The sequence below is a fragment of the Ovis aries genome, chromosome X, assembly GCF_016772045.2.
Source record: "Ovis aries strain OAR_USU_Benz2616 breed Rambouillet chromosome X, ARS-UI_Ramb_v3.0, whole genome shotgun sequence".
NCBI classification, from domain to species: domain Eukaryota; kingdom Metazoa; phylum Chordata; class Mammalia; order Artiodactyla; family Bovidae; genus Ovis; species Ovis aries.
Window position 1 is genome coordinate 134214192 of NC_056080.1, and position 72089 is coordinate 134286280.

A 72089-nucleotide genomic window follows, 5' to 3' on the forward strand; every position below is an offset into this window, starting at 1 on the left:
ATATTTATGTAACCAGGCCCTATCATTTGGACCATTTAGTTTTTTCCCCAGTACAACTAATGCAACAAATACCTTTTTGAATGATATATTGCAATTATATTGTAATTCTCTATCTTTAGTTTAAATTCCCAATTAAGGAGTAGGTAGTCAAAGAGTAGGTGAGGTTCTAATTTTCATTGATATTACCAAATTGCCCTCAAAATAGCTATACTAATTATACTATCTCTACTACTATATCAAAGTGCCTTTCTCACATATACTTGCCAATACTGAGATTCTTAATTTTTGCTAATTCAATAGTTCAGAAAATGGTGACTCATTTAATTAATTCACTTATTTATTTCTAATTGGCTTTAATGCTATAAATATGATTATGCAGCTTAGTACAAAGCTGACTATCTGCTTACCTCACACACAGGGTTTGAAAGCAAGAAGAGAGGAAAAAGAAATTGTAGATTTGGGAGCATCACAGAATATGCTTTATTACTAAGGTGGTTTTTCCAGTGCTTTGCAAAAGCTGTCTGCGGATAAAGCCATCAATCAAAACCTGCTTTTGCCATCGTTTCATGGATTTGGGTAACTCCACACTATTAAGGTTCATTGTGATTGTTGGAGAGACTGAAGTTGGTACACCTTGGTATTTGGCATAAAGACTCAGGATGATGAATGCAGCTCCCTCTTGTTAATTGCTATGAGGCACTGGTAAGCTCTGACTACAATTTATAGCTGCTTGTGTACGTTTAAGCTAGCAACTGGTGATCTTCTTCCTTCACAGTTGCAACTAGAAAGAATTGCACGTGTTTTGGGCTCACAGTTTTTTTGTAGAGGATATGAAAAGAATACTATTATGTCCTGGCTGCTTTAAAAGTATCGTGTGAGAGAAGTCTAGAGGAGGAAATTGTGATGTTTTAAAGTGAGGTTACAAAGACAGGGGAAAAACAATCAAAGGTCTACAATTGAAAGCTTGATATACCTAAATGTCAGGTAAAGTTCAGAGAGATTTATTATGACAACTATAAGGAAAACATCTCCCTTGTTTAGGCTAATGTCTTCAATTACATTTGTTGGTTTTTGAGCATTAGCATGGTTTCCAAAAGCCATGCCAAGTTCTGTTAATACACAGCTTATTCTTTTGCATCTTTCATACATGGCCATTCCCAGACTATGGATATTGTACTACTCAAATCAGGCCAGTATGTAGAGAAGCTGAGTTGGGAGCATGCAGGTATTAGGGGTAAAAGGGTAGATGAGCAGGCTTCACTATGCTGCTACCATTAACCCTGTGGTGACCTTGGAAAATTTGCTTAATGTCTCAGTTTTCGAATCTCTTAAGTGAGGCGATGAATTAGCAGGGAATACGGAAGCATTCTAAAAGCATTATGGTGGGTTTTACTATGATCACATACTATTCAGGGAAATTGAACTTGATCAATTAAGCCTCTGATAAAGGGCTATACTTTAAATCTTTTTTTCTTCTCACAATAATTTTGTACTTTTATGCCTTGATGAGTAAGATAAAAATCATAGAATCACAAAGAAAAAAAAAAAAGCTAGTACTTTCCCTTTGATATGTAGACAGTAGTATAACATAGTGGTTAAGTGCATGGGCTTTGGAGCCAGACTGCCTGCCTTCATATCCTGGCTCAGTCACTCAGTCTGTGACCTTGGGCAGTGTCTCAGTTTCTTCATTTGTAAAATAAAAATAATAGTTCCTCCTTCATGCACAGGCTTAATATGAGGATTGAATTACTTACTATGAGAAAAGCACTTAGAACTGGGCAGATAGAACACACTGAATAAATATTAGCTATTATTGTTATTATAATAAAATTCTCTCCTTTGCACTGGCATTTAGCAGGAGCCAAGAAAGCAAGTAGAGGCAGAGAGCTGGTATGTTTGGGAGCAAGGAAACCAGAAACTCTGCTGCAATCCCAGTAGGGAGATCATGGTTAGGGAGATGGTGTTGCTGACAAACGAGACAGTAATTATTCATACTACCAGGGTGCTTTGTAAAGACTGTGTCAATGTTATTAAAAATCTACTTTCATCATAAGCACCGAGGTAGGGAAGAATTGATAAAAGGCAGATTCTAGAGCTTCATTCCAAACCTGAAGAATCAGAATTTCTGGTCCTTGGAACCAAGACTATCCATTTCCAACAGGTAGTCCAGAAGACTCTGATGCAGGCTAGAGTGTGAGAACCCTCAGGTCAGCCTGTGTTCAGAGATGGTTTGGCAAAGACACAGTAAGCAGCGAGTAGCACTGACCATGAATCAAACGCACTAATATTCAGACCCACATCGCGCTTGACCCAGCAGCTTCTCTGCCTTCACTTGCTTCTGCTTTCAGCCCAGTGAATAATCTTTGATGTAATTTTGGAACTCAGGTGCCAAGATTTACTGTTTCCAGGCATGATAAACAAAATTTTAATTCCTAGTTCTAGAAGGCTTTTGTCAAATAAAATTCTGACTGCTGGCTGTAGCTCTCCATTTTACCAGTAGGGAGCACAGTCAGTCTATTGATCTTAGGCTTGTTATTAAAAAGAAGTCTGAGATGGCTTCTTCTCTATTTTTGTATGGAAATCTTTTCCTGGGGGGTGGATAATAAGAGACAAGGGCCATTTCTGTGTAGGGTAGGAATGTGACCCTCTCGGTGGAATTGTTTAGTTTTCAAAGATGACACAGAATGAAACTTTTAAAATGAAAACTTTCATATCGGAAAAATGTGCTCTCCTCAACATGCCATTCTATAAACTGAAACAGATCCCTTCTTTTCATGAGTAACATGTGTTCCAACTGAGCACCTTGAAATAGGGTATGAAATGCAGAGAAATGTGTAAGAAAAATTATGAGATGTTGAATTCTTCTATTTTTGAAAATAACATGCTTTGGCATGTGGAATTAGTTAGCTGGGGGTTGGGGAATACTTGAAAGCTTGATGAAAGATAAATTTTAATTTTCTTTGGTTCCAGGTGTTTTTTTCTCAGCTCCTACAGACCGTTTAATTATCACTTAAAAAGAAACTGGAATGACAAGAGTTTCGGGGCTTTGGGAAAAAACTACAACACAGATCAGCTTTCCCTCCCCTCCTCCTAATCCCCCCAAATCAAAATATCTGAGATCATGATAGCAAAACCCTCAAATGAACACCTTTTTTTCTACATTCTGTACAACTTATCATAAATTCAAAAGGAAGGATTCATTCATTAATAAAATGAAGATACTAGGAAAACAAGCTTTAGAGAAAAAATTGGACTGAAAATCAAGACAAGTAGAATCGCTGTGAAAAATCTCTTAAGACTTGAAGTGGGCTTCATTCTTGAGGTTGCTAAATATAACACCAGGGAAACACCAGGGAATGTTGGTTAATATTTATTGAATGCCCACAATGAATGTGCTGTAGGGAATCAGTTTGTGTTGGTTGGCTTGAAGACTGTGAATAAGTTTCAAATTAATAAATTTTTTCCTTTATTTTTTTCTCTGGTGCCCTAAATAGTCATCATAGTTTCTCTGAATATAAAGGCTTATGCTTCTGGGGTTGGTCTATAAATTGTTTATAGCCTTTTATATCTCCAAAGCTGTATTCATTGGGTTGATGGATGGGATCCATTGATGGGGCAAAAAACTGAAGATCCAGAAAAATAAGTGTGGATTATCAGCTAGTTTAAGGAAAAGGGAAATTTCCCTGGGTGACAGTAAAATAAAATTTGCTTTTTTCTGGATTTAGACCCTCACATCTGCTCTGTGTATGATGTGTCATGAAATTTACTCTGCTCTACAGACATATTTTGATTCCTCATAATGTAGAATATGAACTTTCTCTAGTCAATTTGTCTGTCAAAACAAAACTTCTTTGATGAAAAATATTCATTTTTATAAAGGTCTTATTCTAAAAACTAATGAAGATTTTTGAAAAGAAAAATCCCGTCCCGATTGCTTTTCTTCAAAATAGTGCTCTATTTTTATTCCAAAATAAAAACTACAGCTGTTTGAAAGCAGTTTTCTTCTGTCTTTTTCCCAACCAGTTCTAAATCTTCTAGTACCACTCCCCTACCCCTTCTGTGGTAAAAATGAAAAATGAATAAAAATCTTACAAGTGATAATAGTAAATAAAATTATTTGCTTTGTGACATACTGTCTTTGTATATAATCTACAGGCTACAGAAACTGTATTCCATTGTAGCAATTTAGATATGTGGGGTTGCTAAGTCGCTTCAGTCGTGTCCGACCCTGTGCGACCCCATAGACGGCAGCCCACCAGGCTCCCCCGTCCCTGGGGTTCTCCAGGCAAGAACACTGGAGTGGGTTGCCATTTCCTTCTCCAATGCATGAAAGTGAAAAGGGAAAGTGAAGTCGCTTAGTCGTATCTGACCCTCAGCGACCCCATGGACTGCAGCCCACCAGGCTCCTCCATCCATGGGATTTGCCAGGCAAGAGTACTGGAACGGGGTGCCATTGCCTTCTCCAAGATACGTGGGGCTAGTCCTCAGCAAAATTATGAAGTAAGCAAAATTGGTTTTGGCTATCTCCTTAACCTCAGCTTTTCAGCCTATAGTGCCTTGACCCCACAGTGTCCTGTGGATGCTTTCCTTTAACCTATTCATTTGTTTCTCCATTAACATTTTTGGTTCTTTTTACTTATGGCCACGTTCGTCAAAGAAATAATCTCACAGACTTGTGATCATATGGAAATGCACCTTCATTTGTATGCAGGTCAGGGAGCAACAGTTACAACTGGACATGGAACAACAGACTGGTTCCAAATAGGAAAAGGAGTGCGTCAAGGCTGTATATTGTCACCCTGCTTATTTAACTTATATGCAGAGTACATCATGAGAAACGCTGGACTGGAAGAAACACAAGCTGGAATCAAGATTGCTGGGAGAAATATCAATCACCTCGGATATGCAGATGACACCACCCTTATGGCAGAAAGTGAAGAGCAGCTAAAAAACCTCTTGATGAAAGTGAAAGAGGAGAGTGAAAAACTTGGCTTTAAACTCAACTTTCAGAAAACGAAGATCATGGCATCCGGTCCCATCACTTCATGGGAAATAGATGGGGAAACAGTGGAAACAGTGTTTATTTTTGGGGGCTCCAAAATCACTGCAGATGGTGACTGCAGCCATGAAATTAAAAGACACTTACTCCTTGGAAGAAAAGTTATGACCAACCTAGACAGCATATTCAAAAGCAGAGACATTACTTTGCCGACTAAGGTCCGTCTCGTCAAGGCTATGGTTTTTCCTATGGTCATGTAAGGATGTGAGAGTTGGACTGTGAGGAAGGCAGAGTGCCGAATAATTGATGCATTTGAACTGTGGTGTTGGAGAAGACTCTTGAGAGTCCCTTGGACTGCAAGGAGATCCAACCAGTCCATTCTGAAGGAGATCAACCCTGGGATTTCTTTGGAAGGAATGATGCTAAAGCTGAAGCTTCAGCACTTTGGCCACCTCATGTGAAGAGTTGACTCATTGGAAAACACTGTGATGCTGGGAGGGATTGGGTGCAGGAGGAGAAGGGGACGACAGAGGATGAGATGGCTGGATGGCATCACGGACTCGATGGACGTGAGTCTGAGTGAACTCCGGGAGATGGTGATGGAGAGGGAGGCCTGGCGTGCTGCAGTTCATGGGGTCGCAAAGAGTTGGACACGACTGAGGGACTGAACTGAACTGAACTGAACTTGTTAATGTTTTACCACTTCCAAGTAATATTTGCATTTAACAGAGATTTTGAGAGGGAGTAACTTAATACAAAAGGGACGACTTTAACAACAGGGATTCTAGACCTTGCAACATATTATGGTGTGTGGCCAATATTGATAACTGCCTCCCCCAGTTTCTCATTTCTTAGTAGCAGAATCATGATTTCATTTGGTGTGATTGTGCGCCCAGAACAAAGACTATTACCAGTCTCCTTTGAAGCTATATTTGGCCATGAGGCTAAGTTCAGGCTGACAACATGTAAACCACCAAAGTCTCCCTGAGAGAAGAGGGTGGCCTTTTGTCCTGACCTGGCTTCCCTGGTAGCTCCACCTGCAATGCAGGACACCCTGGTTCAATTCCTGGGTTGGGAAGATCTGCTGGAGAAGGGATAAGCTACTCACTCCAGTATTCTTGGGCTTCCTTGGTGGTTCAGCTGTTAAAGAATCCGCCTGCAATGCAGGAGACCTGGGTTCAATCCCTGGGTTGGGAAGGGAACGGCTACCCAATCCAATATTCTGGCCTGGAGAATTCCATAGACTGTAGGTCCAGTCAGTCGTGTCTGACTCTTTGCGACCCCATGGACTATAGCACGCCAGGCCTCCCTATCCATCACCAACTCCTGAAGTTCACTCAAATTCATGTCCATTGAGTCAGTGATGCCATCCAGCCATCTCACCCTGTCATCTCCTTCTCCTCCTGCCCCCAATCCCTCCAAGCATCAGAGTCTTTTCCAATGAGTCAACTCTTTGCATCAGGTGGCCAAAGTACTGGAGTTTCCAAAGAACACCCAGGACTGATCTCCTTTAAAAAAGACTGGTTGGGTCTCCTTGCACTCCAAGGGACTCTCAAGAGTCTTCTCCAACACCACAGTTCAGAAGTATCAATTCTTTGGTGCTCAGCTTTCTTTATAGTCCAACTCTCACATCCATACATGACCACTGGAAAAACCATAGCCTTGACTAGACGGACCTTTGTTGGCAAAGTAATGTCTCTGCTTTTTAATATGCTGTCTCGGTTGGTCATAACTTTCCTTCCAAGGAGTAAGTGTGTCTTAATTTCATGCCTGCAGTCACCATCTGCAGTTATTTTGGAGCCCAAGAAAATAAATTCTGTCACTGTTTCCCCACCTATTTGCTATAAAGCGATGGGACTGGATGCCATGATCTTAGTTTTTTGAATGTTGAGTTTTAAGCCAACTTTTTAACTCTCCTCTTTCACTTTCATTAAGAGGTTCTTTAGTTCTTCTTCAATTTGTGCCATAAGGATGGTGTCATCTGCATATCTGAGGTTACTGATATTTCTCCTGGCAATCGATTCCAGCTTGTGCTTCTTCCAGCCCAGCGTTTCTCATGATGTACTCTGCATAAAAGTTAAATAAGCAGGGTGACAATATAAGCCTTGATGTACTCCTTTCCCTATTTGGAACCAGTGTTTTTGTTCCATGTCCAGTTCTAACTGTTGCTTCCTGACCTGCATACAGATTTCTCAAGAGGCAGGTTAGGTGGTCTGGTATTCCCATCTCTTTCAGAATTTTCCACAGTTTATTGTGATCCACACAGTCAAGGCTTTGGCATAGTCAATAAAGCAGAAATAGATGTTTTTCTGGAACTCTTGCTTTTTCCATGATCCAGCAGATGTTGGCAATTTGATCTCTGGTTCTGTTCCCTTTTCTAAGAGCAGCTGGAACATCTGGAAATTTACTGTTAATGTACTTTACTAGCATGTGAGATGAGTGCAATTGTGCAGTAGTTTGAGCATTCTTTGGCATTGCCTTACTTAGGAATTGGAATGAAAACTGACCTTTTCCAGTCCTGTGGCCGCTGCTGTTTTCCAAATTTGCTGGCTTATTGAGTGCAGCACTTTCACAGCATCATCTTTTAGGATTTGAAATAGCTCCACTGGAATTCCATCACCTCCATTGGCTTTGTTCAAAGTGATGTTTCCTAAGGCCTACTTGACTTCACATTCCAGGGTGTCTGGCTCTAGGTGAGTGATCACACCATCATGATTATCTGAGTCATGAAGATCTTTTTTGTACAGTTCTTCTGTGTATTCTTGCCACCTCTTCTTAATATCTTCTGCTTCTGTTAGGTCCATATCATTTCTGTCCTTTATCAAGCCCATCTTTGCATGAAATGTTCCCTTGGCATCTCTAATTTTCTTGAAGAGATCTCTAGTCTTTCCCATTTTGTTGTTTTCCTCTATTTCTTTGCATTGATAACTGAGGAAAGCTTTTTTATCTCTCCTTGCTATTCTTTGGAACTCTGCATTCAAATCGGTGTATCTTTCCTTTTCTCCTTTGCTTTTCACTTTTCTTCTTTTCTCAGCTATTTGTAAGGCCTCTTCAGACAGCCATTTTACTTTTTTGCATTTCTTTTTCTTGGGGATGGTCTTGATCCCTATCTCCTGTACAGTGTCATGAACCTCCATCCATAGTTCATCAGGCACCGTGTCTATCAGATCTAGTCCCTTAAATCTATTTCTCACTTCTACTGGTCTAGTGGTGTTCCCTAATTTTTTCAATTTAAGTCTGAATTTAGCAATAAGAAGTTCATGATCTGAGCCATAGTCAGCTCCCTGTCTTATTTTTGCTGACTGTATAGTCCATGAGGTCGCAAATAATTGGACATGACTGAGAGACTTTCACTTTTGTCCTGACCAGCTTCTTTGTGATGCCAATCTAGAATGTAAACATGATGACTAGAACTGGAGTTAGTGGTAATCATCAGCTATCCTTGAGGATAGAAACCATATACTGAGGATGGTGGAGCAGAAAGTTAGGTACAGTTGACTGGACTATGCGGATTACCTCCTTCTGCCTTGTTTGTGCTGGGTGCTGTGCTAAGTCACTTCGGTCATGTCTTTGTCACCCTGTGGACTGTAGCCCGCCAGGCTCCTCTGTCCATGGGATTCTCCAGGCAAGAATACTGGAGTGGGTTGCCATGCCCTCCTCCAGGGGATCTTCCCAAACCAGGGATTGAACCATCATCTCATTTCCTGCATTGGCAGGTGGGTTCTTACCACTAGCACCACCTTGGAAGCCTTCTACCTTTTTAAAGTTATGTCGTTTTGGAATTTTCTGTTATGTGCAACTGAACTTGATTTGAAAGAGACAAATGACAAATATCTTCTGGAAATCAAGGTTTTGTGGTATCTCAGCAAAACTGGTAGTTTAATTCTGAAAAAAACTGTCACTGTTGGCTTTTGAAAGAGCATGTGGAAAACTGTTGCTCTCCTGAATCCTTCTGAAAAAAATCTGTCTTATACTTTCCTAACTGTTCAGAAGGCATAGATCTTATCATGCCAAATATATTGTGAATGACTAGAGAACAAAGAAGAGAACCTATCTGCCATGCTACCCTGTCTAGCAGAGTGAAATGCTGGGTTTTTCATAATACTGGGTTAATCATATTGCTCTAAGGGTTACCCTAAACTGACAGGCCCTGAGTCAGAGACACTCTCAAAGAGGGAAGTAGACTGCAGGAACAGGAAATGTAAAAGATCGAAGGCAAACTATTCTGATTTGAAGAGAATGTGATTTAGCATAAAGTGAGTGAAAGTCACTCAGTTGTGTCTGACTCTGCGACCCCGTGGACTGTATAGTCCAGCAGAATTCTCCAGCAGAATACTGGAGTGGGCAGCCTTTCCCTTCTCCAGGAGATCTTCCCAACCCAGGGAATCGAACCCAGGTCTCCTGCATTAGGGGTGGATTCTTTTACCAGCTGAGCCACAAGGGAAACCCAAGAATACTGGCGTGGGTAGACTATCCCTTCTCCAGGGGATCTTCCCAACCTAGGAATTGGACCGGGGTCTCTTGCATTGCAGAGACGGATGCAGGCAGATTCTTTACCAACTGAGCTATCAAGGAAGCCCTTGATTTAGCATAACCAAAACATCAAAAGCTATTAGTGGGAACATGGGGATTTAAATCACAGTGGTACGTCGGACAGACACACAAAGCTAGAGCAACATTGCTGTGAAGAGGCAACCCTGCCCCAAGGGATAGATTTCAGTAGACACAGTGAATTTTTGGTCAGCATGCCACATGGGCCCCTTTGCAAAATAAACAAGCTCAAATCCCTGTGTTTTATTTGTAGCTAGCCACATTGCTGCTTTTTACTGTCTACTTCAGCAACTCAACCATAGCTAGGGCCTGGACCCTAAATTCCTTAACTTTGGCAAATATCTTATTCTTGGCCCACTGACGACTGCTGTGGGTATGAGCCTGAATTGTATTTCAGTAGCCAACATCTCTGTAAGACCAACAGAAATACTGCTGTCAGTGGAAAATTCAGAATGGCAAATGATAGCAACAGCGGGGAAGGGTAGATATAAATAATATATTCATATAACTGTTAGAGCTCATCTCAGCACTATGGACTCGCTGATTTTTATTTGTTTACTTGTTTAGGTTGAGGGATTTATTTTGATTTGGCTGTTTTCCCTTGGTTCAATGTGCTTTTCTCTTTCTCAGCCTTTTTAGCAAGGGCAATAGGTCCCAGTGTCAAATAAGTGATTAAAAGAAAAAATAGGCACATGGGAGTGTGTGTGTGTGTGTGTTAGTCACTCAGTTGTGTCCAACTTTTTACTATCCCATGGACTGTGGCCGACCAGTCTCCTCTGTCCATGGAATTCTCCAGGCAAGAATACTGGAGTGGTAGCCATTCTCTTCTCTAGGGGATCTTCCTGACCCAGAGATCAAACCCAAGTCTCCTGCACTGCAGGTAGATTCTTTACTCTCTGAGCCACCAGAGAAGCCAGGCAAATGGGAGCCAAATATCAAAGCAGTAAGTATTCAAGTGACTCTTCACTCATTAAGCTACAAATGTCAGAATTGACCATTAATCTGAATTGCAGTCCTTGGGTAAGTAGTTTCCATGCAAGTTAATTAAAGATACCAGAGGAGACTTCGAAGCAGGATTTTGGAATGAGCCACAAACAATATTTTTGGTGTATACTTTCATACCTGGTTTTAAATATGGAGCCACTTTTCTTTCTTGTTAGGGAACAGCATGTTGTCAGCAAAATTAAGTCCTGGAATGAAACTTCTTCAAAAAAAGAAAGCCAAAGTGAAATCATTTTTAAGGGTATAAATAAAATAGTTACACACATTTCCTGACAGTGTGAATGAGAAGGTCCATATTTATCTCAGTAAGCTTCCAGCATTAGACTTTAGGAGCCAAATGACAGTTTTGGACTCAGCAGACAGTGAGCCTTATATATAAAGACTCAAAATAGATTTCTTTTGCCCCTAGTCTTGCCAAAGAGCCATTTTAGGTGTGCAGGAAGGTGCTGAGCACACTAATACATAGTGCCCTCTGCTGAGTAGGAGCAGTGGATAGCTCTGCTTCACCTGACTCTTCTTGATTGGAATTTAGATTCCCAAAGAATCTGAAAGGTGATATAGTCTTCATGATTTCACAGCAGATGTGCTTTTTTCCTTTTTGTGCATGGAATCATTGAAAATTGAGAAGAAAACGCAAGTAGCCTGCATTTGTACGAAGGAAAGAGATAATTGAGCTGTGGGCCATCAACAATGCTTTTGATCATTCTGGGATTAGACGAATTCTTCATACTTGTAGAAACATACTGTGTCAAAAGATAAGAAGTGCAAATATGGATTTAAGTAAGATAAGAGATTTCATCCTAAATTTCAACAGAACTCAAGGCCAAGTTTTTGTATTGACGTTCCGAAGAGCCTTGTAGCTGTGGTCTTTTGCAAATTCCTCTTTTTCTTCTACCTCCTTCTCTCTCTTCTTTCTTGTTTTCAATTTAAAATCAAAGGCCACTTATATGCTTTTGATACTGTACTGGGTTCTGAACAGAGAAAAATGGGAGAGGGTATGGGCTGTTTTTTAAAAAAAAGATTTTCCGGGTAAACTCATATGTAAACAGTATTTTCCCTGAATGATATATTAACTTAAACAGGCATAGAATAAAGTAGAGAAGACTAAAGTTTCATGTTTAGGTAAAAGGAAAATGGAATTTAAAATATCTTCCAATTAGTAAGAGGAAGCTCTATAAAGGACATGGGATGACCGCACGAATAGAGCATGAAGCCAATGTACCTGTGATAAGCAAAAGGGGAAGGGAGGATATTGGGAAGATAAAGTGATGTGAGATGGTGGTTAAAGCTGGTTTCAAGTGGATTATTTGAATGCAAGTTAGGCCTGATCTTTAATGTAGTAAGTAACTATTATGAACTTTCAGGAGAGGAAATGGCATTTATAAAATCTATAAGTGAAAAATCTACTTTGTGTAAAAGCATTTATTCTCATTTCAATCTGTAGCCTAGGAACTTGAGCAGGGAGGAGGTTGTAACAGCTATGTGAAGAAATAACCTATGGCCTGGACTAGAGCGTAATTGAGGAGTGGTTTAGGAGGATAAGCTGAAAGTATTTGGTAAGCTACTGGAGTAGAGGATAGGGATACATTAAAACTAATATAAGGTCACTTCTTGTAATGGGAGGGAAGGGTGGTGGAAGAAACAGGGGCAACTCTAGCTTCAGTGAGGTTGGTCTGAGTGAAGTACAAGGCATGATGTAAGAAGTCTATCTGTTCATGCCTTGCTGTTGTTCAGGTGCTCAGTCATATATGACTATTTGTAACCCCATGAACTGCAGCACATCAGACTTCCCTGTCCTTCACCATCTCCTGGAGTTTGCTCAAACTCATGTCTCTTGAATCAGTGATGCCATCCAACTGTCTCACCCTCTGTCACCCCCTTCTCCTCCTTCCCTCAGTCTTTCCCAGCATCAGGGTATTTTTCAATGAGTCAGCTCTTCACATCAGGTGGCCAAAGTACTGGAGCCTTGCTTCAGCATCAGTCCTTCCAACGAATATTCAGGGTTGATTTCCCTTAGTATTGACTGATTTGATCTCCTTGCTGTCCAAGGAAGTCTCAAGAGTCTTCTCCAGCACCACAATTCGAAAGTCTTGTTTATGGTCCAGCTCTCACATCCATATATGACTACTGGAAAAATCATAGCTTTGACTATATGAAACTTTGTTGACGAATTGATGTCTCTGCTTTTAAATACACTATCTAGGTATGCCATAGCATTTTTTGCCAAGGAGCAAGCATCTTTTAACTCTTTATGACTTCAGTTTTGCACTTCGCTGGAGCAGCCGTGAAGAGACACCCCAGGTCCAAGGTAAGAGAAACCCAAGTAAGATGATAGGTGTTGCAAGAGGGCATCAGAGGGCAGACACACTGAAACCATAATCACAGAAAACTAGCCAATCTGATCACACGGACTACAGCCTTGTCTAACTCAGTGAAACTAAGCCACGCCGTGTGGGGCCACCCAAGATGGACGGGTCATGGTGGAGAGGTCTGACAGAATGCGGTCCACTGGAGAAGGGAATGGCAAACCACTTCAGTATTCTTGCCTTGAGAGCCCCATGAACAGTATGAAAAGGCAAAATGATAGGATACTGAAAGAGGAACTCCTCAGGTCAGTAGGTGCCCAATATGCTACTGGAGATCAGTGGAGAAATAACTCCAGAAAGAATGAAGGGATGGAGCCAAAGCAAAAACAATACCTAGTTGTGGATGTGACTGGTAATAGAAGCAAGGTCCGATGCTGTAAAGAGCAATATTGCATAGGAACCTGGAATGTTAGGTCCATGAATCAAGGCAAATTGGAAGTGGTCAAAAGTTCAAGACTGAACGTTGACATTCTAGGAATCAGCGAACTGAAATGGACTGGAATGGGTGAATTTAACTCAGATGACCATTATATCTACTACTGTGGGCAGGAATCCCTTAGAAGAAATGGAGTAGCCAGCATGGTCAACAAAAGAGTCCAAAATGCAGTACTTGGATGCAATCTCAAAAACAACAGAATGATCTCTGTTCATTTCCAAGGCAAACCATTCAATATCACAGTAATCCAAGTCTATGCCCCAACCAGTAATGCTGAAGAAGCTGGAGTTGAATGGTTTTATGAAGACCTACAAGACCTTTTAGAACTAACACCCAAAAAAGATGTCCTTTTCATTATAGGGGACTGGAATGCAAAAGTAGGAAGTCAAGAAACACCTGGAGTAAGAGGCAAATTTGGCCTTGGAGTACAGAATGAAGCAGGGCAAAGGCTAATAGAGTTTTGCCAAGAGAACTCACTGGTCATAGCAAACACCCTCTTCCAACAACACAAGAGAAGACTCTACACATGGACATCACCAGATGGTCAACACCAAAATCAGACTGATTATATTCTTTGCAATCAAAGATGGAGAAGCTCTATACAGTCAGCAAAGACAAGACCAGGAGCTGACTGTGGCTCAGATCATGAACTCCTTATTGCCAAATTCAGTCTTAAATTGAAGAAAGTAGGGGAAAACACTAGACCATTCAGGTATCACCTAAATCAAATCCGTTATGATTATACAGTGGAAGTGAGAAATAGATATAAAGGACTAGATCTGATAGACAGAGTGCCTGATGAATTATGGACAGAAGTTTGTGACATTGTACAGGAGACAGGGATCAAGACCATCTCCATGGAAAAGAAATGCAAAAAAGCAAAATGGCTGTCTGGGGAGGCCTTACAAATATTTGTGAAAAGAAGAGAAGTGAAAAGCAAAGGAGAAAAGGAAATATATTCCCATTTGAATGCAGAGTTCCAAAGAATAGCAAGGAGAGATAAGAAAGCATTTCTCAGAGATCAATGCAAAGAAATAGAGGAAAACAACAGAATGGGAAAGACTAGATCTCTTCAAGAAAATTAGAGATACCAAGGGAACATTTCATACACAGATGGGCTCAATAAAGGACAGAAATGATATGGACCTAACAGAAGCAGAAGATATTAAGAAGAAGTGGCAAGAATACACAGAAGAACTGTACAAAAAGATCTTCACGATCCAGAAAATCATGACGGTGTGATCACTCACCTAGAGCCAGACATCCTGGAATGTGAAGTCCAGTGGGCCTTAGAAAACATCACTACAAACAAAGCTAGTGGAGGTGATGGGATTCCAGTTGAGCTATTTCAAATGCTGAAAGATGATGCTGTGAAAGTACCGCACTCAATATGCCAGCAAATTTGAAAAACTCAGCAGTGGCCATAGGACTGGAAAAGGCCAGTGTTCATTCCAATCTCAAAGAAAGGCAATGCCAAAGAATGCTTAAACTACCGCACAGTTGCACTCATCTCACACGTTAGTAAAGTAATGCTCAAAATTCTCCAAGCCAGGGTTCAGCAATATGTGAACTGTGAACTTCCAGATGTTCAAGCTGGTTTTAGAAAACACAGAGGAACCAGAGATCAAGTTGCCAACATCCGCTGGATCATGGAAAAAGCAAGAGAGTTCCAGAAAAACATCTATTTCTGCTTTTGTGACTATGCCAAAGCATTTGACTGTGCGGATCACAATAAACTGTGGAACATTCTGAAAGAGATGGGAATACCAGACCACCTGACCTTCTTCTTGAGAAACCTATATGCAAGTCAGGACGCAACAGTTAGAACTGAACATGGAACAACGGACTGGTTCCCAATAGGAAAAGAAGTACGTCAAGGCTGTATATTGTCACTCTGCTTATTTAACTTCTATGCAGAGTACATCATGAGAAATGCTGGGCTGGAAGAAGGACAAGCTGGAATCAAGATTGCAAGGAGAAGTATCAATAACCTCAGATATGCAGATGACACCACCCTTATGGCAGAAAGTGAAGAGGAACTAAAAGCCTCTTGATGAAAGTGAACGAGAAGAGTGAAAAAGTTGGCTTAAAACTCAACATTCAAAAAACGAAGATCATGGCATCTGGTCCCATCACTTCATGGGAAATAGATGGGGAAACAGTGGAAACAGTGTCAGATTTTATTTTGGGGGCTCTAAAATCACTGCAGATGGTGATTGCAGCCATGAAATTAAGACACTTACTCCTTGGAAGGTAAGTTATGACCAACCTAGATAGCATATTCAAAAGCAGAGACATTACTTTGCCAACAAAGGTCCGTCTAGTCAAGGCTATGGTTTTTCCAGTAGTCATGTATGGATGTGAGAGTTGGACTGTGAAGAAAGCTGAGCGCCAAAGAATTGATGCTTTTGAACTGTGGTGTTGGAAAAGGCTCTTGAGAGTCCCTTGTACTGTAAGGAGGTACACCCAGTCCATCCTAAAGGAGGTCAGTCCTGGGTGTTCATTGGAAGGACTGATGCTAAAGCTGAAACTCCAATACTTTGACCACCTCATGCGAAGAGTTGACTCATTGGAAAAGACCGTGATGCTGGGAGGGATTGGGGGCAGGAGGAGAAGGGAATAACAGAGGATGAGATGTCTGGATGGCATCACCGACTTGATGGACATGAGTTTGAGTGAACTCCCAGAGTTGGTGATGGACGGGGAGGCCTGGCGTGCTGTGATTCATGGGGTGGCAAAGAGTTGAACATGACTGAGTGACTGAATTGAACTGAACTGACTTCAGTTTTGGAGCCTAAGAAAATAAAATTTGCCACTGTTTCCACTTTTCCCCCATGTATTTGCCATGAAGTGATTGGAACAATGCCATGATTTTTGTTTCTTGAATGTTGAGTTTTAAGCCAGCCTTTTTACTCTCCTCTTTCACCCTCATCAAGAGGCTCTTTAGTTCCTCCTTGCTTTCTGCTTTAGAGTGGTATCATCTGCATATCTGAGGTTGTTGATATTTCTCCTGATAATCTTGATTCCAAATCGTGATCAAACCAGCACAGCATTTCGCATGATGTACTCTGCACAGAAGTTAAAGAAGCAGGTGACAACATACAGCCTTGACATACTCCTTTTTCAAGACTGAACTAGTCCATTGTTCCATGTCTAGTTCTAACTGTTGCTTCTTGACCTGCATACGGGTTTCTCAGGAAGCAGAGAAGGTGGTCTGATAATCCCACCTCTTTAAAAACTTTTCACAGTTTGCTGTGATCCACACAGTCAGTGCCTTTGGCATAGTCAATGAAGCAGAAGTAGTTTTTTTTGTTGTTTGTTTTGCTTTTTAAATTCACTTGTTTTCTCTATGATCCAACAGATGTTGACAATTCGATCTCTGGTTCCTCTGCCTTCTCTAAATACAGTTTGTATATCTGTAAATTCTTGGTTCATGTACTGTTGAAGCCTAGCTTAAAGGATTTTGAGGATTACCTTGCTAGCATGTGAAATGAGTACAACTGGACAGTGTTTTGAACATTCTTTGGCTTTGCCTTTCTTTGAGATTGGAATGAAAATTGACCTTTTCCAGTCCTGTGGTCATCGCTCAGTTTTCCGAATTTGCTGGCATATTGAGTGCAGCACTATAACAGCATCATCTTTTAAGATTTTAAGTGGGTCAACTGGAGTTCCATCACTTCCACTAGATTTGTTCGTAGGAATGCTTCCTCAGGCTAACTTGACTTCACATTCCAGGATGTCCAGCTCTAGGTGAGTGACCACACCATCATGGTTATCTGGGTCATTAAGTCTTTTTTTGTGTAGTTCTGTGTATTCCTGCCACCTCTTCTTAATATCTTCTGCTTCTGTTAGATCCTTGCTGTTTCTGCCCTTTATTGTGCCCATCTTTGCATGAAGTGTTCCCTTGATATCTCTAATTTTTAAAAAAGAGATCTCTAGCCTTTCCCATTCTTCGTGTTGTTCATGTAAGAAGGTTGTCTTATCTCTCCTTGCTATTCTCTGGAACTCTGCATTCAGATGGGTGTATCTTTCCCTTTCTCCTTTGCCTTTCGCTTCTCTTCTTTTCTAAGCTATTTGTAATGTCTACTCAGACAACCATTTTGCTTTCTTGCATTTCTTTTTCTTGGGGAAGGTTTTGGTCACCACTTCCTATACAGTGTTACAAACCTCTGTTCATAGTTCTTCAGGCCCTCTGTCTACCAGATCCAATCCCTTGAATCTATTTGTTACCCCCACTGTATGCATGCCTTGAACAAGGGGCAAAAATCTATGATAGGAGAGTGATACCATACTTTCTTCCTGTTTAATATGACTTAGGCCTATGTGAGAGGTAGACTTATGTATTTGGGTCTGTTTGCTGTTTTGGTTTGTTTTTTCCTAAGTATGAGATGATTTGGACATGCTTTTTTCCAGCATGTCCTTGTATTTTCCTTTGAAATTCTTGATCTGCTTCATTAAGGGGATCCACATTTTCTCAGTATGAAACATACGAAGTCTAGGTATTGCATTTGAACAAGAAATGCTTCCTGAATTAAAATAATGTGAGTAGGAACACTTAGGTCTCACATATGATATGAAAACTTCTTTTTAAAAATTAATTAATTTATTTTAATATGAGGCTAATTACTTTACAATATTGTAGTGGTTTTTGCCATACATCGACATGAATCCGCCATGGAAGCACATGTGTTCCCCATCCAGAACCTCCCTCCCACCTCCCTCCCCATCCCATCCCATCCCCCAGGGTCATCCTAGTACACCAGCCCTGAGCACCCTGTCTCATGCATTAAGCCTGAACTGGCAATCTGCTCCACATATGATAATATACAATTTTCAATGCTACCCTCTCAAATCATCCCACCCTTGCCTTCTCCTACAGAGTCCAAAATACTGGTCTATACATCTATGTCTCTTTTGCTGTCTCACATACAGGGTTATTGTTACCATCTTTCTAAATTCCATATATATCCGTTAGTATACTGTATTGGTGTTTTTCTTTCTGGCTTGCTTCACTCTGTATAATAGGCTCCAGTTTCATCCACCTCATTATAGCTGATTCAAATGTATTCTTTTTAATGGCTAATACTCCATTGTGTATATGTACCACAGCTTTCTTATCCATTCATCTGCTGATGGACATCTAGGTTGCTTCCATGTCCTGGCTATTATAAACAGTGCTGCGATGGACACTGGGGTACACGTGTCTCTTTCAATTCTGGTTTCCTCGGTGTGCATGTTTTTTAAAGACTCTTCACACTGTTCTCCATAGTGGCTGTACCAGTTTGGATTCCCACCAACAGTGTAAGAGGGTTCCCTTTTTTCCACACCCTCTCCAGCACTTCTTTTGTGTGTGTGTGTGTGTCTGCACACACATTTAGCATGTCATATACAACTGTAGCTAGTTGTGTATAAGTTTCTGTATATGGGCTTGTATATTTGGCATGTCTTATTTTTCTTGGACAATAAGAAGTATGCCTTCTACTTCATTTGTATCCCCCACAGAACATAGTGTATGTGTGTATATATAATGTAGATTGCATTGAATAGAACATCTTAGGAATTTAAAATTATTGGTCAATCTTAAAAATAACGTTTTATTAAAAATAATAGACAACATTGTAAAGTCCATACAACCTCAGATTAATCTTATATCTTTTATATTTTTCTATTTCAACTACAAATTAATGCCTGCTATGATAATTGAAGTATTCCAGAATTCTCAGATGACTTCTAAATCATTAATAAAACAGTAAAATATTTTTAGTGATGTTGCATTGTCAGATCTGTTTTACTATGCTCTCATCCTGTGAAAATTGGTAATCTAAGTATGGCATGTATGCTAATTATGAACTAATGACTGATTAATCTTAACTCAACCTTGGGCAAATCTGCTTCTATGTGCTTCCTCAGCTGTTAAAGGGGGGAAAATGACTGCTGGCTCACAAGCATCCAGATGAAGATTTTACTCTTTTAAAATAGAAAGTGCCAGACAGGTATTTCATGACACAATAACTTTGAAGTTCAGCAGTGATGGCACTATGGGCTTCCCAGGGGGCGCTAGTGGTAAAGAACCCACCTGCCAATGCAGGAGATGCAGGAGACGGGGGTTCTATCCCTGATTTGAGAAGATCCCCTGGAGGAGGGCATGGCAAAAAACTGCAGCATTCTGGCCTGGAAAATCCGGTGGACAGAGGAGCCTGGAGGGCCACAGTCCATAGAGTTGCAGAGTTGGACACAGCTGAGCACACACACAGTGAAAGGACTACCTCCAGTGAAACTGGAAGGGGTGACGGATGAGCAGAACAGGAATTTTGAAACTAGAAATGGCTGGGACTCCAAGTTTACCATGACCCTCTAACCACTTCTCTCCATTTTGCCCCTTTCCCCATTCCCAAGCAGAGTATCAGATGATAAGAAATTAGGCCTTACCCCTCTTTTAAGAACGTGCCATACTGCTGGTTTCTTGTGGTTTTGGAGGAAAACAGCATTCTATTGGACTCCTCACCTCAGTAATGTCCTATAATGCCTGTTTCTGTGAATGATATTTATGGGTCCCCATTTTCCAGGCTTATTGCCTTGGAAAGTTATGTAACCAGACACTGAAAGATATAAAGTGTTGAATTTGTCCAAAATTGAGTGCTTATTCACAGGAAGAGAGCCTGGGACCATTTTTGCTAGGTTAGCTTTCTCCTTTGCTGAGTCTGAGCACTTGGAATATTTTAGTGTTGGCCTGCTGTGTCTCCCTGCCTGTCCAGTGGCTTAAGAGATGCTTAACTAAGTCCACAATAGGTCCCTCAGATAATGAAACACTGGGATATGCACAAAAGGACATGGTTTGAGGCATCAGTTATGGGGCCATTTTATCATCAGCCCCTATTTCCACTTTCTCATTGCAGCCCAGTAAAATACAATATTTGAGAATCTTTATGCTTTGCCCTTTCCTACACCCCAAACCTGATGAAATGCAAGTTTTCATCATCCTCCACGTGAGGCAGATCTGCTCCATTCAGTTGCAGGAAATATTCTTAGCAAACACTTACCCAGTGTGTTCAGCAGCAATCAGGCCATTGATGATGATGTAGAAATTTATTAGAACATGAAGAGAAGAATTACCTACAAGCAATTCCGGAGTATTGGCTACCAGGAGCCAAATGCCTCATAGGCAGAAATTCATTGAATAGCATGCATTTGTTATATGTTGGCTGCCAGAAATTTAAGCACTCCAGCTCAGACTTGCTATTAAACCCTCCCTAGCATGCGGGCCACCCACCAGTTGCAAGGCATGATGACACGACAGATAACCCGCCCTCCTTGGTAGCAATATGGATACGGGTAGTAACCTAGTAAAGGTTCACAGACGCGGCGACAGTAGCGGTTGCCTCGACGGCAGTAAATACAACAGTAACCTCTCTCATCCAACATGGAGTCGAATTCTATTCCATTTTCAGTCTGAAAGAAGAAGAAACCAGTGTTGGAGGGGAAGAGGTCCACCAAGCAGGGGAGGAATATGAAACTATAGGAGTTGGGGCCTGTTGAGTAATTAAGTTCCTGAGCCTGATCTTGGAGATATATCAATGGACTAGATCAAGATTGATTTTGGTTTTCTTAATTTAAATTTTTTAAAAAAACTTAATTTTATTGAAATAGAGTTGATTTACAATGATTCAATTATACATGTATTTATATATATTCTTTTTCATATTCCTTTCCATTATCATTTATCATGAAATATTGACAAGATTGATTTCGAATGAGCCTTTTAGGTATTCCAAGTTTCTTAACTTTTATTTTATCATTGTTAAAACAATGACCATTCTCCTTTCAGTGACTTTGATCTGAGAAGTAGTGAGATTTGTGAAGGCTCTTTGTTTTTCCTCTAAACAAGAATATTGTGCACAGAACTCACATAGTCATTGATTGGGAGTTCTTCCTCACTTGCTGCTTGTCTGGTGTGACGGGTCTTCTCCACCTTCACTTGAGGGACCACCCACTGCTCGTTTTGTTCAATGCCTTTTTTTTCACTGGTAGGAAAGTGAAGGTCTTCACCATCCTCCTCAAAGTCTTGTAACTCTGAAACTAAGGTAATACGCACAAAGTTGTGATGCAACTGCTTTGCTTGGGGGACTCGCATTGGGGGATAGAGATTTTAATTGTGTCTTCTCACTGTCCTCATTTAGGTATGCATGAACCACTTTTCCAGGGTTCTGGAGCTGACATTTTAAGGAGGTCTTCCAAAAGAGATCTGACCATTCCTGTGTACACAGACACCTTTGCTCATTTAGCATCAAACACTTACTGTTTTGCCTTATTAGCATGTTAAATTAAAAATTGAGGGCAGGAGACTTTGGTGTCTCCCACAATGATTTTACTCAAGGTCGGTGCTCGGTAAATATTTTTGGTTGCCTGATTTGATATAGTGTCCTCTGTCCTCCTTCCCCATCCCTTCTCTTTTCTGTGTTAAATGTTTTTTTTTTTTAAATTAAACTTTGTATTTACAAATTATCTTAGATTTATAGAAGAGTTGCTAAGGTGGTACAGAGTATCTGTATATCTTTTCACCCAATTTCCCCTAAGGTTAACATTTTATATAACCACAGTACAATGAGCAAAACTAAGAAATTAGCATTGGTACAATGTGTTGTTGTTTAGTCACTAAATCATGTCTGACTCTTCGTGATCCCATGGACTGTAGCCCACCGGGCTCCTCTGTCCATGGGATTTCCCAAGCAAGAATACTGGGGTGGGTTGCCATGCCCTTCTCCAGGGGATCTTCCTGACCCAGGGATTGAACCCATGTCTCTGGTATTGCAGGCATTGGCAGGCAGATTCTTTACCACTGAGCCACCAGGGAAGCCCTTTATAGGTACAATAAAATTAACTAAACTACAAACTTTACTCAAATTTCATCATTATCTCCACTAACGTCATTTAGGAGAAGGATGTTGAAGCAGAAGTTGTAGTATCCAATCCAGGAAACCACAATTGCTTTTTTTTTTTTTTTTAAGGCCAAATAGTGCCAATAGATGCCTGCATTGATTAGATCCTTCTCTCTTGGGCAATATAGTAATCTATGCTGTCCAGAATGAGGGAGGCCAAATTCTATGCTAGTTAAGCAGAATAAGATGTCCAGGAACATTTGCCCTGTCTGTGGGCTGACTGGAAATTGAGATCTGGAGTCTTTAACTCTACCTTTAGCATCCAATTGCTTTTATACTGATTCCTAAAATAGTCACAAAGAAATTGGGATTGCAGTGACTGTCCTTTCTTCTGAGGAGAATGCCACCATTTGACATAGAAAATCCTTCCTGAGACAATAGGGCATTACTTTGGCTCTTCTCTCCTCTGTTCTTGGATTGGGCACACAGTGGTTTGAGCCATAGTTTGGTAGCCCGACTGCAATGAATATAGATGTACAAAGAGAGACAGATTAGCTTTTTGCTATCACTACTCACATTGGGGTGGCGTTACCTTTGATGGGATATTTAATAGCCTGTCAGCATTAATTTATCTGATTTATAACTTGGCTGTGAAAAATCTCCTCCTCACTGGCTGTCAGCATACACAGTTTCATCTAAGAAAATACAAGCTTATCATTTGTTTTCCTAGAAATGTAGTCTCTGAATGCTGGTAACATTAACCTGTTACTGACTTTGGAAAGCAGAGGATGAAGAGGAGGAGGAGGAAGAGGAGGAGGGGAAAGCCATACCTGCTATTAGAGTGGGATTGATCCAATACATGGTCACATTATCACAAATCTCCAGAATTTTGGAATTTTTAAGAAAGTCTCGGTTTTCAATAGGTTTTTCTGCTGGGACCCAAATCACTGACTGTTCAAAGAAAGTTGTGGTAATTTCTTCATTCTGAGAGAAGACAGTTGTTTAGGGTGGGGATAGACAGAGAAATTAATAAAGTGAGTGAGAAATTATGGGATACTGGAAAACACCATATTTCAAATCTGACTAATAATTATAGTCCCAGAGCTTCCGGTGAAGTAGCTCTCTGCCACGCATACAGTAGGTGCCTTTGGGAGAGTTAGCAATTGGTTCCTCCTTCTCCCTTCTAACAGTAAGTCTGCTCACTGAAACAGCAGCCTTCTCTGCTCAATTTCTCTTAAAGTCAGGAAGGCTGTCCGTCATTTTCTGGGTCTCTCACTGGGCCAAGTATGTTTTAATTTGGCCTTCTGGAACCCTGAGTGACTTATGTTTGTGTTCTTTTAAATGCGTGTTGTGTGTGCATGCTCAGTCACTTGGGTTGTGTCTAACTCTTTGTGACCACATGGACTGTAGCCCACCAGGCTCGTCTGTCATGGGATTCTTCAGGCCGGAATTCTGGAGCGGGTTGCCATGCCTTCCTCCAGGGAATCTTCCTGATCCAGGGACTGAACCTGCATGTCCTATGTTGCTTGCATTGCAGGCAGATTCTTTACCTGTTGACCCATGGAGGAACCCCTTGGATGTTGTGAGTGCCTGCCTTATTTTAGGCTTATGACTAGGATTGCAAGTTGAATTTGATCACAAGCTGAAAAACACTCCTATAATCCAAATTGGTGAAATCAGTTAAGTAGTACCAGGACCTAATATTTTGGTTTTCAAGATTGCCTGTTAAAGGTATATAGTACCAAACATGTCTTTATTTTTTGTTTGTTTCGAAGTCAAGTCTCTAACTTGTGACTACAAGGCCCTTACTACTGTTTTACTCTTTTCATTCTAGATGCTTGGAGTTTGTCTGACAGAATGGTTTTTATTTAGGCAATTTTTTTTTTGTCAAGAACACTACCTTCTTTTCTGTTTATCATGTTGGAAGTAGTTGTCTTGTATACCTAGCTCTTTTAAAACATATATTTTTAAAAAATTTACTTATTTGGCTGCATCAGATCTTAGTTATGGCACATGAGATCTTTGATCTTTGAGGCATGCAAACTGTTAGTTGCAACATGCGGGATCTAGTTCCCTGACCAGGGATCGAACTCATGCCCCCGCATTGAGAGTGTGCAGTCTTAGACACTGCACCACCAGGGAAGTCCAGTATACTTATCTCCTAATCATTTGTCTCTTGGGCCTTGACACTTTACCCTGTACGCTGAATTAGGCTTTTCCCTTTCTCTTTTGTTTCTCTCTAGTTTTATGGTTTCACTGTTTTTATTCTTTGAAATATGGCTATGTGTAATTTTTTCTCCTAGTCATTTAAAACTCTTCATCTTAGCTCCTTTGCCCTGGAGTCTGTAAAGACCTTGGTATGCACTGAAAGGGACTGTATAGAATGAGGTTGGTACACTGACTAGCTTTGATAGCAAAATCAGGGCTATTTATATAACTGTTCTGCATATTTAACATGTACAAACTATGCATACAATGGTGAGGGAAGTACAGAATAAAGGGTTTTTGTCATTCAGGACTACAAATTTGTCTCAGAAAAAAATCTGTAGCTTGAGTATAAAAAATAGAATTTTCTTGAAGATAAAGCAATTTCACTATCATGAAATGAATACTTAATGTTATTTAGACAATCTGGCAGAATTAACTGAAAAATAAATTATGACCAAAATTAGACATTAGGGACCTTTACCTTTAACCTTTATGGGGGCAGCATCACATGTGGAAACTTGGTTCCCTGACTAGGGATTGAACCCATGCCCCTTCAGTGGAAGTGCAGAGTCTTAACCACTGGACACCAGGGAAGCCCCTGCCTTTAACTTTTTCAGAAGAGAAATCTTGTCATGTCAGTATGGAATGTCATTGTTGGCTGGCCCAACTCAAAGGCTTACATTATTTTCTGTAAAAAGCAGCATGTGATATTGGATATAATAGCTTTTTATCTTATTCATTCTCCTTTCATCTAAGTTGCTCTGTTCCTCAGATGCATCCAAATTGAGTGTGTGTTATTAACTCAGTCATGTCTGACTTTTTGTAACCTCATGAGTTAGGGTGCACCAGGATCCTCTGTCCATGGGATTTTCCAGGCAAGAATACTGGAGTGGGTTGCCATCCCCTTCTCCAGGGGATCCTCCCGACCCAGGGATTGAACCTGCGTGTCTTGCATTGCAGGCAGACTCTTTACCATCTAAGCCACTAGGGAAGCATCCAAATTAGGCTTATTTTTAAAAAAAATCCCAAACTTTTCACTTGCCATAGACCTTGGGAGCAGAGCATTGTCTTTGGGGGAAATCCTTTTCTTAGAAATTCTAGGAACCAGAGTCTATAACTTCTCTGGACAAAAGGAGACTAATAGCATGTCTGTGGGAGCCAGTGGCAGCCATGAGACTTGGATAATGGAAAGTAAAAATGATCTCCATACCACCTCATCCCCCAAAATAATAAGAAGAGTAAAAGAAAAAGGTAAATGGGTAGATGAGAATTAAGATGGAGAGAGTTGGGCAAGAGAAAAATGTAAAAGAACCTAGGCGAGAGAGAAGAAAAAGAAAGAGGTATTTATAGTATATAGAGTGCTCTCTGTGTTATTGGCATAATTTCATTTTAGGTTTTCCAGTTAAGCACTAAGAAAACCAACCCAACCCATTTGTTTCTTCTGGCTACAGTCACAATACATCCTTAGCTAAGGTTCCACTCCTTCCTCCACTGACGGCAACATACCATAATTATTGTCAGGATATCATGGGAAAATGAAGAGTCTCCTGGGCTTTATTGATGGCTGTAGTTTAAGTAATAATCCTCCATCTCCCACTAGGCCTACAAGGGCCACTAAGCTGTTGCCCTGATGCCCTAGGTTATCTTACCCTGACCTAGGGGTGTGCTTTCAGAGAATTTGTATGACACTGTACTTCTCACCTTCTTTGCTTTTTATTTTCTTAGTGATATTAAGGGTAGATTATTCCATTAGCAGCCCAGCATATGAAATATTTTTTAATTTTTAAAAATATTTATTTACCTGGCTGTGCTGGGGGATCTAGCTGCCTGACCAAGGCTGGAACTCAGGCCCCTTGAATTGGGAGCGTGGAGCCTTAGCCACTAGATCACTAGTGTTAGCCGCTCAGTCATGTCCCTCTCTTTGCAACTCCATGGACTGTAGCCTGCCAGACTCCTCAGTCCACGAAATTCTTCAGGCAAGAATACTGGAGTGGGTTGCCATTTCCTACTCCAGGGGATCTTCCCAACCCAGGGATGGAACCTGGGATTCCCACATTGCAGGCAGATTCTTTACCATCTGAGCCACCAGGCAAGTCCCTTAATTTTAATTTTTTTTATTGAAGTATAGTTGACTTTGTGCTTCCCTGGTGGTTAATCATAAAGAACCTACCTGCCAATACAGGAGACACAAGAGATGTGGGTTCAGTCCCTGGGTCAGGAAGATCCTCCGGAGAAGGAAATGGCAACCCTCTCCAGTATTTTTGCCTGGGAAATCCCATGGACAGAGGAGCTTAGCAGGCTACTGTCCATGCGGTCACAGAGAGTTGGACATGACTGAGTGCACCAGCAATAGCAATATAGATGATTTACAATGTTGTATTACTGTCAGGTGTACAGTAAAGTGACTCAGCTAGATATTTAAGTTATTACAAGATATTGAGTATAGCTCTCTGTGCTGTGCAGTTGGTCTTTGTTGGTTATCTATTTTATATATGGTAATGTTGAACTGAAATCTTTATTTCTTATTTAAAACTTTTATATTTTGCATTGGGTTATAGTTGATTAACAGTGCTGTAATAGTTTTAGGTGAACAGTGAAGGGACTCGGCCACATATAGACATGTATCCCTTCTCCCCCAAACTTCCTTCCCATTCAGGCTGCCATATAATACTCAGAAGAGTGCTAGGTGCTATACAGTATATCCTTGTTGGTATCTATTTTGTATATAGTAGTGTTGAATTAAAATCTTTAGAATTAGTGAATGTCAAAGTTTGACAATAGCAGCAAGGATCCCAAGTGGCCTTGGGGCTTTTGATTTGGCAGGATTGATTTTGTTCTTCTAGCTTCACCACTCTTACCAGAAATCTTTGGTTTGGAAGCAAATGTACACAAGCCATGTTAATGGCTGCGATCCTTAAGCTAATTTTTAATTTTTATTGAAGGATAGTTGATTTCCAATGTTGTGTTAGTTTCAGGTGTACAGCAAGGTGATTCAGCTATATATATATATATATAAAAGTTGTTATAAGATATATAAGAGTATACACCCTTATGTTCATAGCAGCACTATTTACAATAGCCAAGACATGGAAGCGACCTAAATGTCCATTGACAGGTGAGTGGATGGAGAAAATGTGGTACACATATACAGTGGAATATTATTCAGTCATTAAATATGAAATAATGCCATTTGCAGCCACATGGATGGACCTGGAGCATTTACTGAGTGAAGTAAATCAAACAGAGAAAGAGAAATATCATGGCATCACTTACATGAGGAATCGAAAAAAATGATTAAAAAAAAAACTGCTTTTCAACATAGAAACCGATTCAGACTCAGAGAATGAATTTATGTTTACCAGGGGGCAAGGAACAGTTAAGGAGTTTGGGACTGCCATGTACACACCGCTATATTTAAAATGGAAAACCAACAAGAACTTACTCTAATAGCACAAGGAACTCTGCTCAATATTCTGTAACAACCTAATTGTGAAAATAATTTGAAAAAGAATAGGTATATGTATATATATATATATAACTGAATCACTTTGTTGTACACCTGAAACTATACAACACTGTTAATCAACTGTACTACAATATAAAATAAAAAGTTAAAAAAAAAACTAAAACTAAAAAAAAAAAGAAAAGTACAATGTTGGACCTAAAAGCATATACTTTAGTTTTTGAAAGGTCTGAGTTCAAGATCCCAATCTGCTCTTCTCTAACTGTGTAACACTGGGCAAGTTACTTTTTGGTTCACATCTGAAAATGGGGACAATAATAGTACCTGTCTATAGCATCATTGTGAGAATCAAATGAGTAAAACATTTAGTACAAAGTCTGACACATAATTATTCCCCAACAAATTATGGCTTTTGCTACTACTATTATTCTTACATACCTCATCTATTTCTTCCTCTGGTTCAGAAAATTCAGGAATCACTTTAATCTGAGACTTGATGAAGCATTTTTGAAGACCTACAAAGTAAATGCCAGTGTATCCCTATAAAACAGACACAAAAAATAAGAAAACTTCCTGAAATAGCCACAATTAATGAGTGTCATGATTTGTCAGGGCCCCAGGCTGGCAAAATTTTAATTCAAAAGGAAAGCATTCTCTTATATTAAATGGAGGCTACAGGCTATTTTTAACTTGACTCAAGTGTTCTAATATTTTAAGTGGGAAGCCTTAGGGGGAAAACATCCAACTTACATTTTTAAAGTCATGTACTTCCAATGTTTCATCAGTGCCATTTCCACTTCTGAATATTTCAGTTCTGGTAATGGGATCAATTTCCATGTAAATCTTCTTCTTCTCTCCATTGCTGTAGAAAGTGTGCTCCATGTCATATGTCTGGGAGAACAAAGGAAAACAAGCTGTAAAATACTCAGTATGACCACCAGTGCAGGTAGATGTAAGAAACTTGGGTTTGATCCCTGGGTCAGGAAGATCCCCTGGAGGAGTGAATGGCTACTCACTCCAGAATTCTTGCCTGGAGAATCCCATGGACAGAGGAACGTGGCAGGCTGCAGCCCACAGACAGGGTCACAAGGAATCGGACACAACTGAAGCAACTTAGCACACACACAGAGATATCTGTTCACGGTGGTGGTGGTTTAGTAGCTAAGTTGTGTCCGATTCTTGTGATCCCATGGACGGTAGCCTGCCAGTCTCTTCTGTCAATGGGATTCTCCAGGCAACGATACTGGAGTGGGTGGTCATTTCCTCCTCCAGGGGATCTTCCCCATCCAGGAATCGTCTCCTGCATTGCAGGCAGATTCCTCACCACTGAGCCACTAGGGAAGCATGTTCGTTCATAAGACACTTTAATTGGGTAATATCTGGGGCACCTTCTTTTTCCAGAGCCTTTGTAGAGAGGTGTTGTTTCAGCAGCTTGCTGTTGGGAATTCTCTGAGACTTGAGATTAAAGTGAGGTGTTTTTTGGCACTAGAGCTGATACGGGGATCCCTTGAGAATTAGTATTTTGTATTCAAGCCAAGTTGTTGAACTAATTACTAAGAATTCCAACAGTTTTTCTTGGCACCCTTGACTAAATAGCAAATGATATTTTGCAAAGCAGTCTATAAGGTGCTTTTCCGTTATGGTAAGAAGAGGAACCACCAAAAACCTCTACTGCTTCTTTGAACTGCCACTTCCCTTTCTAAGTACTCAAGGGTCACCCACTTTCTTCCTGTGAAATTCAGTAGGGCTGAGAAAGAGATTTGAACAGATTTAGAATGCTTAGGTATTGCTCTTTATCTCCTTATCTACCCAGAGCTTTAATATTGCCTTACCAGTCTTGGATATGTCCTCTTTAAACACTGAAGACCATTGTCTTTGGCGAATATTAAGTAAAAGTCTTACCCCGACCTCAACTGCTTCTTTTTGTCCTTTAAACTCCAGGAAAGATTTACTGCCTTCCCCTAACCTTCTCTGTTATGGGCTAACAAAATCGATTCAGTTTATTACTGAATTCTCTTTTCCAAACTCGATTCAGCTGACTTTAAGTCTTTAGGTTCTCCTGCATATAGAATTTAATAACCATGAATTGTAATACGCACTATGTAATATGGTATCTTCCAAGAAGAGCTCCTTGGAAAAGCTAAATATCAGGTTACCCCTGAATGGTTGAAACAAAACCCCAGACTCTCTGCGAACCTCTAAAAGAGATCATTCTAAGGACCAAAAGGCCCAGGCCCATAGAGTATCCCAGTCTATTAACAAGCCCATTGCTTATAACTGAGGACATGTTATGTTGTTGTTCAGTTTCTATGTCGTGTCTGACTCTGTGGGAACCTGTGGACTGTAGCCCGCCAGGCTCCTCTGTCCATGGAATTCTCTAAGCACGAATCCTGGAGTAGGTTGCTGTTTCCTTTTCCAGGGGATCTTCCCAACCCTGGGATCAAACCTGGGTCTCCTGCATTGCAGGCCCATTCTTTACCGCTGAGCCACCAGGGGAGCCAGATGTGTTTACAGCTAGAAGCATAAGAAAAATTTGAAGGAATTTGCTGTCACAAACCAGGCCAGCCCTGATGGTGCCATGTGGAAGTCTATCTTATCCTTGTTGTTAGGAGGCCTTTTGCTATCATGTTTCTTCATATTCATTTTTCCTTATGAAAAGCATTTGGTAAACTGAAAGCCTGAAAAAGCAAGTCATCCGCAGAGCCAGCGTTGCTTTCTAATGATTCTGTTCCCAGTGGCAGTCTTTTAGAGCTTGCACTGGGTTGGGTTGTTTTTTAATGTCTGCCAGTGTCTGTGACTGAATGTTAGATTAACCTGGTCAAATTTTCCTTACCTCAAGTAGAAAAACAAGTTGGAATGGCTTGTAGAGGCACTGTTACCTCAAATGTGAAAAGTTGATTTAGTCACTGAATAGGAAAGCAAGAAACAATGATATTGACCTCTTTGCTGCCTTACAGTAAATTAGACATGGTCAGAGCTGAAACATTTGTTGAATATATTTTTCCCACCAATGGCAAATTCTTGTCTTCCTAAAGAGATTTGAGCATTGGCAAGGTCTTTTAAGAGACAACATTTTTTTTTTAATTTTTATTTTTACTTTATTTAACTTTACAATACTATATTGGTTTTGCCATACATTGACATGAATCCGCCACGGATGTACATGAGTTCCCAAACATGAACCCCTCCCACCTCCCACCCCATATCATCATTTTAAAAGGGGAAGGAAAACACTATTTAGAACTTTACAGCAACTGCAGAGTTAACACAGTAAGTCTGACTTGGTTTGTGACAGGTAGCAAATTCCCTTAGACTTGTTATTTGCTTCTAGTTATAAATTTGTTCTAAGTTGCAGCTCTGCGGCCAGCCCGAGAAACTTCTACCTTATGGCAACAAATTGAGCTCTCAGTGGGCCTGACCTAAGTAGAGGAGAGAGGTATCTAATGCAGATTCAGCTTTGTCAGATTTCCCAACAGGGCGGAATTTCTTTAGAAATACTATCCATTGCTGAGACAAATGTCGACACCACCAGTCACTGGGGGTGGGGTGGGGTGTTTGTTTCATCAGTAGCACAACTGATGGATTATTGCACGGAAAAATGAGGTTAGAGACTAGGGGATGTTGGAACGCTGCCTACCTGGGCAAAAGAGAAAATACAGGCTGTATTTTCAATCATTGGGAGAAGACTATGGAAGCATACTGGTGACATTTAGGATTTCAGTGTACTTCTGTGGAATGAATTTTCCTGCACTGTTGGCAATGCACTTCACTTGGACACCTTGCTAGATGAAAACTATTGGAAACTGCCAAGCTCAGCAGATCCTGATTATTTTCAGCATTCTTTCAAAGAGTTTTGTTATTGTTGTTGGGGGAGGAGGCGTCCATTCTGATTGTAATTATTAACCAGCATGTTGCCTTTTTGTTAATAATGATAGTGGGATCAGAATGACTTCATTTATATGTTAATTCCGGGTGGGAGGTGCGGGCTATATATTCACTCAAATGGAATTCCATTATCAAAGGTGTCCTTTTGGAACAAACTTTGTCTAGGAAGATGATGCTGGTGGCCCACTTTGGACTGCTTAGGGGTGAGTTTGAGCAAATCCAGACGTACTGTCTTGTCCGAGTCCCCATGGAGCACATTGCTTAACTGGCCCACATGAAGACTGAGCTCATGCCTTTGGCTTTAGAAGTACTTTTCTTTCTACTAAGCTCACTGGCTAAGGGGCTAAGGGTCTTTTTGGAGATGAAGGAATAAATGATTTTGTCCACTCTGGGTGTAAACTAAAGCAGAGACAGGATGACTTGTCTGAGAGAAGTGTGAGTGGGCTCCTCGTAGCTCATTGCAGACTGCCTCCAAGTCAGCTTTATTCCAGGAATGACAGAGCAGGGTCAGAGTATGATAAGAACACTTCTGCCAAACTGGCAAATTAGGGCAAGTTAATCTTTGGTGCTTCTAATTTCCCTTTTCTGTACTTTTTATATCCTGTTCCTTTTATGCCTTTCTATCCCTTCCTCCTCCTCTGATTTCCCTCTATTCCTCTGTTTCCTGTCTAGACATCTAGGAATTTTGTGATTTTTCTGATACCTTATATCAAAGAAATCTATCTGGCAAATGATCTCACACTAAGATATTAGTGATGGGCATTTGTTTAAAAAATTGAGTTTGATACTTAACTCAAAGGAAAGAATTATTACTGGAGGATTTTAAACACAATGGCAACAAGAATAAGAGATATTTTAAGGGCATCTTTCCTGCACCACTCAAATGGGCTCCAGCTCCATCCACAGGTAAGGCTGATCTCAAATATCAAGGACCAGAACGCTGGAGTGGGACAGGTAAACCAATGGGATGGGATACGACTCAGAAGTAAAGTGAGAGAGAGATGTGGTGAAGTCCAAGGAGTGAGGGATATAAGAGGACTGCACTGATAAAACATGGAGAAAACACAGACTCATTTCTCTTCCTTGCCCAGGAATTGTTTCCTCAGTGCCGTTAAATCCTCCACTCAGGCAGCAAATGAGCCCTAACATCCTTCTTTCACAGTTTGCTGTGCTTTCTGGCCTCCATTTGTGACAATCTCTGAGATAAGAAAAAAAAAAAAAGCTTTTTATAAAGAGTGAGGCTGCCTGAGCCCTCAGTGTAATAAATCTGTTTGGGGGCAAGTAGCTTTAGCTTGTCCTATAAAAGTATCTGAGCACATTTGGCTTAAGTTTGTTTTTTTTTTTTGAAGCCTGTGATTAATCTAGCTGTTCTCTCCACTGTCCTTCTTTACTGTCTATTTATGAGGTACACCCTCCAAAGGTGAAATATATGCTCAGAATAGCTGGCTAGCAGATGTTAGGCTGGAAGGAAGGGAAGGGAATGTATTGTGCCATATTATTACAGGAACTAGCCTGTGGGAATTAAAGGGCCTCTGGGTATTTCCTTAACTAACACAGAACAGACACATTGTTTCTTATGCAAAGTTGGACTTCTGTATCTTCAATCACCAGTTCTCACCCCTGAAAAAAAAAATTGGCTAGGCAGCACAGACATTCCTCTTTTTCAAAAAAACAAAACAAAACAAAACAAAAAAACCACACACACACACACAAAAACACAAAAAAACAAAACCCACATTTCTTTCTTCTAGAGATTCAAGCTGACTTGGAAGATTTTCCTACCCACTACCCTTACCACTCCTTATTCTTAAATGCAGCTGAAGAATAGTGGGAAAAAAAATCTCTAGATCAGTTTCTAGTCCTAGCCTCAACTCTGCCACTTACAAGCTGTGTGACTTTGGACAAGTCACCAAATGTCTCTGGAGGCTTGGGTCCCATCTTTATCTCCCACCCCTTGCCAGATGCAATGTTGAATAGTTGACAAAATTAATTGTCTTTTTACATTGAAGTATAGTTTATTTTATCCTCTAGAGTAGGAAAACGCAAACTGCTCCATTATTTTTGCCTGGAAAATTCCATGGACGGAGGAGTCTGGTGGGCTACAATCCATGGGGTTGCAAAGAGTCGAACATGAATGACTGAGCCACTGACTGATAGACTGGTAGCTACAACTAACAAGGTCGTGTTAGTTTCATGTGTGCAGGAACGTGATTCCGCTTTTTACATTCTTTTCCATCATAGAATATTATAAGATATAGAATATATATATATACAAGACAGAGAATATATAGAGTATATCCCTGTGCATACAGTAAGTTCTTGTTGTTAATCTATTTTATATACAGTAGTTTGGCAAAATGAACTCTTCAGATTTGGTAGACAGCGGTCAAGCTGAACCGTTGAACTACTACTACCTGTTGATTCCTAAGCTCCTTCCTTACAGTGGCCGCAGCCCCTCTCTTAGCCACTAGAGGACAGCTCCCTTTGAAGACCTAGGGCTTTTCTGGCTGGTACCATGTAATTTGCCAGCAATGCTGCCTTGGGAGAATAAGGAGACTGAATACAAATGTGTTCCTAGCAGCCAGAGTCCTAACCTACGTGACTGATGCGGACCCTCCACAACACAGAGTGAGAGCTGACCCAAGACAGTTTCTAGACAACGGTGGACTTCACTTTTGCATGGTTTGGGAGGAAAATAAAATTTTAAAATGCTGACATGGCACCATCTGGTAAAATTCCGTTCCCCTGCTAAAGAGATTCCAGCTCCACCTTTCACGTGAGAGGATGAAATGCTTCTCCAGACCCACATTCCACCCACCAAACTGTGGAAAGCCCACGGAACTCAGGGAAGAAAGTTGTATCCCCCGTGTGCCTACAAGGGGAATGAAGAAAGTTGGTCCCTGGCCAATACTAGTATTAGAGAAATAGGCACAAAAAAGCCAGATCCTGACTTATCAGGAAAGTGCTTTTTCTGAGCAAAGGATTTTCAGGCTAGAATGCTGTTGGGTTTGCAGTCCTGAGTGAAACTCTTTGAATTGTCATCTGCAGTTGAGGTGAGGGGGAGGGCAGACAGATGCCCACCTATCCTAACCATTCTCATTTCATCCTGTTTATATGCAGGAGCTGAGGGGACATCCCCAGGAATCTGCAGATTGTCGTGTGGGCCTTAGGGCTTAGGCTTTCCAAATAGCCCTAAAATCACCAGGCCGTTCCTATATATGGCAGGAAGGGCAGACTTTCGTTATTTAGTTTATTATTCTTCTGCCTCATTCTACAAAGGATTGGAGGGAGGGTAGGCTACAAGGTCTGTGCTATATCTATCAACTGTTGGTTTAAAAGCTGGGATTTTTCTGCCTTGTTTTTTCCATATTGAATGAATTAGCTGGAGAGTTGATTTCTCCTTGTTTCAAGTTCAATGTGTGATACAGGGAGCCTTAAGCAAGAATGTATCTCTAGGGAATTTGCTTCAAAGATGGCTGGACAGTCACTGCATGGAAGTGGAGCCTTGTGATGCCCTCTTGAAACCTCTGGGACTGAATAGATGCCCTCTGCTCGGTTTAAGAAAGCTGAGTATAGAACTCAATTGACTGGCTTTCATTCAGCTCAAGCGGCTTCTATATGTGGCCGTGGGTTGGGGATCTGTAGCCTGTAAGGGAGTGCAGCAGTTCTCTCAAAGTTAGTCTTCCTTGTTTCACTTTATTTTCATCCCTTCCTCTTTTACGTGTGCATGCGCTCATGCCTGAGGTGTTAGCTCACTTCCCATTTCAGATCAAAAATCTGGATCTTTTGTCCACATCAAGGTGGGAGGTAATGGGAGGAGGAGGGGAGAACTTACTGGCATGGAAATGTCAACACCAGATGTGGAATGTTAAATAAACACTTTATTATAAGCAAATGTCAAAAAGCAAAATAAAAATGAGGTGTGGTTGGAGGCTAGAGGAGCAAACATTAAAAACTTGGAGGGAGTCCTGGGATGCCAAACACATCACTGTCATCCATGAGCATAACAGCATCACCGGTTCTCCCCACCAAGGTCCCCACAGTCTCCATAGGTCCCACAGTCTTGTAAAGGAAAGTCCAGAAGATCCTGGGTTTTCGTCTGCTAACTGATGATTCTTGCCAGGCCATACTCTTAAGGGGAGCCTCTTTAATTTGTGCAAGATGCCTGAATCATTTTCCCCTGCAAATCTTCTTCCAAGACTAGTCTGACTTCTCTTCACTTCCCAGCATTCACTAAGTCCTCTCTGAGGCAGCCTTATTAGCAGCCCTAGCCATTGGAAACCTAGATGTTCCCTGGGGCTCTTTGTCTGGGAATTGAAGGTAGTGGACTTAGTGGAGCATCCACGTCTCCAACTGGTTCCTCGGTTTGCAGTGGACATAACCTGGTCTTCTGGGGCAAGGCCTGGACTTCAATATCAAAGGCAATAAATCACAACTCCCCATTGGAATGGAGGACAAATAACTTTTGCTCACGGCAGAAAAAGTTACCCTAGGAGACACCTATTTATTATATTTTACCAGATTGCTTTGTGTTCATTTCTAAGAATTCCTTTGCTAAAAAGTTACATACTCAAATGGATTACTTCTTGAGAGATTTGGTTCTTGATAAACTTTATTTGGTAACATACCCTACCTCGTCTTTGCCCACAGTGACAAGATTTGACATTTGCTTTGAGGAAATCACAGGATTGCATTAAAAAGCAAACTGGAGTGAGAAGCAAAGATGATATAATACAAAAGCAGTGGTGACCATGGGCTCTCTTAGTGAGCTTGACACCTTGTTAGATTAAAGCAAGGTCCCCACATAGTCATTTACAATTACACTGAGACAAATAGCACTGTAAGTTTAGGAAAGTGCAAACTTTTTCAGAATAAGATTTGCAATTACAATGGCTACAATAGAACCAGAAAAGTCATATAGCCCCATATTTAGGCAGAAACATATTGCTGGCTGGAAGGGCCAGTGACTGACCACACCCAGTTAAGTACATTACGGTCATGAAGGGCAAACGGCTTAGTCTCCTCTTGTGCTTTGCTCAGTCAATTTAGTCGTGGCCAACTGTTTGAGACCCTAGGAACTGTAGCCCACAAGGCTCCTCTGCCCATGGGATTCTTTAGGCAAGAATGCTGGAGTGGGTTGCCATGCCCTCCTCCAAGGGATCTTCCTGACCCAGGGACTGAAACTGTATCTCCTGCATCTCTGCAATTACAGCCGGATTCTTTACCTCTGAGGCACTGGGGAAGCCCAATCCTTCTCTAGCCCATCTGTAATTGTCAAGAGGACCCAAGATTCAATTTGTGGGGAGCGTGTCACCTTGGGAATGAGTTATGTAATAGCAAAATGGGATCAGAATGTATCTTGGCACTCTTATTTATTTACTATGTCTTTCCTGATCTTAATTGCTTTGCCGACTTTGCTAGTCCCAACGTTAGATGGCTTCTCTAGGAAAACACGTGAACAGAAAGTATTTGAGAAGCAGAGAACAGTGAGAATGATAAGAGAAAGAGCTAACTATATGCAATGGATGATGCAAAAAAATCCTTTCTGGAACAAGGTATAAAAAAAAAAAAAACAAGCAAAGAGAGTTCACTATTCTTTCTCCCGTTTAAACTTGATAAGGTAGCCCCTGGGACTAAACGAAAGTCAGCGTGGCAGCAGAGGTGAAGAATCCAAAGATTGCTATGTCTTACTTCTCTGATTTTTTTTTTTTTTAAAGACACTTGTCCAGTTGACTTTTGGCTCAGCTGGTAAAGAATCCGCCTGTAATGTGGGAGACCTGGGTTCAAACCCTGGGTTGGGAAGATCCCCTGGAGGAGGGAAAGGCTACTCACTCCAGGATTCTGGCCTGGAGAATTCCGTGGAATGTATAGTCCATGGGGTCGCAAAGAGTCGGACATGACTGAACGACTTTCACTTTCACTTTTCACTTTGCAGTTGACTTTCTATTTTCTATACCCCAGTGTCCTTCCTTATTAATCCCTATTATTTCCTTTTTGCTCCTCTCACTCCTTTGGCTCCTAATGGTTCACGCTCAGCCACTTCACTTGTGTCCGATTCTCTGTGACCCCCATGGACTGTAGTCTGCCAGGCTCCTCTGTCCATGGGATTTTTCAGACAAGAATACTGGAGTGGGTTGCTGTGCCCTCCTCCAGGGGATCTTCCTGACCCAGGGATCAAACCTGCACCTTCTGTGTCTCCTGCATTGCAGGTGGATTCTTCATCGCTGAGTCACTGGGGAACCCCCTAGTGGTTCAGAACAACCATTATTTTCTTCTTCCCTTCCCCATTATTTCATCCTGCCTCCTGGATGTGTGCCTTTCCCTTCCTATGTCTGTTAGCAAATAATTAATAACAGTGGTAATAATAGCAACATCCTACACCCTGAAAAAAATGTGATAAAGCCAGAAAACCATCTTCACACTTTACACCTTGTAAATTGATTAATTCTCTTTCAAATGGAAATTGTTGGCATGAAGGGGCTATGATTTTCTTTGAGTCACAGCTAAACTTGCTCATTGTGTATGAGCCCAGGGGTGACAATAACACTAAGGTACACTAATATCAACTACAATGGCCTGCCAAGTTTCACTAAGCCTAATATCAGAAGCATTCTGAGACATCTGCGATTAATGACTTGGTGTCACTTTTCTACCTTGTGGCATTACTATCTCACCAGGACAACAACTGTGGCTAAACCCTAACAGAACACTAACCTGTGGTGAGAAGCTGAAAAGCTCTAGTTGTTTTTTTTTTTTTTTTTGAGTCACAAATAAATGTGAACTCAGGTATGAGAATTACTCCTTCTGAAAAGGAGTTTGCTGCCTGTCCTCACAGCAGATGCATTAAGTCAGAAACGTAATCCCTGAAAATATTTTGCTGCCATTTCTGGTGGTTTCTTCTTATGTGGTAGCATAATTACTTTTCCATCAGTTTCTGCCCAGATAATTGAAAGAAAGATGAAAACTATTTTTTCTTACAGTAAGAATTTTTCTTCTAGGAGGAACTTTAACTCCTTAAAATCAAGCATTAAAAAAAGAATGGAACTAATTTTTCTTCTAGGAGGAACTTTAACTCCTTAAAACCAAGCATTAAAAAAGAATGGATAATTCTACATCTTATCATTACTAACTGAAATACAGAAAAAACTTTGTTTTCCATTGCTGAAATAATTAGGCAGAAAAAGAGAGAACCGAAATCTTGGTTCAGTTTTTCACATCACCAAAAAGTAAATGCAAAACAAACTTAGTGATTTTCATTTTCAGAGTAATATACATGTCAACCACTAATTAAATTCAATAAACTCAAAACAGAAACTTTGGATAATAGTGTGCATTTACTTACTTTTTTGGGTGTCTCAGGCCAGAAGTGCTTACTCCCCCAAAACAGGACAATTAGAGTTAAGGCGAGGATACCAAATACCAATCCACAAATCTTAAGTAATTTACATATCTTCTTGGATTTAAAAGCTTCTGCCTAAGCAAAATACAAAGAGAACCAAAAAAATAAATAAACAATAGCCTTTAAAAATGCAAACCATAATTCAAAGTCACTTTTAATTTCACTTTTTAATGTTCACATAGCAATACGATATCTCTGTAAAGCCATGCTTTTGCTGAAAAGGGAAAAAAATATGAATAAACTTACATTTAGAATGTGGCAGTCCTCACAGTTCTCTGGAGGATTCTTTGCCATGGTCTCTCAGCACACAGCACTCTTTCCCTGCTTTAGACCACTGCTGAGGTGGAGTTGCAAGTGAGTCGATTAACAGATGCCAGAGGAGAAGCTGAATTTATATGGCTCAAATATGTCATACCAGAGCCTGAGGGAGCCCAGGGGGCTCCTGTGCTGTGATTTGTTGCACTGATATACCCATATATGTATATAACTTCTGTGCACAGAATTCCATCCAGAATGGCAAAGACAGAAGGTTATAATGAAAACTATTGTCTTGGGGGTTGGTTTGGAAGGGGACCAAGCCTAGGACACTTTGAAATGATTTTTCACTATGAACTTAAAATATCAGTGGCAATGCATGCTGCATACTCGAGAAATAAGCAAACAAAACAAAGAAAGGAATGGAGACCTAATTTCAATTCCATTTGATCTAACAAATATTTGTTGCAAGGATATTAAATGTCAAGCACTGTGCTTACTATAGGAGATTCAGAAATGAATAAGATAGTGCCTTCTTCTCTATATTAAAGCTCTTTGAGGACTAAAATCAATATGTAGTCAACAAATTATAATTAAAAAACAAGATTTAAATGGTTAATGACAGGTTATCTCTGTCTCTCTTTTCATTCTGTCTCTCTGATTATTTCTTTCCCTACATTCTCTTCCTTAGTCTGTTCCTTAATGTTGATATTCCTTATGATTCTATCACTGATGATCTTCTCACTCTATATATACCCTTCTTAGATGATCTCATCCACTTCTACAGTTTAAAATATAACTTACATACCAATGATTTCTAAATCTATACTTATAACTGCAATCTGACTTTTTAAAATATAAATTTATTTTAATTGGAGGCTAATTACTTTACAATATTGTATTGCCAACCATCAACATGAATCCACCACAGGTATACACATGTTCCCCATCCTGAACCACCCTCCCTCCTCCCTCCCTGTACCATCCCTCTGGGTCATCCCAGTGCACCAGCCCCAAGCATCCAGTATCCTGCATCGAACCTGGACTGGCGATTCATTTCACATATGATATTATACATGTTTCAAAGCCATTCTCCCAAATCATCCCACCCTCGCCCTCTCCCACAGAGTCCAAAAGACTGTTCTATACATCTGTGTCTCTATTCCTGTCTTGCATACAGGGTTATCATCACCATCTTTCTAAATTCCATATATATGTGTTAGTATACTGTATTGGTGTTTTTCTTTCTGGCTTACTTCACTCTGTATAATAAGCTCCAGTTTCATCCACCTCATTAGAACTGATTCAAGTGAATTCTTTTTAATGGCTGAGTAATACTCCATTGTGTATATGTACCACCGCTTTCTTATCCATTCGTCTGCTGATGGACATCTAGGTTGCTTCCATGTCCTGGCTATTATAAACAGTGCTGCGATGAACATTGGGGTACATGTGTCTCTTTCAATTCTGGTTTCCTCAGTGTATATGCCCAGCAGTGAGATTGCTGTGTCATAAGGCAGTTCTATTTCCAGTTTTTAAGGAATCTCCACACTGTTCTCCATAGAGGCTGTACTAGTTTGAATTCCCACCAACAATGTAAGAGGGTTCCCTTTTTCCCACACCCTCTCCAGCATTTATTGCTTGTAGACTTTTGGATTGCAGCCATTCTGACTGGCATGAAATGGTACCTCATTGTGGTTTTGATTTGCATTTCTCTGATAATGAGTGATGTTGAGCATCTTTTCATGTGTTTGTTAGCCATCTTTATGTCTTCTTTGGAGAAATGTGTATTTAGTTCTTTGGCCCATTTTTGATTGGGTCATTTATTTTTCTGGAATTGAGCTGCAGGTGTTGCTTGCTTGTATATTTTTGGGATTAGTTGTTTGTCAGTTGCTTCATTTGCTATCATTTTATCCCATTCTGGAGGCTGTCCTTTCACCTTGCTTATAGTTTCCTTTGTTGTGCAGAAGCTTTTAAGTTTAATTAGGTCCCATTTGTTTATTTTTGCTTTTATTTCCAATATTCTGGGAGATGGGTCATAGAGGATCCTGCTGTGATGTATGTTGGAGAGTGTTTTGCCTATGTTATCCTCTAGGAGTTTTATAGTTTCTGGTCTTACGTATAGATCTTTAATCCATTTTGAGTTTATTTTTGTGTATGGTGTTAGAAAGTGTTCTAGTTTCATTCTTTTACAAGTGGTTGACCAGTTTCCCCAGCACCACTTGTTAAAGAGATTGTATTTACTCCATTGTATATTCTTGCCTCCTATGTCAAAGATAAGGTGTCCATAGGTGTGTGGATTTATCTCTGGGCTTTCTATTTTGTTCCATTAATCTATATTTCTGTCTTTGTGCCAGTACCATACTGTCTTGATGACTGTGGCTTTGTAGTAGAGCCTGAAGTCAGGCAGGTTGATTCCTCCAGTTCCATTCTTCTTTCTCAAGATTGCTTTGGCTATTCGAGTTTTCTTTTTGTATTTCCATACAAATTGTGAAATTATTTGTTCTAGCTCTCTGAAAAATACTGTTGGTAGCTTGACAGAGATTGCATTGAATCTAGAGATTGCTTTGGGTAGTATACTCATTCCATGATATTGATTCTTCTGATCCATGAACATGGTATATTTCTCCATCTATTAGTGTCCTCTTTGATTTCTTTCACCAGTGTTTTATACTTTTCTATATATAGGTCTTTAGTTTCTCTAGGTAGATATATTCCTAAAGTATTTTATTCTTTTCATTGCAATGGTGAATGGAATTGTTTCCTTAATTTCTTTTTCTACTTTCTCATTATTAGTGTATAGGAATGCAAGGGATTTCTCTGTGTTGATTTTATATCCTGCCACTTTACTATATTCATTGATTAGCTCTAGTACTTTTCTGGTGGAGTCTTTAGGGTTTTCTATATAGAGGATCATGTCATCTGGAAACAGTGAGAGTTTTACTTCTTCTTTTCCAATTTGGATTTCGTTTATTTCTTTGTCTGCTCTGATTGCTGTGGCCAAAACTTCCAAAACTATGTTGAATAGTAGTGGTGAAAGTGGGCACCCTTGTCTTATTCCTGACTTTAGGGGAAATGCTTTCAGTGTTTCACCATTGAGGATAATGTTTGCTGTGGGTTTGTCATATATAGCTTTTATGTTGAGGCATGTTCCTTCTATTCCTGCTTTCTGGAGAGTTTTTATCATAAATGGATGTTGAATTTTGTCAAAGGCTTTCTCTGCATCTATTGAGATAATCATATGGCTTTTATTTTTCAATTTGTTAATGTGGTGTATTACATTGATTGATTTGCAGATACTGAAGAATCCTTGCATCCCTGGGATAAAGCCCACTTGGTCACGGTGTATGATCTTTTTAATGTGTTGTTGGATTTTGATTGCTAGAATTTTGTTAAGGATTTTTGCATCTATGTTCATCAGTGATATTGGCTTGTAGTTTTCTTTTTCTGTGGCATCTTTGTCAGGTTTTGGTATTAGGGTGATGGTGGCCTCATATAATGAGTTTGGAAGTTTACTTTCCTCTGCAATTTTCTGGAAGAGTTTGAGTAGGATAGGTGTTAGCTCTTCTCTAAATTTTTGGTAGAATTCATCTGTGAAGCCGTCTGGTCCTTGGCTTTTGTTTGCTGGAAGATTTCTGATTACAATTTCAATCTCCATGCTTGTGACAGGTCTGTTAAGATTTTCTATTTATTCCTGGTTCAGTTTTGGAAAGTTGTACTTTTCTAAGAATTTTTCCATTTCTTCCATGTTGTCCATTTTATTGGCATATGATTGCTGATTGTAGTCTCTTATGATCCTTTATATTTCTGTGTTGTCTGTTGTGATGTCTAGATTTTCATTTCTAATTTTGTTGATTTGATTTTTCTCCCTTTGTTTCTTGATGAATCTGGCTAATGTTTTGTCTTTTGAATTTCAAAGTCATTTGACTATCTCTACCTCGTTGGATCTCAAGAATCTCAAAGTGCAACATGTCCCACATCAAAATCTTCTTTCAACACCACTTTCTTCCAACCTACTGTTTTTCCCATATGTTAATCTTAGTTGGTGGCTGCGTTAGTTTGCTAGAGCTGCCATAATAAAGTACCACAGACTGTGTGGCTTAGACAACTGAAATTTATATTTCTACCGCCTTGAAGGCTAGAAGTCCAAGATCAGGGCCTCAGCAAAGTTGGCTTCTTCTGAAGCCTCCTCCTTGACTCGTAGATGGCCTTCATGCTCACATGGTGCTCCCCTTCTATGCATATATGTGGCCTAATCTTCTCTTCTTATAAAGACACCAGTCATATTGGATTAGGCCACACAACTTCATTTTTCCTTAATTACTTCTTTAAAGGCCATGTCTTCAAATACATTCACATAAAAAATAATGGATATTAAGGCTTTAACATATGAATTTGGATAGTGGAGGGGGCACAATTTAGTTTGTAACACTGGAACCATTACTCACTCAGGCTCTAAAACCAAAAATCTATGGAATGAGGTTCGTGACATTGTACAGGAGACAGGGATCAAGACCATCCACATGGAAAAGAAAAGCAAAAAAGCAAAATGGCTGCCTGAGGAGGCCTTACAAATAGCTGTGAAGAGAAGAGAGGTGAAAAGCAAAGGAGAAAAGGAAAGATATAAGCATCTGAATGCAGAATTTCACAGAATAGCAAGAAGAGATAAGAAAGCCTTCTTCAGCGATCAATGCAAAGAAATAGAGGAAAAGAACAGAATGGGAAAGACTAGAGATCTCTTCAAGAAAATCAGAGATACCAAGGGAACACTTCATGCAAAGATGGGCTCGATAAAGGACAGAAATGGTCTGGACTTAACAGAAGCAGAAGATATTAAGAAGAGGTGGCAAGAATACATGGAAGAATTGTACAAAAAAGATCTTCATGACCCAGATAATCATGATGATGTGATCACTAATCTAGAGCCAGACATCTTGGAATGTGAACTCAAGCAGGCCTTAGAAAGCATCACTACGAACAAAGCCAGTGGAGGTGATGAAATTCCAGTGGAGCTATTTCAAATCCTGAAAGATGATGCTGTGAAAGTGCTGCACTCAATATGCCAGCAAATTGGAAAACTCAGCAGTGGCCACAGGACTGGAAAAGGTCAGTTTTCATTCCAATTCCAAAGAAAGGTAATGCCAAAGAATGCTCAAACTACTGCACAATTGCACTCATCTCACATGCTAGTAAAGTAACGCTCAAAATTCTCCAAGCCAGGCTTCAGCAATATGTGAACTGTGAACTCCCTGACGTTCAAGCTGGTATTAGAAAAGGCAGAGGAACCAGAGATCAAATTGCCAACATCCGCTAGATCATGGAAAAAGCAAGAGAGTTCCAGAAAAACATCTCTTTCTGCTTTAGTGACTATGCCAAAGCCTTTGACTGTGTAGATCACAATAAACTGTGGAAAATTCTTCAAGAGTTGGGAATACCAGACCACCTGACCTGCCTCTTGAGAAATCTGTATGCAGGTCAGGAAGCAACAGTTACAACTGGACATGGAACAACAGACTGGTTCCAAGTAGGAAAAGAGTATGTCAAGTCTGTATATTGTCACCGTGCTTATTTAACTTCTATGCAGAGTACATCATGAGAAACGCTGGACTGGAAGAAACACAAGCTGGAATCAAGATTGCTGGGAGAAATATCAATAACCTCAGATATGCAGATGACACCACCCTTATGGTAGAAAGTGAAGAGGAGCTAAAAAGCCTCTTGATGAAAGTGAAAGAGGACAGTGAAAAAGTTGGCCTAAAGCTCAACATTCAGAAAACGAAGATCATGGCATCAGGTTCCATCACTTCATGGGAAATAGATGGGGAAACAGTGGAAACAGTGTCAGACTTTATTTTTGGGGGCTCCAAAATCACTGCAGCTGGTGACTTCAGCCATGAAATTAAAAGACGCTTACTCCTTGGAAGAAAAGTCATGATCAACCTAGATAGCATATTCAAAAGCAGAGACATTACTTTGCCGACTAACGTCCGTCTAGTCAAGGCTATGATTTTTCCTGTGGTCATGTATGGACGTGAGAGTTGGACTGTGAAGAAGGCTGAGCACCAAAGAATTGATGCTTTTGAACTGTGGTGTTGGAGAAGACTCTTGAGAGTCCCTTGGACTGCAAGAAGATCCAACCAGTCCATTCTGAAAGAGATCAGCCCTGGGATATCTTTGGAAGGAATGATGCTAAAGCTGAAACTTCAGTACTTTGGCCACCTCATGGGAAGAGTTGACTCATTGGAAAAGACTCTGATGCTGGGAGGGATTGAGGGCAGGAGGAGAAGGGAATGACCGAGGATGAGATGGCTGGATGGCATCACGGACTCGATGGACGTGAGTCTGAGTGAACTCTGGGAGTTGGTGATGGACAGGGAGGCCTGGCGTGCTGCCATTCATGGGGTCGCAAAGAGTCAGACACGACTGAGTGACTGAATTGTCCTAGACTTCGCTCTCTGTCACATTCCCTTATCCAGTCAGTGACTAGGTATTTCTTATTCTAAATTCGTAAATCTATCAAGGCCATTCTTTTCTTCCTATATTGACTTCTAAAGCCTAGTTTAGGTTGTCCTCTTCTCTGATGAATCTCAAATCCATATCTCTTATCCAGTCTGTTTAAGGCTCCAGACTCATGGGTCCATCTAACCTGCTAGACATTCCCTTTTGGATATCTCAGAGGTGCCCCAAATACCACATGTCCTCTGATGTGTCATGCTCAGTCACTCAGTCATCTTCAACTCATTGCAATGCTATGGACTGGAGCCCGCCAGGCTCCTCTATCCATGGGAGTTTTCCCAGTCAAGAATACTGGAATGGGTTGCCATTTCCTCCTCCAGGGGATTTTCCTGACCCACATGTCTCAAATTGAATTAATTATCTCTCCTTCCAAATATACCTTTCTTTCTATATTATCTCTCTCACTAAATGCAATGGCACCCCATTCCAGTACTCTTGCCTGGAAAATCCCATGGACGGAGGAGCCTGGTGGGCTGCAGTCCATGGGGTTGCTAAGAGTCGGACACGACTGAGTGATTTCACTTTGACTTTTCACTTTCATGCATTGGAGAAGGAAATGGCAACCCACTCCAGTGTTCTTGCCTGGAGTATGCCAGGGATGGGGAGCCTGGTGGGCTCCCGTCTATGGGGTTGCACAGAGTCGGACACGACTGAAGTGACACAGCAACAACAGCAAATGGCATGATGATCAGTTTCTAGAATGGAAACCTCCAAATAATCCTTTATTCCTCTCTTGCCTAATTAGGCCTCCATGACTAGTGAATTATTAAATCCAGTCATTTTTGCCTATGAATTATCTTCCCAATCTTATTCTTTCTATCCTCAAGTTCCACTGTCTTAGTTGAGGTTCTCATAGTTACTTTTATTGTTGCAACAGAGTCCTTACTGGTCCCTTTGCCTTCAATGATCTTTTCTAGGACTCAGATTTGTCTGCCATGATTGAAATCTTTCTGTGTTTATTCATTGTCTATAAACATCAAAGCTCATTATGGTGACATCATAGGCACTTCAAGTTCTTGACTGTGCCCAATACCTCCAGCCTTGCTTTTAGACAGTTTCTTCCATAGAGATGGAGACAACTGGGTGTCTCAGCTGGGCAGAGCTATGGGACATGTATGTGTGACTTCACCCATATCCTAATGTCTCAAAGGAAAATATTCTTCTAATTGTTGCAGACATGAGCATGCATGAATTGATTATGGAAGTTATGAAATATCAATTATGGTTCTGTTTGTTCTACAATTCTTTGGCCAAACTTAAAACAAAATGAATCTATGAGAGCAGTCTTATGAAGAAATCCATGTTTATTGTGTTAGATTTTTTCCCCCTCAACAATGTTACTCACACTATGCTTCTAATACCTTCCTTACACTTTATGCTTTATTGATTCTGAGCACTCTCTGCTTTTTTTACCCTGCAATGCATTTTCTTTTTTTACATTTATTTTTTATTTATTTTTTATTTTATAATATTGTATTGGTTTTGCCATACATCAACATGAATCTGCCACAGGTGTAGACGTGTTCCCAATCTTGAACCTCCCTCCCACCTCTCTCCCCATACCATCTCTCTGGGTCATCCCAGTGCACCAGCCCCGAGCATCCTCTATCATGCATCGAACCTGGACTAGTGATTTTTTCACATATGATATTATACATGTCTCAGTGCTATTCTCCCAAATCGTCCCACTCTCATCCTCTCCCACAGAGTCCAAAAGACTGTTCTATACATCTGTGTCTCTATTCCTGTCTTGCATACAGGGTTATCATCACTATCTTTCTAAATTCCATATATATGTGTGTTAGTATACCCTATTAGTATTTTTCTTTCTGGCTTCCTTCACTCTGTATAATAGGCTCCAGTTTCATTCACCTCGTTAGAACTGATTCAAATGTATTCTTTTTAATGGCTGAGTAATACTCCATTGTGTATATGTACCACAGCTTTCTTATCCATTCATCTGCTGATGGACATCTAGGTTGCTTCCATGTCCTGACTATTATAAACAGTGCTGTGATGAACATTGGGATACACGTGTTTCTTTCAATTCTGGTTTCCTCCGTGTGTATGCCCAGCAGTGTGATTGCTGGGCTGCATTCTTTGCTTGGGTTTCCCTTCTTCCCCTTGTTTACCTGAAAATTCTCATTTAGTCTTCAAAATACTGCCTAGATGTTACCAGTTCCTGACAGACTTCACTGATCTTATCTCTACCACTTCATTGAGTTAATCACCCTTTCCCTTGTTCTATTTTTGTATCTTGCTCATACTTCAAATGTTGCACTTGTTACACTGTATTATAATTAGTTTCTGTGTTTTTCTTCTGAGCAGACTTTGAGATCCTTTAAAACATGCCTCATTTGTTAAAAGCATTGAAATAAAATAAAAGTCAAATTGATATGCCATGGAAGCACAGAAAGAGGAATGATTAATTCTGATTCAGAAAAGCAGGGAAAATGACACAAAGCACCTGAAATTTCAGTAGGTTGTTCATTTACTAGCACTCTATGTTGCAAGCACTGTTGTAGGGGCTAGATATATACTCAGTAGTTCACAAGACAAACACCATCCCTGACATTATAGAGCTTAGAAGCTATTTAGGGAGAGAGAAGTTATAAGGGGGACAATCCTGCAAATAAAAAATATATATATATAAATAACAAAACAGGCTAAGAAGGAAAAGTGCAAGGTATATTATGAAAATACCTAATTTTGATTGGGAAGCAGTGTTCAGGGAAGCCCACACTAAAGAGAAGTTCCTTAAGCTCAGATCTAAATAATGAGTGGAAATTAGCCTGTGAAGAGTGGGAAAGAGATTATTCCAGGCAGAGGGGTCAACAAATGCAAATACCTTGAAGCAGAAAAGAGGTTGTGTTTGAAGAATAGAAGGAAAGTCAGTGTGGTGGTAATGTAGTGAATGTGGAGGAGAGTTGCTTGAGATGAGTCTGAAGAGGTAGGCAGGGACTATATCATACAAGATTGTATCTATTAGGACTCTTAGGCTGCATATAACAGAAACCAAGTTATGGTGGTTTAACAAAAAGTGTAGTTTTCTAACATAAAGGAGCCTCAATGTCAACAGTTCAGGACTCATATAAGTTTCAGGACTCAAGCATCTATTTTTTTGTTCTATGATCCAATGAGCATGGCTTCTACCTTCAGGCTTCCTGCTGTTCTACTTCCAGGCAGCAAAAGGAAAGAATGCAAAGGGCAAAAAACATGTGACAGCTAAGTCTATCTCATTCCATCAGGAAGGTAACAGTGTTCCTGGAAGCCCCACCTATCTATTAGATAGAACTGGATTGGATGGCCACCCTTAGGTCAATAGAGCATGAGAAGGTTTAATTTTCAATTTAGTCTATTACTGCTCCTAAAAAAATTTACTGGTTTTATTAGAAAAGGGGAAAACATGTTGGGTAGGCAATTTGCAGTTGCTACCACAAAGTGTGTGGGATTTCTTAGTTTATTCTAAAAACAGTGGGAATTCATTGAGGGGTTTTAAGCAGGGGAGATACACAGTTCCTTTTATGCTGATGAGCATCTGTTTGGCTGTTGTGAGAAGGATGAATTGTAAGAGGGGCAAGAATGGTTTAAAGGTTGACCAGTTAGAAGGCAATTGCAAGAGCTTATGATGCCTTGGATTAAGGAAGTGGTAGTAGGAGAGAAAGTCTCAAGGCTGACCAACTGGGAATCTTCAAGAGTTATTTATTTAAAAATATACTTTTAAAATGGTTTTTGCATTTTATTTAAAAATGTATGCAGTATTCATTATAAAATAAGCCAGCAATATAGAGAAGTACAAAAAGGAGGGAAAAAATACCTCCAGAAACCTGCACAAACTAGAACTAATCAGTATTGTGCCTTAATTTGCTTATCTGAATAAGAGGATAAAAATAGTAACTATAAGATTGCTGTGATAATAAGATAATCCAAAGTGCTTACTTTGCTATCTGGCAAATAGTAAATAGTTCATAAACATTAATTACTAAGATAATAAACATTATTCTGGACATCACTTTTATTATACAGGATTAAGGAATGGATAGATATAAAATTTTAATAGAAATAATATACATGCTCTTTCAGAAAGTCTGAAGTTGAACAAAAGACAAATAGATTAAAGTGAAGGTAAAGAAACTGACAAGTTTCAGATCAATGTTTCTTCCCTCTCAAGAAATAGTAGTCTCTGAAAGACTGCTTTAAAGTTAAGATTAAAGATTTGGAAAATATAAAGAAGTTATAGTTACTATATTTTTATCTCCATGTTTCAGTTCTTGATAGTGTTAGACTGATTCCCTGGGTAGTTGATTAAGGATACGGGTTCTGAATACAGCCTGCTTGGGTTAAGCTCAGTTCTGCAACTTACTAGCTATAAGGTAGGCAAATTATTTAATCTCTATGTGCTTCAGTTTTCTCATTTTTAGAATGAAGACTAAAAAGTGCCTATTTCATAAGGGGGAGAATGGATACATGTGTATGCATGGCTGAGTCCCTTTGCTGTCCATCTGAAACTATCACAACATTTTGGCTATACTTCAATGGATAAGAAAGCTGTGGTACATATACACAATGGAGTATTACTCAGCCATGAAAAGAATACATTTGAATCAGTTCTAATGAGGTGGATGAAACTGGAGCCGATTATACAGTGAAGTAAGCCAGAGATAAAAACACCAATACAGTATACTAACACATATATATGGAATTTAGAAAGATGGTAACGATAACCCTTATGCGAGACAGCAAAAGAGACACAGATGTATAGAACAGTCTTTTGGACTCTGTGGGAGAGGGAGAGGATGGGATGATTTGGGAGAATGGCATTGAAACATGTATAGTATCATATAAGAAACGAATTGCCATTCTAGGTTCTATGCAGGATATAGGATGCTCGGGGCTGGTGCACTGGGATGACCCAGAGGGATGGTACGGGGAGGGAGGTGGGAGGGGGGTTCAGGATTGGGAACACGTGTACACCTGTGGTGGATTCATGTTGATGTATGGCAAAACAAATACAGTATTGTAAAGTAAAATAAAGGAAAATTTAAAAAATTAATTAATTAATTAAAAAATATGTTTGAAAGTTCACTGGATTGTAAAGAAAAAAGAGTTAATACATATAAAATACTTAGCACAGGGCCTGGTACATAATGAACTATTATTATAAATATGAGGAAATGAGTTATCATTATATAATGTCATGAAATACACTTTTCCTTCCATCTCATGATTTTTATTAGCTATATTATTATTTTTACCTTCTCATAGTTTATAACATTTATATTGTGTTCTCCACCTAGAATTCTCTAAATTGTTTGGTCCTGCTTCTGTGTTTAAATGAATTCAGTGCTTAACACTACTCCTTTTATTACAGCTTCTTTATTCCTGAGTTTTTGTTTGCATGTATCTCTTGATTGTCTAGGTTTTATAAGATGCTAGTTATTTTTTTTAAAACCAGCCCTCATGAGTGTTGCATTTCTTGAACTTTGGCAGGCTTGAAAATATCTGTGTGTTGAAGTGCAAACTGATAGGATAGAAAATTCTTGGATCACACTTTGGTTCCCTTGGGAGTTTGTTGATTATCACTCCACTGTCTATGGCACTATGGGCTACACTGGTCTTTTCATCATGGCCTCTTCCATTCATCCTTTGGCTGGATGGATTTCATTGCAGAAATTCCAGCATTATGACTCAAATGATGGAGGAGGAGGAGCTGTCAAAAGAGATTGAAATAGTGTAGCCAAGAAAAAGGGAAAACACTGAGGTGTCACAAAAGCCAAGAAAAGGTGAGATTTGACAAAGATGGCAGTAGTGAATTCTGTCAGAAGCCTCTACAAGGTCAAAAGTCTGTCAAAAATAGGATTTGGGTGGATACAGAGAATGTGGAAGAGCATTTTGGGCTGCAATAATAAATGAAAATTTTATAGGTGTATAAGTATGTGTTTGGGTTGTGGGAGTACTGAGTAGTCCATTGTGGGTGAAAAATTGATTGCAGGGGAAAGATGACAGACCATGTTGCTCAGATGTCTTTTTCTATCAGGTTGCTTTGTTTTTTTTCCTTTCTGCCTGTCCGCCTAGCTCTTCATCTGGATTAAAGAAAAATATCTCTGAGTTATCTTTCTCTTACTCCCTTCTTTAGTGTCTTCTATTTGTTGTTTTTCCATTGCTCAGTCTTGTCTGACTCATTTCAATCCCATGGCCTGCAGCACACCAGGCATCCCTGTCCTTCACCATCTCCTGGAGCTTGCTCAAACTCATGTCCATTGAATCGGTGATGTCATTCAACTGTCTCATCTGCTCTCATTCCCTTCTCCTCCTGGAGCCTTCAGTCTTTTCAACTTTCCCAGCATTAGGGTCTTTTTCAATGAGTTAGCTCTTCGCATCAGGTGGCCCAAGTATTGGAGCTTCAGCTTCAGCATCAGTCCCCATTATGATGATTTGGGATTGATTTCCTTTAGGATTGACTGGTTTGATCTGCTTGTGGTCCAAGGGACTCTCAAGAGTCTTCTCCAACACCACAGTTCAAAAGCATCAATTCTTTGGTGCTCAGCCTTTTTTATGGTCCAACTCTAACATCTATACATGACTCCTGGAAAAACTATAGCTTTGACCAGATGGTCAATGTCTTCTATATTTCTTTATTTTTTTGGAATAAAAAGGATGGGATTTTCAGCAATGTCCTGTCCAAAAATCAATAAATCAATTCAATAAATATTGAATATCTATTGAGAATGCTGTAGTACATAAAACAGTATAATGGCGAAGACAGGGACTGCAACTATCACAGCCTAGTGTGTGCTAAGTGCTATCTTAAGGCAGTATGGGGAGCTTTGGAGTGCAGAGGAAAGCCTGCTCTGCAAGGTTACAGGGAGGTTTAGTTCAGTTCAGGGGAAGTGTACTTAGGGCAGGCTTCCAGGAGTAAATGATGGAGAAATCAAAACTTGCAAGATGAATAGGCAGGCAAAGTTATCAAGAGAGAGAGAGAGTGTGTTTTAGGCAGAAGGAAATCATGGATAAAAGCTTGAAAATGTGAAAGAGAATGGAACGTTTGACCAACTGAAAGAATTTTAGTGTGGAAGGAGTGTTTAAACTTTTTTCTGTTACAAAAGAAGTACATTTTCAATCAAAGTTTATTCCCTACCTCTAAAATCCACAAATTAACCACTAATGGTTTAATGAGAATTATTTTAATATCTTTTACTCTTCACTACGTCAAAGCTGTATATTGTCACCCTGCTTATTTAGCTTATATGCAGAGTACATCATGAGAAATGCTGGACTGGAAGAAGCACAAGCTGGAATCAAAATTGCCAGGAGAAGTATCAAAAACCTCAGATATGCAGATGACACCACCCTTATGGCAGAAAGTGAGGAGAAACTAAAAAGCCTCTTGATGAAAGTGAAAGAGGAGAGTGAAAAAGTTGGCTTAAAGCTCAACATTCAGAAAACGAAGATCATGGCATCTGGTCCCATCACTTCATGGGAAATAGATGGGGAAACAGTGGAAACAGTGTCAGACTTTATTTTGGGGGGCTCCAAAATCACTGCAGATGGTGATTGCAGCCATGAAATTAAAAGATGCTTACTCCTTGGAAGAAAAGTTATGACCAACCTAGATAGCATATTGAAAAGCAGAGACATTACTTTGCCAAAAATAGTCCGTCTAGTCAAGGCTATGGTTTTTCCTGTGGTCATGTATGGATGTGAGAGTTGGACTGTGAAGAAAGCTGAGTACTGAAGAATTGATGCTTTTGAACTGTGGTGTTGAAGAAGACTCTTGCGAGTCCCTTGGGCTGCAAGGAGATCCAACTAGTCCATCCCGTTAGGATCAGTCCTGGGTGTTCATTGGAAGGACTGATGCTAAAGCTAAAACTCCAATACTTTGGCCACCTCATGTGAAGAGTTGACTCATTGGAAAAGACTTTGATGCTGGGAGGGATTGGGGGCAGGAGGAGAAGGGGACAACAGAAGATGAGATGGCTGGATGGCATCACTGACTCGATGGACATGAGTTTGAGTGAACTTCGGGAGTTGGTGATGGACAGGGAGGCCTGGTGTGCTGAAATTCATGGGGTTGCAAAGAGTCGGACATGACTGAGTGACTGAATTGAACTGAACTCTTCAAGTGAAAATTCACACTCACATACACATGTATGTGTGTATATACACTGTATTAATAGTCTGAAAAATATATCATCTTATAAAATATTCATATCTGTCTTCTATATCCTTACTTTCAATAGAACTGTATTGACAATTGAACAGAATTCCATATACGATGCAATAAAAATTTCCATCTACCTGATGAATGATTAAGTAAAATATAGTATAGACATGCAATGGAATATTGTTAGGCAATAAAGAAGAATTAAATGCTTCTACATTGTACAACTTGACTGAATCTTGAAAATATTATCCTAAATGAAAGAAGTCAAATGTTGCTATGAAGGAACATTCATGTAAAAGTTTTTGTGTGAACATATGTTTTTAAATTCTCTTGAGAATGTCCCTAGGAGGAGAATTGCTGGACCATTTCATAATTTTATGTTTAGGTTTCTGAGGAACCATCTAACATTTTTGGACAGTGATACGAGTTTGCACACTCATGTCCATCGAGTTGGTGATGCCATCCAACCATCTCATCCTCTGTCATTCCCTTCTCTTCCTGCCTTGAATCTTTCCCAGCATCATGGTCTTCTCCAGTGAAGTCAGTTCTTCACATCAGATGGCCAAAGTATTGGAGTTTCATTTTCAGCATCAGTCCTTCCAATTCAGGACTGATTTCGTTGAGGATAGACTGGTTGGATCTCCCTGTAGTCCAGGGGACTCTCAAGAGTCTTCTCCAACACCACAGTTCAAAAGTATCAATTCTTCTGCACTCAGCTTTCTTTATAGTCCAACTCTCACATCCATACAGACTACTAGAAAAACCATAGCTTTGACTAGACAGACCTTTGTTGGCAAAGTAATATTTCTGCTTTTTAATATGCTGTCTAGGTTGGTCATAGATTTTCTTCCAAGGAACAAGTGTCTTTTAATTTCATAGCTGCAATCACCATCTGCAGTGATTGTGGAACCCAAGAAAATAAATTCTGTCACTGTTTCCATAGTTTCCCCATCTATTTGCCATAAAGTGATGGGACCAGATGCCATGATCTTAGTTTTTTAAACATTGAGTTTTAAGCCAAATTTTTTACTCTCCTCTTTCACTTTCATCAAGAAGCTCTATAGAGCCTTTGCTTTCTGCCATAAGAGTGGTGTCATCTGCATATTTGAGGTTATTGATATTTCTCCCTGCAATCTTGATTCCAGCTTGTGCTTCATCCAGCCCATTGTTTCTCATGATGTACTCTGCATATAAGTTAAATAAGCAGGGTGACAATATACAGCCTTGATGTACTCCTTTTCCAATTTTGAGCCAGTCTGTTGTTCCATGTCCAGTTCTAACTGTTACTTCTTGACCTGCATACAGATTTCTCAGCAGGCAAGTAAGATGGCCTGATATTCTCATCTCGTTAAGAATTTTCCATAGTTTGTTGTGATCCACACAGTCAAAGGATTTGATATAGTCAATAAAGCAGAGGTAGATGTTTTCTGGAACTCCCTTGTTTTCTCAATGATGCAACAGATGTTGGCAATTTGATATCTGGTTCCTCTGCCTTTTCTAAATCCAGCTTGTACATCTGGAATTTCTCTGTTCACATACTGTTAAAGCCTGGCTTGGAGAATTTTGAGCATTACTTTGCTAGCGTGTGAGATAAGTGCAATTGTGCGGTAGTTTGAACATTCTTTGGCGTTGCCTTTCTTTGGGATTGGAATGAAAACTGACCTTTTCCAGTCCTGTGGACACTAGTGAGTTTTCAAAATTTGCTGGCATATTGAGTGCAACACCTTCACAGCATCATCTTTTAGGATTTGAAATAGCTCAACTGGAATTCCATCACCTCCACTAACCTTGTTCGTAGTGATGCTTCCTAAGGCCCACTTGACTTCACATTCCAAGATGTCTGGCTCTAGGTGAGTGATCACACCATCGTGGTTATCTTGGTCGTGAAGATCTTTTTGTACAGTTCTTCTGTGTATTCTTGCCATCTCTTCTTAATATCTTCTGCTTCTGTCAGGGCTTCTCTGATAGCTCAGTTGGTAGAGAATCTACCTGCAATGTGGGAGGCCTGGGTTTGTTTCCTGGGTTGGGAAGATCCCCTGGAGAAGGGAAAGGCTACCCACTCCAGTATTCTGTCTTAGAGAATTCCATGGGGTCATAAAAAGTTGGGCTCAACTGAGCGACTTTAACTAAGCAGACGTATGTGCTTATTAGCCATTTGTATATCCTTTAAATGTCTATTCAAATCCATTGATCATTTTATATGGTGTTATTTGTCTTTTTATTTTTGAGTTAGAAGAGATTTTATGATATATTATAGATACAAATCCTTTGTTAAGCGTACAATTTGCAAATATTTTCTCCCATTCTATGGATGACCTTAATAGTTATTGATAACGTCCTTTGATTCACAAAGGTTTTAATTTTTGACTTATATATTTTTCTTCTGTTGCTTATGCTTTTGATGTCATAGCTAAGAGTACCTTGCCAAATTCAAGGTGAGAAAATTTATCCCTATGATTTTTTCTTATGAGTTTTACAGTTTTAGCCCTTTCAGTTAAGTCTTTGACTCATTTTGAATTAGCTTTTGTACGTAGTATGAGGTATAGATCTAAATTCATTCTTTTGCATATGGAAATCCAGCGTATATAGCACCATTTGCTGAAAAGACTGTTCTTTCTCATTTAATGGTCTTGGCACCTTTGTCAAAAATCAACTTACCAAAGAGGTTTGGGTTTGTTGTAATTCTATTGCATTGGTCTAAATGGAATATCATATCCATGGATATGATGGATGGTCATCTAAATGGTCTATCCTTATGCCAGTTTCCCATTGTTTTGATTATTTTAGCTTTTGTAATAAGTTTTTATATCAGAAATTGTGGCTCCTTCATCTCTGTGGTTGTTTTTCAAGATTGTTTTGGCTGTTATGTGTCCCTTGAATTTCAATATAAAATTTAAGATTAGCCTTTCAGTCTGTGCAAAAGAGAATGCTACAACTTTGATGGGGATTATTTTTGACTCTGTAGACCTATGTGGAGTATTGCCTTCTTAACAGTATTAACTCTTCCAATCCATGAACATAGAATGATGTCTTTTCATTTATCTAGGTCTTCCTTAATGTCTTTCAATCATGTTTTCTAGTTTCCAGTATACAAGTCTTGCACTTTTGGGGTTAAATTATATGCTAAGATTTTATTCTTTTTGATAATATTATAAATGGAATTATTTTCTTAATTTCATTTTATATCATTCATTGCTAGTGTATAGAAATACAACTAACTTTTGTATATTGATCTTATATCCTGAAACCTTGCTGAACTTGTTTATTAGTTCCAATAGTATTTTTTAGTGGCTTATTTAGATTTTGCTCCATTATATGGTCATGTCATCTACAAATAGTTTTATTTGTCAGTTTTATCTCACTTTCTTCCTTTCCATTTCTGCTGCCATTTATTTCTTTTCTTTCCTAATTTTCATGGCTAGATCCTCAGTTTTGGACAGGCCAAGTTAGAGGTGCTTGAGCATTATTCAAGTGGATAAGTCAAGGAGATGACTGACTATTCAGGTCAGGAGAGAGATCTGGTCTAGAGATTAAAATTTAGTAGATGTTAAATGAAGCCCCTTGAAAAGATGACCTTGCCCAAGAAGAATGTTTAGAATGAGAAGAGGGCCAGAACAGAGATCAACATCCTATCAGGACTGGGAATAGGAAGAAGGTATTACAAAGGAAACTAAGTAGTCACTGCCAGAAAATTAAGAACTAAATCTTGAGAACTTGATGTCATGGAAGTCAAGTGAAGCAAGAATTTCGGAAAAGTGGAGGTGGTCATTAGAGTATATGAAATGTTTCAAATGCTGCTGTAAAGTTTAGTAAAATAATGTCTATGGTAGATTAAAATGCTTAAGGGGCAAAGATAACTAAAGGTGATGGTGAAGATGCTAAAGATATAGGGGATAATTAGCAGCCTATATTTATTTCAGTCAGTAAATACTATTCTTGGATTTGGATTATACCTGAATTTTTTGTGTATTGCTTATGACTTTTAATGTGAAAGAAAACTCAGTGTAGAGCTCTCTTTTCTTGGAACACCTTGTTCTAATGGACAGGTGCCGGATAGAAGCAGTCTGATCAATTCTATCTATTCCAGAGTGTCTTACAGTATGTTCTGACTTGCATTAGAATCACCAGCAATACTTTTTTTAAAGATATAGATTGGTGGGTATAATTACAGACCTACTGAATCACAATCCCAGGAACCATACCCTGGAATCTGTGTTTTAACAAGTTTCCTCAGATCATTCTCATGCATTCCTAAATTTGAGAAATATGAGTTTATTTGTCTGCCTCTGTGTTCATGGGCGCACAGCCTCACAGAATGTTTGCCAAGTGTCAAACATTCTGTTATGTTACCAATGAAGTCATCAGTGTTTGGCTGAAATAGTGGTGTCCATTTTCTGTAGATTATTAAATCTTTCACTGGTCAGACTCTGTCTTTCCATACTCTTCACTTCTTAAGGTCCTTGCTTCCAGCTCATCCTGTATTCCCTTTGATCAGTAACTACACCAACAAACAAAAAAGTACAGCTTAGGGGTAGAATTTGACCATCTAATCCAAGTCTTTAGGTTCTCTGTAAAATGATGAACCTATACCAAATGATATCTAAATCCATTTCTAGGTTGCTAACAGCATCTCATACTTCTCAGCTTCATACCTCTTTGGACTTTTCTTTGTGTAGAGTCCTGACCAATAGTTAGTCCCTTTTCTTTCTTCTCTATTTACTCCATGTGCTCACTCACAGAGTGTGATTTCTTTTATTTATTTTAGCATGAGGTAAAGTTGGGACTAAAATGATCTTGGCAATTTTCTGCTCTAATCCTCATTTTTAAAGATAAGAAAACTGAAGGCCAGTCATGAAACAACTTACCCAAAGTAACATAGCTAGTGATCCATCTAGAATCAGGGCTTTTCCAGGGCTCTTCTCACTGTAGCAGGGATAGTTGTCCCTGGAGAAGACAAACAAATAATTTTTTGTATGTTCTTCAAGAAGGACCAAATCTAGGGTGCAAAACGAAGAACTGAAAGAAAACAGTAAGTTTCTTTTTAAGCTTAGCCTGTTAAAGAGATTTAACTTTCAGCCACTGTATTAGTTTTCATTTTCCTCCCCTTCTCTGCCAGTAACAATAAAATGACTGCTGTGGCACTGTAAGCAAGGCAAGGTATTATACTTAAATCTGAGTTTAAATGATTTACGATTGAGTGGGAAGACTCATGTACTGAATTTACCAAACTATTTCTGAATGCCACAGACAAGCCATGTGACCTTCATCAAATCACAATGGGTCTCTGTCCCTCAGTTTCTTCATCTTACACGACAGACTCTGCTCAGAGTGCTTAGGCAAAGACCAATGAGAAAGAAGTGACAAAAAAAAGAAAGAAGTTACTTATATTCAAGGAGAATCACCTCTGGACAACTTAGTGACTGCCTTTTACAAAGGATAAAATTGAGCCACAGAAAGGTAAATGGGCTCTTCATTGCCTTCTACTGTGGCTTGACTAATATTCACTTTTGAAAACTTTAAAAAATCTTCAAGATGAAGAGAATATCATATTTTAAGATGTGAGAAAAACCTAGAGTAAGAGAAGATGTTTTTCTCCCTACTGATCTTTTTCTTTCTAAATAAGCCTTTTGGATATTACCAAAAGTGTCATTTGAAAGTGAGCATGAAATAGAGACAGGAAAAGAAAGCGATCATTCAAAGAGAATTTGACAAAAAAAATGATCATAGGGAGAAAAAAAGAACCTCAGAGAAACGTGGTAAAATCAAGCAACTTGCATGAAAAGAACATGTGGTGCTGTGTAGTAGTAGGTGCCAAGGAGGATAGATGGAAAATAGCATGTGCCTGACCAAAGATGTATTTTTTTTTTAAATTAAGAACAGTAGGAGATAAATGGGCAGTCTCCAAGGTGCTCTGGAAAATCAATCACAAACATCTAGAAGCAGCTGACTTAATTCATTCTATTTCTATTACAATAAATCTGACTGGCATATAAAATTCGTGTGCTTGGAAATACTAGCCTGAAAAATAACTTTTGGGCTCTTGCTTGAATTTTTATATGAATAAAGAAAACTAGGAAACCACCAAAAAACACAGGGAATCCAACTATTTCCTTCTCCAGAGAATATTTGAAGACCTAGATCCAACCCAGTATGTGGATAATAGTTGACTATATAAAATAATTAGTAAATTTTGATTATCCAAAATTAGGGGTCTGCCTTTTATACGTGAAGATACAGAACTAGGACAGGTAGTTGGAATGCCTTACTGGGGGTGGGTTTTGAACTGACCCATCTGTACTAACACTGCCTCCCTCATGTTCAATGTTAAGAGGCTGGGCACGGAACAGAATTAACTGAATGGCCCGCCCAGGGTTTTGGCCGATGACTGGGGCCTCATTAGCACTTTGGTCCAGCTAACTGATTCTAATGAAAACTCCACTGAAGTGTCTGTAATGGATTCAAAAGCCTTATATTATGTGTGTGTGTGTGTGCTCAGTCACTCAGTCGTGTCCCCCTCTGTGCAACCCTATGAACTGTAACCCACCAGGTTCCTCTGTCCATGGGATTCTTGAGGCAAGAATACTGGAGTGGGTTGCCATGCTCTGCTCCAGGGGATCTTCCTGACCCAGGGACTGAACTTGTGTCTCCTGTATTGGCAGGCAGATTCTTTACTGCTGCACCATGTGGGAGCTACTGAAAAAGAACAATTATCTTTTATAACACAAGATCTGTGATGACCTAGAGGGGTAGGATGGGGGAGGGGAGGGAAGCTTAAGAGGACGGGGATATATGTATAATTATGGCTGATTTGCATTGTTGTATGGAAGAAACCAGCACAACATTGGCAAGCAATTTTCCTCCAATTAAAAAATAAATCAAAAAAAGAAACCTCCATAAGCTTAATTGATAATAGGCAAATTGCTTCAAAATAGTCAAGCTCTTTTCATGGATGTTGCTGGGCATTTGGTGGGCTCAGCAGGTACTTACCAAGTATACTAGGGGCTTGTATCCCTCAATTTTGGAAAATTTTCTTGCACTATTAGATAATTTCATCCATTCATTTTCACTCTTCCTGAACTTTTATTAGGTGGCTATTATACTCTCTGATTGGCCCTCAAGTTTTATTATCTTTCCTCTTCTTTTTACCTCTTTATCTTTTGGTTTTGCTTTTTTGAAAAAAAAAATACACTTTATATTTTAGAGCAGTTTAGGGTAACAGCATCAGTGAATGGAAGGTACAGAGGTTGCCCTTGTACCCCTGGCCCTTATGCATGCATAGCCTCTGCCACTCTCAAAATCCCCTACCAGAATGGTACCCTTATTACAGCTGATGAACTTACACGGACACACCATAATCACCTGAAGTCCATACTTTACATTCGGGTTCATGCTTGGTGTTGTATACATTATGGGTTTTGACAAATGCAAATGACATGTGTCCACCACTATGGTATCATACAGAATAGGTTCACTTCCCTAAAAATTCTCTGCTCCACCTATTCATCCCTCCCTCTTCACTAACTCCTAGAAGCCACCTTTCACTGTCTGTATAGTTTTGCTTTATCAAGAATGCCCCATGGTTGGAATCATATAATATGTAGCATTTTAGATTGGCTTATTTCACTTAATAATATGCACTTACTATTCCTCCATGTCTTTTCATGGCTCATCTATATTTAGTGCTGAATAATATTTCAATGTTTGAATCTACCACAGTTTATTTGTACATTCACCTACTGAAGGACATCTTACTTGCTTCCAAGTTTTAAAAATCTTGAATAAAGCTGCTAAAAACATCTATGTGCAGGTTTCTGTGTGGACATAAGTTTTTAGCTCCTTTGAGTAAATAATGAGGAGTGCTGGATTGTATGGTAAGAGCATGTTCAGTTTTGTGAGAAGCTACCAATCTGTCTTACAAAGTGGCTGTGCCATGTTGTATTCCCACCAGCGATAGATTAGAGCTCCTGTTGCTATACATCCTGGCCAGCATTTTGTGGTGTTGGTGCTCTGGATTTTGGTCATTCTAATAGTTGTGTAGTGGTATTTCATTGTCATTTTAATTTTCATTTCCCTGGTGAAATATAATGTGAGTAACTTTTTATGTACTTACTTTCCATCTGTATATCTTCTTTGGTGAAATGTCTGTTAAAGTCGTTGGCCTATTTTAAAATATTGTTTGTTTTCTTATTGTTGTGTCTTAAGAGTCTGTGTATTTTACATAACAGAACGTTATCAAATGTATTTTGCAAATATTTAATCTGAATCTGTGGTTTTACATTTAAGTTTATAACGCATTTTGAAGTACTTTTTATGAAGAGTGGAAGATCTGTGTCTAGATGTTATTTTGGCTGTGGATGTCTGATTACTCTAGCACCATTTCTTAGAGTGACTGTTTTTGCTCCCTTGTACTGTCTTTCCTCCTTTGTGAAATATCAGTTAACTGTATTTATCCAGGTCAGTTTATGGGATCTTTATTTTGTTCCACTGGTCTGTTTGTCTATTCTTTTGCCAGTGCCACACTGTCGTGATGACAGTAAGTCTTGAAGTTGGATAGGTTCAATCATCCAACTTTGTTCTTCTACTTCAATATTTTGCTGGTCATTCTGAGTCTTTTGCCCCTCTGTAAAAACAGTAGGGTAAGTTTGTCAATATTCACTAAATAAAGTCCTGGTGTTTTGATTGGGGTTGCATTGAATCTATAGATCAAGCTGAGAATAACCAATATTTTGGCTATTTTGAGTCTTCCTATCTGTAAACATGGAATATTTCTCCATTTATTTAGTCATTGATTGATTTCTTTCATTAAAAAGATTTGTAGTTTTCTTCATATATATCTTGTACATATTTTGTTAGATTTACATCTAAGTATTTCATTTTTTGGTTTTAATGTAAATGGTATTGTGTTTTTAAAAAGGAATGTATTTCAGTCAGTTCTAATGAGGTGGATGAACCTAGAGTCTATTATACAGAGTGAAGTAAATCAGAAAGAGAAAAATAAATACCATATTCTAATGCATATATACAGAATTGAGAAAAATGGTACTGAAGAATTTATTTGCAGGGCAGCAATGGAGAAACAGACATAGAGAATAGACTTATGGACATGAGGAGAGGGGAGGAGAGGGTGAGATGTATGGAAAGAGTAACATGGAAACTTACATTACCAAATGTAAAATAGATAGCCAATGGGAATTTGCTGTATGGCTCAGGACACTCAAACAGGGGCTCTGTATCAACCTAGGGGGGTGAGATGGGGAGGGAGATGGGAGGGAGGTTCAAAAGGGAAGGGATAGATGTATACTTATGGCTGATTCATGTTGAGGTTTGACAGAAAACAACAAAATTCTGTAAAGCAATTATCCGTCAACTAAAAATAAATAAATTTAAAAAAGAAGTAGTAGCAGTGGGTGGGTTGGGAAAATCATCAAAACAGAGGAATCTAAAATAAAGCATAAGAGATTTTAAAAAACAGTATTGTGTTTTTAATATCAAATTTCACCTGTTCATTGATAGGAAAGTGGCTGATCTGTCTATGTGAATCTTGTATCCTATATTTTCCCTATCATTACTTATTAATTCCAGGAATTTTAGGTCATTTAAAAAAATTTTTCTTCATAGACTGTCATTTTATCTGCAAACAATGAAAGTTTTACTAATTTCTCCCCTATAAGTTTACCTTTTATATCCTTTTATTGTCTTATTGCATTAACAATCAATAGAATTTGCAGTTCAATGTTGTAAAGAAGTGATGACTATATGTCCTTGTCTTGTTCCTCATCTTAGCTGAAGAGATTCTAGTTTCTTACCATTAGATATGATATTAGTTGTAGGTTTCTTATAGATGTTCTTTATTGAGTCACCCTCTAGTCCTACTATGCTGAGAGTTTTAATCATGAATGATTCTTGGATTTTGTGAAATGCTTTTTCTACCTCTAGTTTTTAAATTAATCAATTTATTTTAATTGGAGGTTAATTACTTTACAATATTGTAGTGGTTTTTGACATACATTGACATGAACAAGCCATGGGTATACATGTGGCCCCCATCGTGAACCCCCCTTCCACCTCTCTCCCCATCCCATCCCTCTGGGTTATCCCAGTGCACCAGCTTTGAGTGTCCTGTTTCATGCATTGAACTTGGACTGGTGATCTATTTCACAATGGTAATATATACGTTTCAATGCTATTCTCTCAAATCATCCCACCCTCAACTTCTCCCACAGATCCAAAAGTCTGTTCTTTATATCTGTGTCTCTTGTGCTATCTCACATATAGGGTCATCATTACCATCTTTCTAAATTCCATATATATGCATTAATATACTGTATTGGTGTTTTTCTTTCTGACTTACTTCTTTCTGTATAATAGGCTCTAGTTTCATCCACCTCATTAGAACTGATACAAATGCATTCTTTTTAATAGCTGAGTAATATTCCATTGTGTAAATGTACCATAACTTTCTTATCCATTCATCTGCCAATGGACATCTAGGTTGCTTCCATGTCCTGGCTATTATAAACAGTGCTGTGATGAACACTGGGGTACATGTGTCTCTTTCAATTCTGGTTTCTTCCTACCTCTATTGATTTTGTTTGATTTTTCATTTTTTAGCTTGTTGGTGAGTTACATTAATTGATTTTCAAATGTTGAACCAGTGTTACATACCCAAGATAAATCCCACTTGGCCATTGTGTAAAATCCTTTCCATATTGGATTTCAACTTCTCTATTGGATTCAATTTGCTGCTATTTTGTTGAGGATTTTTGAATTGGTGTTCATGAGAGATATTAGTCTGTAGTTTTCTTTTCTTGTAATGTCTTTGTCTGGTATTTGTATTAGGGTGTTGTTGGTCTCACAGAATGAGTTAAGAAGTATTCCTTCTGCTTCTATCTTCTAGAAGAGATCAATCATATAGAATTGGTACAATTTCTTCTTTTAATGTTTGGCAGAATTCAACAGTGACCTCTGGGCATAGTACTGTCTGGTTTGGAAGGTTATTAATTATTGATTCCATTTCTTTAATATATATGGCTATTCAAATAGAGTGTTTGTTCCTGTGTAATTTTGGGCTGTTTAGCTTTTTAAATGGAAGATTTGCTCTACTTTATCTTCTAACATCTTAATGAAATTGATTTTTTAAATTCCAAAAGTATCTTCTTATTTTTTATTCTTTTTCCAAAGATTCTGCCCTTGTTCTATAGATATGATAATTTCTTAATTTTCTAGGGATATTAATGTAAGCTTTTTAAAAGTCTCTTTTTTTAATGGAAGCTGAAGAATTGATGCTTTTGAACTGTAGTGTTGGAGAAGACTTTTGAGAGTCCCTTGGACTGCAAGGAGATCCAACCAGTCCATGCTAAAGGAGATCAGTCCTGGGTGTTCATTGGAAGGACTGATGTTGAAGCTGAAACTCCAATACTTTGGCCACCCGATGCGAAGAGCTGACTCATTTGAAAAGACCCTGATGCTGGGAAAGATTGAGGGCAGGAGGAGAAGGGGAGGACAGAGGATGAGATGGTTGGATGGCATCACTGACTTGATGGACATGGATTTGGGTAGACTCTGGCAGTTGGTGATGGATAGGGAGGCCTGGCGTGCTGTGGTTCAGGGGGTCACAAAGAGTCAGACACGACTGAGCGACTGAACTGACTGAACTGAATCTCTTGGAAAGTTTCCCAAATATGGAAAGAGACAGAGAGAGGGAGAGAAGGGGGGAAGAGAGAGAGAATGAGAATTCAGTATAATGGTAAAATACAAAGTTTATTTATAAGAATCAGTAATATCGTCAGTATCTACAAACAATCCATTAGAGAATTTAATGGAACAGAACGTTTTCGCAATGGTAACAAAAAAGGAAAAAATGTGCTTAGCAAAAACTGTGCAAAGCATATGAGGAAAATACTACTGAAAGACAAGATACCTGAAGAAATGAAAAGACATGCTCTATTCGTGAATAGGGAAGATTCACATTGTAAAGCTATGGATTTTATCTAAGTTAATTTATAAACTTAAGTGAAGTGAAGTCGCTCAGTTGTGTCCGACTCTGCGACCCGTGGACTGTAGCCCACCAGGCTCCTCTGTCAATGGGATTCTCCAGGCAAGAATACGGAGTGGGTTGCCATTTCCTTCTCCAGGCAATCTTCCCAACCCAGGTATCGAACCCAGGTCTCCCACATTGCAGGCAGATGCTTTAACCTCTGCACCACCAGGGAAGCCTTATAAACTTAATGCAACCCCAATAAAGTGTCAGTAGTTTTTCTTGAAAAGTATTATAAAGTTCATATGGAAAATAAAAAAAAAAATCAAAAATAACTGGGACTCTGTGAAACAGAAAAATCAAATATTGAATCATATTATAAAGCCTCAGATGTTAGAACTGTGTGATATTGGTGAATGAATAGACACCCAGGTGAAACAGAAATAATTCAGAAACAGACCCAAATAGATATAGGAATTTAGTATAGGGCATCTCCAGTCTATGTGGTAGAAGTGTAACTTTGGAGGGAAATTATGTCACTAAGATGGAAATATAAATTGTGTTTTACTTCACTCCTTCTCATAAAAAGAACTAATATACTATTGAAGAACATAACACCATTGAGAGAATCATAGAACACTGAGGTGAGACTGAAACACTTCCTGCACCACAGAGATCAAGATAGACTGCATTAGAAGGATAAGAGAAGCAGCTACGTATTTACTATATTGCCCTCCCCCAGGCCTGTGCAGCACCATATGAAGAGGTGTCATCTGACCTCTGGTTTCTCCAGTGAGGAAAAAAAGCTGAAGGGACAACTGGCATCCCTCTTCTAGCAATGTGGGTCGTTTGTTGGAATCCCTCCCCTGATCTCACATCATGGGAATTGTAGGGGAATCTGTGGGACTCAACCACTGGGAATCTAATTGGGATGGAGAAGGAGGGAGGGGCTTGCAACAACCAGCAGCAGATCTTGGCATACCAAGTTCACGCCTGCAGTGCCAAGTAGTAATCTCAACCAGCAGCATTGCTCGTCTGCAGAACCAAGTTTGTGGAGCATTCTGACAACAGAACTTGGTGAGGTGCAGATGTGCCTAATATAATCTTCAGACAAGGAGGTTTGCTGGCTCTAGAGCCTAGTTGCCTGTGACCAGGCAAGGAATTGAATCACATTCAATCTGCTGTGGAGAATATCTTCTGGCTTCATTTGACCAGAAAGGCTGGTGACAATTCCCAGAAATTGTGCAGCCCAGTGGCACTTGAGCCTAGATGTGGGTGGGCAGAACCAATAGTTTGCAGAGCAAAGCCAGTGGCCTCACCTGACCAGGGAATTCAGTGCACATTCTAGCCTGATTTGTATCCCCAAACAATGTACTATACAGGCCCAGGGTCATAATCTGTCGCCCTGGCAAGGTAGAGATGCTAATTCACAGTCCCATCTATTGATACTAGTGAATATAGTACCCAATCTTGACTATCTAGAAATCCTGGCCAGAGAATCTAGGCAAATTCAGAGTCTATCCTATACCTTCAATTAAGTAAGGAACAAAGCCAGTATCCTAGCCAGCTGTTCTCAGCCAGTGGCAACCCCACCCCCACCCCGCCCACCCGCCCCATGTGCATCCTCAGGGCTTGAACAATTGCCTTACCCCAATACAGACCATAATAGCAGACTCCACCTGCCCAAGGGCACTACCAGAAGACATACTCAGAAATCTAAACTGAACTGACTGGTGAAGAAAATTCTCTGCTAAAGTAAACCTGCAAAATCTGGAAAAGGAGCTTGATGACTCAAATGTGAAGATATCAATAGTAGGAATCAAGAATCATGAAAAATCGGGTAAATATAACAACACCAAAGGAAACTAGCAAAGCTTCAATAACTGACCCTAAGGAATTGGAGATCTGTGTGCTGTTAGATGAAAAAATTTCAAAATAACCTTCTTAAAGGAGTTTAGTGAACTATAAGAAAACAGACAACAAGTGAAATTAGGAAAATAGTGCATGAACAAAATAAGAAGTACAAGAAAATAGCAACCATAAAAAAAAGAAATCCTTGCATTGAAAAATACAATAACCAAACTGGAGAATTTGATAGAGGATTTCAAAAGTAAACTCAATCGAGTATGTGTACTTCTCCCCTAAACTTCCCTCCCATCCAGGCTGCCACATATCACTGCGCAGAGTTCCATGTGCTATACAGTAGAAAGAAAATTTTAAGGCAAAAACCAGAATGCAGCCTGCCATTATTTTGTGAAATAAATAGGGAAAATTAAAATATTCATATTTGCTTATATTTACATAAAGAAATAATAAAAAGGCAAACAAGAAACTAATAAAATGGTTTCCTGTTGGAGACTGGGAATGAGAAGGAGGTGGATGGAGGCAAAGTTTAGGGTGTTTCTAAATGTGACTACTCAGAGTCATACAATATTTGTCCCTTAGCGCATGTTCAAGTCCCTGTTTTCAATGCTTCGTAGTATATTCCCAATAGTAGAATTGCTGTGAAGTGAAGTGAAGTGAAGTTGCTCTGTCGTGTCTGACTCTTTACGACCCCATGGACTATAGCCTACCAGGTTTCTCCATCCACGGGATTTTCCAGGCAAGAATACTGGAGTGGGTTGCCATTTCCTTCTCCAGGAGATCTTCCCAACCCAGGGATTGCATTCGGGTCTCCCACATTGTAGACAGACGCTTTACCGTCTGAGCCACCAGGGAAGTCTTATCATGTGGTAATTCTATGTTTATTTTTTTGAGTAACTGCCATAAAGATTTATACAGCAACTGCACCATTTTATATTCCCATGAATGGTGCACAAAGGTTCAGATTTCTCCATATCCTTCCCAACATTTAATATTTTATGGGTTTTAAAAAAATGATAGTCAACCTAATGTGTATGAAATGGGTATCTCATTGTAGTTTTGATTTGCATTTCCCTAATGATTAGTGATATTGACCTTTTCTTATGCCTGTTGGTTGTCTGTACATCTTCTTTGGAGAAATGTTTATGTCCTTTACCTATTTTTTTAAATTAGGGAGTTTCTTTTCTTGTTGTTTTCATCATTACAGGAGTTCTCTATATATTTAGAATGCAAATTCCTTATCAGATGTATGATTTATAAATATTTTCTCCCATTCTGTGTGCTACCATTTTACTCTATGGATAATGTCTTTTGATGCACAAAAAAATTCTTAATTTTGATGAAATCCAATTTATCTAGCTTTCTTTTGTTGCCTTTAGTGTCATATGCAAGAAATCATTGCCAAATCCAAAGTTATGAAGCTTCTCCCTTGTTTTCTTCTAAGGCTTTTAATAGTTTTAGCTCTTATGTTAGGTATTTGAGGGCTTTCCTTGTGGCTCAGCTGGTAAAGAATCTGCCTGCAATGTGGGAGACCTGAGTTCGATCCCTGGGTTGGGAAGATCCCCTGGAGAAGGGAAAGGCTACCTACTCCAGTATTCTGGCCTGGAGAATTCCATGGACTGTATAGTTCTTGGAGTAACAGAGTCAGACACAACTGAGCAACTTTCACTTCACTTCAGTTAGGTATTTGAACCATTTTGGATTAACTTTTATGTATGATACAAGATAAGGGTATTTTCATTCTTTTATGTGACTATCCATTTTCCCCAGAACCATTTGTTGAAAAGAATGTCCTTTCCCCACTTAATCATCTTGATGCCCTTATCAAAGATCATTTGGCTATATGTGAGGATTTATTTCTGGGTTTCTCTTCTATTCCATTGAACTGTATATCTATCATTATGCCAATATTACACTGTTTTCATTAATATAGCCTTGTAGTAACTTATTTAAAATCAGGAAGTTCGAGATCTCCGACTTCATCTTTTTCAGGATATTTTTGGCTGTTAGGGATCGCTAGAGATATTATATAAACTTTAGGGTGTATTTTGCTATTTTTGGAAAATATACCATTGAGATTTTGATAGGTATTGTTATTGAATCTATAGATCTGTAGATGGACATTTTAACAATATTAAGTCTTCCAACCCATGAACACAGACATCTTTCAATTAATTTCTTTCACCATCATTTCGTAGTTTTCAGTATATGTCTTTTACCTCCTTGGTTAAGCTTATTTCTAAGTATTTTATTTATTTATTTTTGATGTTATAAATGGAACTGTTTTCTTACATCACTTTTTAGATTGTTCATTGTTAGTGTATAGGAAAGCAACTGATTTTTTTCTGTGTTGATTTTCTTGTAACTTTGTGCAATTCATTTGTTAGTTCTTGCAGATTTCCAGCTATGTGGCCTTTAGCATGTTACTTAATCTTCTGTGCCTCAGTTTTCTCATCTGTAAAATGAAAATAATGGTAGTGTCTAATTCATAGGCTTGATGTGAAGATTATATGAAGTAGTTCATATAAGCACTTGGCTTCATGCCAGCCAATGCAGGAGACTTAAGAGATGTGGGTTTGATCCCTGTGTTGGGTAAACCCCTTGGAGAAGGAAATGGTGACCCACTCCAGGATTCTTGCCTGGAGAATCCCATAGACAGCAGAGCCTGGTGGGCTACAGTCCATAGGGTCACAAAAAGTTGGGTCACAAAAAGTTGGGTCACAAAAAGTTGGACACAACTGAAGTGACTTAACATAGCACACATTAGCACTTAGAACAGTATCTGTCTCATAGTACTCATTCAGTAAATGTTGGATATTATATATTTTAAATTGTATAGAAAATGTAACTAGGGCAAAAACCTATAATTTCACAAGTATCATGCTTCAGTGAAGCAAAGCAAGAAAATTTACTTGATTTAAAGAAAAATATTAAGTGAATTATAGCACAGATAACTGGACGTAGCAAAAACTGAGAGTTGATAGATGACTGAAGTTTGGAAAACTTGAAAGCACTGTATTGGAAAGCTTTGAAATCAAATTTTCCCCTTACTTTCTTGATTAATGTTTCCAAAGTCTTAGTGAAGTTTTCGTCAGAGCTTCCCTTTCCTGCAACAATTGATATAAGAACTAATTTATTAGAAAAAGCATTTGAACTGAAAATAAAGATAGAAGCCCATGACCATGACTGCCTGCATACTACGTCCCACAACACACACACACACACACACACACACACACACACACACACACACGTCTGCACTTAGAGGGAGAGCCATTTTGCTTTCCTGATGTTTGGGATGGTCAGTACTCAAGCTTTTAAAGTACTCTGCACCTCCAGACTGAATTGCTGTAAGAAAGTGTGATAGGGTCAAGCCTTCAGTTAAGAAGGGTAAGAATATAGAGGGAGTTGGGTGTAGGGTGATCAAAAGTAGAGAAAAATGCAGTGACATACATAGGAAGGAGAAGGAAGATGAAAAAAAAAATAAAAAAAAAAAAACTGTCCTTAACTTATTTTAAACTATTGTTTCAGGAAAGTTTTACACGTGTCTGGATACTTGGGTCTTGTTTTAATGATTACAATGTGAAAAGTCCTGTCCAATCACTAATATGAGACTCTGTTGTTCAACACACCCTTGGCCATTGGGTGTCATCTTTTGAAGATGCCTGACACTTGCGTCTGATACCTTGAAAGTTAAAAGTGAAAGTTGCTCAATCGTGTCCGACTCTTTGTGACCCCATGGACTGTAATCTCTGTCCATGGAATTCTCCAGGCAAGAGTACTGGAGTGGGTAGCCATTCCCTTCTCCAGGGCATCTTCCCAACCCAAGGACTGAACCTGGGTCTCCTGCATTGCAGGCAGATTCTTTATCATCTGAGCTGAGTCCTTTATGGATCATAGTTGTAACTTTTGCCATATATGCCTATCATTTTCCCTTGTGGCTCAGTTGGTGAAGAATCTGCCTGCAATGTGGGAGACCTGGGTTAGATCCCTGGGTTGGGAAGATCTCCTGGAGAAGGAAAAGGCCACCCACTCCAGTATTCTGTCCTAGAGAATTCCACAGACTGTATAGTCCATGGGGTTGCAAAGAGATGGACTCAACTGAGCGACTGAACTGAACTGAAGAGAC

At 39.4% G+C, this 72089-nt stretch overlaps 1 protein-coding gene across 1 annotated transcript; it reads right to left on the reverse strand.

The window, feature by feature from the left end:
• Positions 1 to 17938: 17938 nt before the first annotated feature.
• Positions 17939 to 39550, reverse strand: TNMD (tenomodulin). Its single transcript, XM_004022505.6, has 7 exons — positions 39432 to 39550; positions 39129 to 39260; positions 28652 to 28792; positions 28340 to 28441; positions 23061 to 23214; positions 21261 to 21430; positions 17939 to 20803 (listed from the first exon to the last, which is right to left on the reverse strand). The coding sequence occupies exons 1-7, from the start codon at positions 39477 to 39479 to the stop codon at positions 20594 to 20596; spliced, it is 957 nt and encodes a 318-aa protein (XP_004022554.1). The 5' UTR covers positions 39480 to 39550; the 3' UTR covers positions 17939 to 20593.
• Positions 39551 to 72089: the final 32539 nt, after the last annotated feature.

Bases quoted from the DNA above. Each gene is read 5' to 3' on its own strand.
- TNMD (XM_004022505.6), bottom strand. From the start codon at position 39,479: ATGGCAAAGAATCCTCCAGAGAACTGTGAGGACTGCCACATTCTAAAT. The intron at 39,261-39,431 runs GTAAGTTTATTC...TATTTTGCTTAG, and splicing joins AGGACTGCCACATTCTAAAT to GCAGAAGCTTTTAAATCCAA. The intron at 20,804-21,260 runs GTGAGTTCTGTG...TTCTTCTTTCAG, and splicing joins AACTCCCAATCAATGACTAT to ACTGAAAATGGAATAGAATT.